The sequence below is a fragment of the Sinohyriopsis cumingii genome, chromosome 2, assembly GCF_028554795.1.
Source record: "Sinohyriopsis cumingii isolate HCF-2022 chromosome 2, ASM2855479v2, whole genome shotgun sequence".
Lineage (NCBI taxonomy): Eukaryota > Metazoa > Mollusca > Bivalvia > Unionida > Unionidae > Sinohyriopsis > Sinohyriopsis cumingii.
The window spans coordinates 68,615,999-68,684,417 of record NC_142962.1 but is presented as its reverse complement, the minus strand read 5'-3'; the positions used below and the strand labels follow the sequence as shown (position 1 = coordinate 68,684,417).

The window sequence follows — 68,419 nt, the reverse complement described above, 5'->3', positions numbered from 1 at the left end:
TGCCATTGTAAAGCCTCTGCTGAAGAAACCAACACCAGACCATAACGATTTAAAGAACTACCACCCAGTTTCTAATCTCCCATTCATATAAAAAATGTTAGAAAAGGTTGTTCTATCCCAGCTTGTATCTCATCTGAATTCAAACAGTCTTTTTAGCAATGTACAATCTGCATATCGACCTTGCCACAGTACTGAAACTACTCTTCTAAAAGTAGTTAATGACATTCTCTCTGTGTTGGCTAGCGAAAAGATTACAGTCCTCACCCTCCTTGATTTGTCTGCAGCATTTGACACAATAGACCATGATATATTACTTCACCGTCTCCAGCATGTATTTGACATTCATGATACAGCCTTACTGTGGTTCAAGTCCTACTTGATCAACATGACACAACTTGTATCTGCAAATGGAATACACTCCAGCCCAGTAGATCTATGTTGTGGTGTTCCAGAGGGGTCTGTGCCTGGACCTGTTCTCTTCATTCTATACACTCAGCCGCTGTCAAGTGTCATAGATCATCATCCAGTGTCTCACCAATTGTACGCTGATGACACCCAAATATACAAATCTAGCCACCCAACTGAAGTTGATGCTACCATCCAAGGTGTAGAGAGGTGCATTTCTGATGTAAAATGATCGATGACATATAACAAGCTTCAGATGAATAATGATAAAACTGAGGCCATTCTGATCACAACACAAAGACTTTCTCATTCATATCATTTACCTCAAACAATAAATATCAGCAACTCCAAAATTAAATTCACACAATCAGTACGAAACCTAGGTGTTACTCTGGACAGTACTCTCACATTGCACCAACATGTCATGAACATATGCAAATCTGCGTATCTTGAGCTGAGACGCATCAGCTTAGTTCGCAAATATCTTTTAGTTGATGCCACGAAAACACTTGTGTTTTTATTAGTATTTTCAAAACTGGACTATTGCAACTCAATTATGTCTGGTTCATCTCAATATCTACTCCAGAAACTTCAAAAAGTTCAAAACACAGCTGCTCAGATCATACTTAGTGTACCATGATCAGAGCACACCTCCCCGCTGCTCTGTACCCTACACTGGCTATCCATTCGATCCAGGATCAATCACAAAATTTGTTCGATGTGCTACGTTTCACTGTCGGACTCTAGTCCAACATACCTATCCGACCTCACCTATGTGTACACACCAGGGATATACTTACGCTCCTCTTCTGACAATCGTATACTCATTATTCCCATTATGAAAACAAAGTCATATGAACAGCGTTCTTTTGCATACCAGGGCCCAGCAACGTTGAATGAATTGCCCACTGAACTTAGACACAAAGACACAGTAATCACATTCAAGAGTGCTCTCAAAACTCACTTATTTCGACAGCAAGAACAAATTTAAAGACCTAATAATGTTTCCAACCTTAAATATTCTCAGCATATTTATTTAATGTTTTCTAATTTCATGGTGTTTGTTTTTGTACTCATATCATTATGTTTTTTTTTATCTTATAGGTGTTTTTTAATGTTGTAAAGCGCGTACAGCTTCTAAAGATTAGGCGCTATACAAAGTGTGCATTATTATTATTATTATTATTATTATTATTGCAATACAGATTAAAGGAATTAAAAATGGAAATCAAGAATTACTCCCCGAATTTTGATATTTTCAGAAATATTAAGTTATTTCCCTATTTCAGAAAAATGAAGTGGATCAAATTTTTTGCATTTTGAAAAAAAAATAGCTGCAGGTTTAAAATGGACAAGTGAGCGCTTGGATTTGCTATTACAGAGTGTACTTCTTGGGAAAACTTGTGACGTATATATTTCACTATCAATAGTAACAAGGATGACTTACGATTTAGTCAATGTATCTTGGAGGCTTATGGGTTGGTACCTGAAGCACATAGACAGATGTTTCAGAATTGAAGAAAAGGAAATGACCAAACCTATGTCGAATATGGACGGGAAAAAGCGCGAGAATTAGATAGTTGGTGCGCTTCGAAAAAAGATTGAGAAAGATCATGGCCAGCTTGGACAACTCATGTTAGTCGAATAGTTCAAGAACTGCGTCCATAGTGACATCAAAAATAACCTTGATGAACATAAGAAAGATACTTTAGAAGAGTTGCTTGTGCCGCTGACGATTATTCCTTGGCCGACTTTTCCTTTGTCAATAAGTCTTCCTGTCAGCAAACGGTTTGTAGAAAACCAAATAAGTCTCAGTCAAGTACTTGCAAATTTCAATCCAGCGTCTGATAAGAATGATCATAAATCCGTATCTATTGATACGTGCAATAATTGCAAGAAAATGGGGCACGTTATTTCTGATTGCTTTAAGTTTAAAAAATTAAACAGCTGAATAAAGACAGAGCAGTTCCAAATGATCTTGTTTCTCCTTGGTCTAGGTCATGATTATATACAAGAAAGAATACTAGAACTATGGCTTTTGATAATGAGGTTGATCAGGGTATTATTTCTTTGAATGACGCGTGCATTGAACACTCTTTTGATGAGGCCACGTTTGCTTTTGTTACTGATGAAACAAAAGGTTTTAATTACTCATTCTCTTATGGATAATCAGGATGACAAACGACAATCACTTGTCATCGAACATAAAAAAGATCCTGAGATTCCCTGGTTGTTTCAGAGAGTTATTAGCGAAGTTGACTCCGTAGTGGTTTCAAAGTCATATGGACACGAAATTCTATGTTTAGCCCATGAAACTCATTTGGCTGGTCATTAAGGAAGTCGTCAAGTCTTATCACAAAGTCTTACAGCATTGTATTTGCCATATATTAAACGTGATGTTTCCATGTATTGTAGATCCTGTTTTATTTGTAAATTGGCTAGTTTTAATTCTTGTGAACTACCTATTGTCCATGGACCATTTGAGTTGTGAAAAGAAAATCTTTTAACAGACGATTCTGACACGAATTTCTTATATTATGTCTTTGATAGTGAAATTTCTACAAACACTCTATTGACAAATCACTCAAAATTGACATTGAAGTAGGTAAAAAACTACAAAGGTAACAATTTTTCAACAAGATAATAAGGTTCTGTCTTTCTTGCCTCTTCATCAAAATTCTCTTAAAGTTAGATATTATGGTCCTTATAAAGTTAAAAAGAGCGTAATTTAAATTATATCAGCACTCCTGGAGGCGGAAACAGAAATAACCACGCCACGAGTTATACACGTATTTTGCAGGAGTATGTTGAGTGAGATAAATTTGTAAATTATTCAATAAATTTAGTTGTTCCTGTCCCCCATAACGTACAGCCGGAATATAATGCCTTTTGATTTACCAGATTTCAAGATTTAGAAATACTAAAATATCTGGACAAAAGGTTCCACATCTACAACCCTAGAAGAAGAATGAGCTAAAGCAGCTAATATATGAATATGAGCACTTCCTCCGTAATGTTCCAACTCGAACAAACAAAATCTACCAAGATGTTGAAATTGTAGATTCAAAACCTGTAAAACAACACCCCTACTGGATGAATCCCCTTAAGAATAAATGTTTGAAGAAGGAAATTTAATATTTTTTGGAGAATTTCTTTATTGACGCAAGCAAAAGCAACTGGAATTCGCCATGTATAATTGTGCCGAAACCAGATTATTATTTCTGTATGTGCACAGACACAGATATGTGAACAGTGTCACAAAAACAGACTCATTTCCAATGCCGAGAATTGATGACTGTATTGACGAGACTGGAAATTCAAATTATGTTACCAAGTTTGAATTGGTAAAAGGATTTAGGCAGCTTCCACTTATGGATAGAGTAAAATAAACTTTGTGCAACTCCAGATGGACTCTGTCAAAACAAAGTGATGTCGTTTGATATGAATAATTATCCATCTACATTCCAGCGCTTAATGAACAGCTGGTATAGATGGCTATGACGAATACATTGACGACGTCATTATTTACAGCGATTCTTGGAAGGATCACCTGGAAACTGTCCGGAAATTCTTCGTTCGCTTGAGTGAGGCAAATTTGACAGTTAATCAAAATAAAAGTGAATTTTACCGAGCTTGTGTCAGATGTTTAGGACATGGACAAATTAAGCCTGTAGAATCAAAGGTGAAAAGTATCTTTGAATTCCCGGTGCGTATCAGTACCAAAAAAGCAAACGAGGCGAGTTTTCGGTATGGCTGGATATTATCGTAACGTTTGCTCAAATTTTCCCATAATAGCTGAGCCCCTGGCAATTTTATTAAGTATGAAGACCAAACTTGATTGGTCTGACAAATGCCAGGAGGTGTTTGATTAATTAAATGCTATACTTAAGAGTGTACCAGTTCCTTCAGCTCCAGATTTCAATCAACCATTCAAAGTATCTGTTGATGCGAGTGATGAAGGGGTTGGTGGTGTATTAATTCATGAAGATAAAAATGGTGTGGTTCATTTAGTGTGGTATTTTTCAAAAACAATTAAGTAAGCACCAGAAAAATTATGTTACCATGAGAAGGAACGTTTGGCTCTAATTCTGGCATTACAACACTTAAAAGTGTATATTATTTCTCCAATTATTGTATTCGGTGATTACAACCCTCTTACTTTCATCAACACAATGAAGAATAAAAACCAGAGGTTGTTGAGATTGAGTTTGATGTAAGAATACAACACTGATTTTCTTTACATCAAGGGAAAAGAAAATATATTCTGATGTACGTCCACGTGTTTAAGAGTATCATATTCCTTTGCTTTATATAGATTTTGGTGCATTCATTATACTTCTTCCTTTGCAAACTTTTGTCATGCGTATATTTCATTTATATAGAAAAAGAAAAAGTTATTGCATAAATCTTTCTTTTCTTTATTTTTATTTTTAAAAATCTCATCTTTTTTCAGATCCTTTGTTGTTTGCTTTGTATTATTTAGCTAAATCTTAATGTTTATCTAAGAGACTCTTAACTGACTATTCAACAATTTACAATTTCTTTCATTGTTGCTCAGTATAATCCGCTATATATTCACACAACTTTCCAATTGTTATATCGTGAAATACGAAGAAAGATATAATCCATTAGCTTTTATTCTAATCTCATACCGTCTTTATTGTACATGTTGTCTCCAACTAAAGTTTATGATGCAGATGTTGAAACTAAACAACGTTGCTCCTAAATTTAACCACAGTAAAAATGTACTTGAACTTATTACATAAATCAGCAACTTTTAAGCATTTTCTAAATATCATAGTCTACCTCCAGTGTTTGATTTTCTCTTCAAATGTTTATCTTTTATTGTTTTGTATCCTTTAACAGCGTCACCAGAAAGATAAATCCCTAAACAACCCAAAACTAAAAAAAGAAACAAAAATCAGCGACTCGTTTATGTTCTGCAGTCTGAAACATGTTTTCCAAGAAGAATTCCACGAAATATTTTAGAACACAAGAACGATTTCTATATTTCAAACAAGAAGGCAATAAATGATACATAAACTAGAACCAAATAAAGGAGTATATAGTCATGATATTTTATTAATCATTGGTACTTTCATTCAGTATCTTAAAATTTCACAATTTTGTACCACAAATGCGCCGAGAAATTGTTAGTAAAGTGGGCGTTCATTGGTATCACATCATATTTAGTTCACCTAGTTAATTAAAACAGGTTCTTTGATGGAGTCGTTACAACACCATCATCTTTGTTTAAAGTACATAATTAGATGACGACTTTTGCAACGGCATCTAATTAAAGCATTGAACGCGTTAGTTGTCCTTTTTAAGAATGGTTCAAGCTTAGGCCTCAGGCCTTGGGTGAATACCAAATGTCTGATTATAACTAAAGAATTTTCAACATAACAAGTCTTATGTTCATGCTAATTATACAAGAATTTATGTTAAATATATTTGTACTATTGACTTTATTCTGAAAGTGACCAATTAAAAAAACCCACAAGCTATAATAATTTACTAATTTCATACCTTTGTCAGTGTCTACGTCAATAAATAGTCGAAAGTACGTATTGCACCTATTTGAACAAGGTTGCTTGTATCAATTACACAATTTCAGTACTCAGCTCCAGTCCTATCATTGCCTTGTGCATGGCTCATATGTCCAAATTAGCTTTCTCTTGGAATAGTTCAGTTACTTTTTCCACAAACATTGAAATCTGTCTTTCTTGAGTATTAAAGTTTTCATGTTATACTTGACAATGAGAGTAACATATGTCATGTTTCAAGCCAAATAAATCTCTTCTAGTCGCTATTCTCTTTTATTACAATAACATTCATACACACTCGTTCATTTCAATCGAGGATATCGGTTTCTCCCCTTCTTACATGTACAAATTCTGATGAACTTCGATGGGCAGGTTAAGTTTAATTCATTAGAAAACATGGCAAAATTTCAAAGTTATCTACCGATCACAAAAAGTTACACGTGTCTCTATATTAAAAAAATTGACAAGTCCGCCATTACTTTTCTTGCTCCTTGCTGATAAGGAACCATTACACGATGGTCTTCCTCTTAATTGTGACATCGACTGAAGAAAGAAAACAACAACAACAAAAACAAAACAAAACAAAACAAAACAAAAAAAAGACAAACAAAAAAAAAAAAAACAAGCAAACAAACAACAAAACAGAACCAGTGCACAGGCCGTCGCAGCAAAGAAAGACAGCTGTCAGCGCGGTATCCTTTGCTAGTTATGGAAAGTATTTATAAATTTATAAACACACCATCGTTGATTGAGGAAGCCGGTGTTTTGCGTCAGGAAAGGAAAGACAACGCTGCAATCAATCAAAAATGGTGATATGACATATTGAATTGATATGTTAAGCACCTCAATGGCATTTTAAGCATAGAAATGGTCCCATCCTGGCCTAAATATTTATACTTACTGAACATGCATCGAATATTTTTATATTTAATACCTGGCATCCCTCGAACTAGATGACTCTGCATCATGTTGACAACCTCACATACACTTTGTCTCTACAGTAGTATTATTATCAGAGCGAATCTCACAAATAAAACCATACAGATGTTGCAATTACACTGGGCACTTTAATACATTGAACTTTAATGAATTTACATGTAATATGTATATATTTGTAGCAAGTCATCTTTGCTGACTTTGCAAATAGCTCCCAAAGCTAGCCTGTTAAGTGATAGAGATCACACTATGTCAGTGTGTTTGTCTAATGGAGCCGTAAAATGGAGAAACGATCTGATTAGGACAGAGACTGGCTGGTGGGTGTTCTTTAGGGAATGATATTGTTATAAGCTTAATAAGTAAGGTTAATGACCTTGTGATCTTGGATAAGATTGTAACAGGTCACTGTCAGGAAAAGTTATATGGAGGATAGAAAATTCTGAGAAAATCTAGAAGTTATATCAGTATAAGGGAGTCAATGGTTAGATCTAGACCGGGTTGCATGCTTCATATTTATTTAGAGGCATTGTTGTATCTCACTGATATCTCGTTTTGGGGTGTACGCAAATGTATAGTCTTTCAGATTGATTAAAAACAAAATTAACGAATTTTCCTGTGAAAATTCATTTTAATAGCTTTGTTAGGATTTTTTTAGTGTTTGGTGATCCAATAATTTTTCCCATATTGATATATCAGGTCTCGACTTTAATTAGTATACATGAGTCTATGAAGAGTTTGAAAACTATTAAAGAGTGTCAAAATCAATAAATTAAATTCGTTTATTCAATCTCTTTTTATAAGTCCCCACCATAATTGTTTTGGATGAACAAACATTCTGGTGTATTTTGATCTTGAGCTAGATGAGTAGATATCTAATTCCCTGACTAGCTTATGAAAAATAAAGTAAATAAATATAATTTTCTGCTTAATTTATATCTTATTTTCCCTGATAAAAGCACTGACATTGGTGATACATGCTATAGCTTGGTGTCTTTGAGTTTTCATGATTTGCTTGGTCACAGTTCACTTCCTCATACATCACTTCCGGGTTGAGAAATCTCCAGCCGATTGCTCCTACCTGCCCATCTCCATCTTCTAGATCAAAGTGGGCATGGTAACCATATTTGTTGAGGTAGCCATTGTGACTGTCCTGGCTACACCAGCTGAGGTTTGGGTATTCATTCGTACATACGTTACTCACCATGAAAACATGGGACTGGCCAGCTGCGACGGCGCCGCCTTGCCCAGGTATGAAACCACCTACAAATAAATGAAATAATTACAGCTAATCTTGCCAGCTCAGATAATGTAGGGGACGATAATGTCTTATTAATACAATGAAACTTTCCTTTACAGAGACCTACAAATTTGGATCGTCACAGATGTTTCTGGTTTAGAGACGTAAAATAAGTGTTCTTATCTTTTAGTCTGGGTCACGATATGTCGCAAACAAACATTGGTGATGCTGGGTGGTGGGAGTATTAGGATGGTGGTGAGAGTAGAACGGATTACTGCCTGAATATGTAAATGAGTGAAAATATTCAACTTTTGCTAATCTCTAGATTCGTCAATCTATGAATTTGCAAGTTTCCTCGTATAAATTAGTTTTTCTTGTCGAACTGAGGTATTCTCCACTGATGTTTAAATTGCATGGAATTAGTGGAAATAATTTTGTTTTATCTATTTGAAAGACTAGTCATTGTAAGCCCGTCAACTGATTTATCTGACCAATCCAGATATCTTAAATTCTATTGATGCGGAATACTTAGATTTAAAGTTCTTAGTACTTTTATGCATTGTCGGATTGCTGGCTGAGTTGGTAAGTAAATAGAAGGATCGTAGGCTAGCATGATATAAAATTTCTGTGAATGTACCAAGGTAATGCACATTCTGGTGGATCGCTGAATAAACCTAATGAAAGTTTTATTAAGTGCATGTTTGGATAAATATAGTTGTGTATGTATAAACATACCAGTTGTTGTCATTTTAATGCATTGTCCACACCTTTGTCCACACCACGCTATTTTCGGATCGTTGTCAAATATATTCGGACTGGCAGCTGCCACAAACCCGGAGCGATTCCATTCAAATTGGTTATCGCCATTCGCCGGACCACACCCGCACGCACCCCTGTGGCCGTCAATATACCAGTTCGTGCTAGCACACATTTTTCCATTATACATTCTTGGATTTCCTGTGCATTTCTGCTCTGCATTGCAGCCTGTTAAAGTTTTAAAAATACATCAGATGAGCATAGGTCCATTTATGTCACCTTAGCACGTGCACCTGGTTTATGTTATAGCCACACTCAAAACATATTGAGCAGCAGGGAAGTTCTACAGACAAGACTCCCAGACCAAAATAAAGCTTCCTACGAGAACTTTCTCCGTAGAAGCCTCAGATTTCAAAAATAAGCCTTCCTGCGAGAATTAATTTGCGTAAATTCGTCACCGATTGCAATTTTTGTGTGCAAAAATCATTGATTTTGGACAGCAATTTTAGGGGGGGGGGGTAGGAGAAATTTATTCCATCGATGAAGTTTGCAAAGATTTGGCTGCGAGTCTCATGAATAAATTTGATCAAGACCGATTCGATATCTACTACGCGGATCGTGAAGATTAATCGTGATAAAACCATGCGGTGTTGCCTGAGCGCGGCTGAAGAAATTTTTAAATTTGTTTATGTCCATATCGCCGTTACACCAAGTCTGATGAATATTTCTCAGCGTGTGAGTATCAACACCATTGAAAACTGATAAGATATTGCAATTGTCCCTAATTACCTTTGGAATTTGCGTATATCGCTGCGTCACGTAAATAACATCGGTGTTCTTGTGTCGGCCACGCGAGAATATCCTAGCCGGATTAGTTTGCTTATCCAGCATAACATCATCGAAAACAACAAGATTATTAACATCGCCATCTAAATTTTCCACGGATGGAGTTTCATTGATGTCTGTGATGAATTCGATTGTGCCTTCGTCGGTATTGTCGCTAAATTCCTTTAGCACTTGATAACATCGCTGATCATCAACGGATGGCGCAACCAAATACAACTTATCCCATTTTAGCCACCGCATTATCAAATTTAGCAACAATTGCGTCTTTCCAGAACCAGACGGGCCAATAATTATCATCCTTATCGAATTCGGTAATACCGCGTTGTGTTTCGCTTGCTCGCGTTTCTTCGTGGCGGAAAAATCAATTACATTCATGTTACTAGAATACATGGATCTATATTGTGTTAAGTGTCGCACGCGCACAGCTACGATAAATCCAACCGAAATCGTCACACGCAATAACAGAAACGCAATTGCAGGAGAATGCGAAGTTTGTAGCACGCGCAAATTCAGATTTGTAAAAAAAAAAATAGAAGAACCGGAGGAGACATTGCCGCCTCCATGAAAAATCTACCTGGGTTGCCCTGGGCGAAATATCCCGGAGAAAAGCATCTGCCAGGATACAATTACTGCGGACCTGGTACGAGGCTCGATATAAGACTCAACGATAATAATCAACCAAATCCCGGCGAGGATCCAGTAAACGCCATCGATAACGCGTGTTACTATCACGATCTTGCGTATCGTAGCGGGGATTTACAACAAAGACATCTCGCTGATATTAGGCTAATTCATGCAATAGACGCGATTCCTGACAAAAGTTTCAAAGAAAAATTGGCAACCTGGCTGATAAAAGGCGCGATGAAAGGTAAATTAGTATTCGGCGCTGGTAAATAATAATGGAGCAGATATATTATTCTCCGCGAGGATTCTGGCGAGGAAAATCAGCAATTGCCAAACTCGCCAAGGCAGCAAAAGTAAAACAATCCGTTGCTGAATCGTGGCTATCGAAACAGGCAGTCTGGCAAATATATCTTCCCCCGCCTAAGAAAATGTCATATGCGAGTTTCTCTGTCAGCGTCCCTAATGAAGTCCATCAGGCTGATTTAATGTTTCTTCCTTACGATACCGTCGACGGAGTCACATACAAGTATGTGTTGACGGTTGTTGATATCGCTAGCAGATACAAGGAAGCGGAACCGTTATCGAATAAAACAGCAACGGAGATCGCTAAGGCGTTTAGCGAAATTTATTCACGATCTCCATTAACATGGCCGAAGCTTCTCCAGGTTGATCCAGGTCGAGAATTTCTTGGCGCGGTTACTTCACTGATGAAAAAGAATAATGTTAAAATCCGTCGCGGTATTGTAGGTGTTCATCACAATCAAGCTATCGTTGAGAGATTCAACAAAACGCTCGCAGAACGATTATTCGGATATCAGTACGCGCGCGAATTTATTCAGGATAATCGATCTCATGATTGGGTATCGAGGTTGCCTCATGTGATTAACGCACTAAATAACGAGACAACGAGAACAATAGCAATGAAACCCGCAATTGCAATTACAAAAACAAATATACCCCTAAAGCGAGATTCCGCAATTCCGCCTGTATTAGGTAGCGTCACTGTCCGGTACTTATATAAAGAAGGCGAGGCCGAAGGAGGAAGAAAAAGAGCAACTGATCCAAATTGGAGCGTTACAACACACAAAATATCAGCCGTAACAAGATCATCGGGAAGACCAGCAATTTATTTTCTAGATTCGCTAGCGCCACAACGCGGATTTACCAAGGAGGAATTACAAATAATACCGAAAGATACTCAACTACCGCCGGCGTCATTAATGTGAAACCGAATTCTACCTAACTGAGATAATTTTCTTACTCTTGACACGGCTAAATAAACTAAATTTGACCAGGAAATTCTATCATCGACGATCCAAACTTGACCATCTACGGTCAATCCCTGCGATGAGTGTATCGTTGTTGCGTAGCCTAATTTCCATGGCGATCTTTCTGCGTTTATCGCGTCATTAACAAGATTAATATCAACAAGAATAATATCGTTCAAGACCAGGATCTTTTCCTCTCCGCAGGGTAAAGTAACACTGATATTTTGTTTTCTGGTATCAGCGGGCCTGTAACACAACGGCACCTGCAATGTTGGAAATTTCTCACAATGAAGCTTGAATAACATTTCCTGAATAACATCGCGAACAATTTTTCTGCTAGCAACGATCAAATGATCGGGACGCCACAAATTTAGAAAAATATCCATCGGAGTCTCGTCGATTATTCTTCTCATCACATCGCATTGAATTTTATTCGGTTGTAATCGAATTATTTTCTTAAATTCGGTCAGTAAAATATCATCGGATCTATAATCGGCGTCGATTTCCTCATAATAGTCAACGAAATTCCTGAGCCATTCGTGAGGAGATTCACCATCAATCGGATCTGGCTGGCCATGATCTCCGCACATTATCACGGCGGTATTTTTCTCCTCCAGCCAGATCAGGAACGATTTTAATACAACTAAATTTACTGTGCAAATTTCATCAAATATTATAATTCTGTTGATATATTTATTTCCCATACGAGCCGAATCCCATAATCCACCGCTGTATTTGAAATAACTGTGATAAGTACCAGAATCAACGCCGCGTTGCCTTATTTCTCGCGCTAATCTGTGAGTTGGAGTCAACACTATCATATCAGATTTCGCAAATAAATTTATCGCTCGCGTTGTTTTACCGCTACCGCCAGGACCATTTAGGTAAACAAATTTGTTACGTGAAATCGGGTCAAATGCGGATGCAGCCGTCGATATTTCCTCGCATTTATCTCGATGAAATTTATCGCAATCTTCGACATCGGCGTCCTCACAGTAATCTAGGGTATCTTCGTTTTTTATCCTCCAAGTGCCCCAAGAACCATCAGCGATTAAATTATCCAGCCTATACTGATATTTCTTATCGAGATAAAACGAATCCGTTGCGACCCTTACCGCGATATCAGAAAATTTATTTATCATCGACAGTAAATTTATACTCACATAAGCGAGCATCGATGATCTCAAATGTGTATACTGCGCTGATTCTCCGTCAAGGTAACTAATTACGGTACCTAACTTTACTCCGTCAATGATAATATTCTCTCTGTTGCAGAATATCCCTCGCGATACCGTATCGGCTATAATAAAGTCCATCTCAGCATCGTTGATAAACAACCTAGCGTGTCGGTGTTTATGATCAACGGATCCTCCTTGAGTAAATTTGCCAATTATTTTTCTTCCGATATCTTTCGCGTTTTCACAATCCGTCGGCAACCACACTTCAGTTTGTTTCCTGTATGATATAATCGCCTCACTCACCGTCAACGATACTAACATTGATGAATCCAGCATATACCTCAACAACACTATAGGGACCCAACGACGCTGCGATAAATGCCGACCAAACCAAATATAACAAATTTTATGTAAATTTTCAGCAAGCTCGAATGAAGTTACATAAGCGAATCCGGTCATGACAAAATCAGGTAACGGCCCGTTAATTGCTACCCTTGTCATCTCGCTGGTGGGATGGCCAAATTTAGCAAAATAATCCGCACAATCACCATATCCAAGGAAACTTCCAGGATAACACGCGCTCATATCAACGGAGATCATATCTTCGAAATAATATTTGGTATTCCACAATCCGCCATGGCCGTATTCGATACAGCTAAGTTGAATATCAGCGAGAAATTCGTTCCTTGTAGGTTTCCACGAATTTCTTTCTCTTGCAGCGTGAGCGGCAACAGACGGAACAGTAAAGCAGTTCGTTAATAACTGATCAGGATTTGACGAATATTTCACCGCGATATTTTTCATAGATTCATGTAATTTTTCATCACGGTAAATATCTCCGCGCGGCAATATAAATTGATCGTATCTTTCTTCGCTCGAGAATAACCAAACTGATATTGGATCAGATGCGGCTAATATTTTGATATATCGAAACATGGCATCGGAATTGTCTTTTGCGCCTTCCACAGGATAAAATTTAACAGCGCGATCTCGCGGGAATATCATTACCGACTGCGACCACGCATGTGAATTATGATCAACAATCTCGATTGGTACTCCTCGAGATTTATACGGCGACGAATATAATATTTCTCCTGATAGCGTTTTCACGGTAATAGGAAATTTAAGTTTCTTGCTCAACACAGCAACATCGTCAATCGATGCGCCATCAACAACTGTCTTTGCCCATGAATTAATTTTATCCAACCTCAACTGAGTCAGACCAGATCCACGACGAGCGTTTTTCATATGCTCGATAACGCGCTCGGCAACGCAGTTTATCATCGGTGATTCTTTCATCGCAGGTAGATTTTTCATGTCGGGATTATTATTTAGCCGATAAATTCCATAAACAACAGCGCTAGATGGATATGCCCTGGCATAATAAGGACCGTCAATTCCCAATAATAATCCTGGCTTCGAATTTTTATCAAGAATAACGTTTTTCTTACCGCCACGCACGGGATCTCGTTTATCGCGAATAATCCAAGTGTCGTCAGACATTTGTGCAATAAATTTTATTCCAAAGATAAATCGTTCTTCCTTGTGTTCGGATTTTATGTGCTCGATTATCTTCTTGGCCCGCTCCAGATTCATCGTAGCATCAACAGCGTTAGTTTTCCATGTCGACCAAGTGTGAATCGCCCCATCATCGAAAAATTCTTTTTTGGCGCGATCAACCTCAGGAATGATATATTCTGCCTCATCAAGATCAAATACATCCATTATTATATTTTAGACAAATATCTAAATTATATAATGCAGTGCAAATGGATACCAATCGGATCAACAAAATCATGCGACAAATCCTGCAGAGGCGATTATTGTGGCGCTCACATATATGCGATTCGACGAGGCAGTAAAGGACCACAGCGGTGCTTAGTTTGCCAAGTTGGCACTCGAGGAAAAACTCGATTGTGTCTGGCTTGTGGAGGGAAAAATTATCGGGAATTGCGGCGATATTATGAAAAAAGATCCTCGTCGATAATAACATGCGAAGAAGATTATATTAATCGATTCAAGGCAAATTACGATTTAAACAAACAGAATATTGTATATGAATCCAAAATCAACGATTCCTGCAATGAAAATCACACACGAGTATAAATCTCATCCTACGATCATGGGATACGAGGCATCATCGGATGGTGTTGTCAGACATATCAGAACGAAGAAAAATGTTGGTAGGGTTAGCAATTCGGGTTATCTATTGCATAACTTTAGTGGAGTAAGTTATTTATGCCACAGATTTGTTTTCGAGTGTTATCACGGACTCATCAAGAATAATTTGGTCATTGACCACATTGACGGAAATAAACTTAATAATAAAATATCCAATCTTCGCGCGGTAACTCCGAGTGAAAATTCAAGATTTGGTAATACCGGTGGCATACGGCGACCAGCTAAAGCGGTTAAATCGATAAATCGAGAAACAGGTGAGGAGATGATATTCGAATCGATGAGCGCAGCTGCAAGATATTATAATATTAGTAAAGCATCGGTGCAACGTGCGGCAGAAAAAATAATCAATGCAACATTTTCATATAATCTCGGCACTTGGATCGAATTTTCCTATATCCCAATAATATTCGACGAAGAATAATTGAATATTAAAAAAATTAATATAACATGGATGAACAAACCATAAACAATATTATCGAAGCTATCGATGATCTAAGGAAAAAAATAAATCTTCCATCGGATCTAGACGCGAATAAAATCCGATCCGAATTCGAGACGATTGTTCAGGGAAAACTCGAATACAAATACACGCTACCATCCGAATACAAATTAATAAAGAAAATCCAAATCGCGATGTACCAATCACTTGCAACAGTCAGTGATGATCAAATTGAGGATTTTGTTAAATTATCGACGCTGGTAGAAAAAGCTAGGTTGATTTTATCAGAAGCATATGAATCAAGAAAAATTACAAGTTCACGCGTCAGGCAGTTGAAAAAACTGGTCGAAGAGAGCAAGGCCAAGGAAATTTCTGATCCTTGAATCTTCCTGAAGAAATTCCACAAAAAAACAAAAATTAAAAAAATATATTAATTTTGAAAATTTCCCTGGATTTTATTTATTTTTTTGGCCCATTTTTCCCTGGCAGACAGATTCGAAGATTCTCACGATCTTACCAGCAGATTGATACTTAATGTTTCTCCGCGTATATCAAGCAAATTTCCGTCTTGATTCGTTAGTTTGAAATTTATTCTTGATAATAATCGATTGTGGCATCGCAGATAAAACGGATTTACTGGCTCTTTTATTATCAAATAACCCGGAGAGACGTTAGGTGAAAACGAATACAAGATAAATCCCTGCTGCACCTGATTTGACTCTGACGAATCAACATTGTAGCTGCCTTCGGCAACATCCGCGTGAAGATAAATCGCGATAACTTCTGTTATATTAACGATACCAGGTGAAATATGCCGTCCTTGCCCCACTCCGTCGTTGTTATGCTGCAAAATCGATTCTGCTTGTAATTTTTTCTTAGTCCACGCATCGTGTAATTTAGGAAATAACTTATCAGTGGTATCAGTGACAAATTTTCTCATTTCATTAACGTTATAACCAGGAAATTTGTTACTTAGCAGTGTCCTCTCGGTTAAGTTATGTCTTTGCATGAATGCCGTGATAATATAACCAATACCAAAAACAGCGCTGTTTTGTATATTCTCCATCGCTAGATTGTTAATGAGTTCCATATCAGCGGCTAATTTATTTATTCGCTCTACTGTTATGGTAATTTCGGTACATGAAGTTTGCACGTTAAATATACACTCCTGGAAAAAATGATCTAATAATTTTTTTTGTTTCTCGTATTCGTTAATAATTTCACCAAACAATAATTTGATACCATCCTCGAACAAATCCAGCATATACACAGAACCTGAAAGAAAATCGAGGCTTTCTTTAATTTTTTCATATTTATCGATGTAGTCCAAGTTGATTCCGTGATAGTTTTTTTCATTGCTGATAAAATCTTCTTTTTTTGGTTCTGGTGTTATTATCTCCCCGGGTGGAATTTCAGGCCAACCCAATACGGTCCTAATCGACGAATGATAAATATCTACCATGTAAGGTGATGATACCTCGATGATCGACGATAGTGTTGGTTCATGTGAGGATATCTTTATTCCTGGAGTAGCATCGCCGGTTATATTTGATATCCTACTGGTAAATTCCTTATCCAGCTGCTCAATTTCGTAACTGCCTGTTGGTATACTAACAGTAAACCAATCAGGGGTTCCATCGGCGCGTTTTTTATTAGCGATAACAAGTGAATTGTTTGACAATAATTTACCAAATGATTTTGATCTGATATTAGGCCAGCTGTTGTAGACACGCAGCTGCGTTAACGCAATTTCTTTGACGCTGATTGGTGTTGGAAAATTAATGCTAAATTCAGGTTTGGTGGAGCTTAACGATATTAGTGTTGTTGTCGGCGGTGTCGTGTTTGTCACGATCTGGGCTAGTTCGGACATTATTAATATTCATTTGTTCAATCTCCGAGTAAATACTGATCATTGCCGAAAATTCTGGATCGGAGATAACGCCATCGTTGAGACTCTCGGAAAGCAGCGATGATAATTTCGAATACGCGTCGTTGACCTTGGATAATTTGTTTTTGTACAATGATAACTTTTCACTCGTGCACGAGGAGATTTTTTTTGCGATGATATTGAGAACACCAGCGATTGTTGTTGTCGACGAGATTATTATCGTTGCAACGATTGGCGCTATTGTTACCGCGGATAAAATTATTCCAGCACCAGCGACTACCGCAGATACCGCGTACACAGCAATATCGATGGCAACTAATCTACGCTGATATTTCCTTATTTTTGTTTGATATTCGTCGAGGAGTTTTTTTAGCGAATCCTGCCATGATCGCGCCTGATTGTAACGGTAGTCAGATGCGGTCATTTATTAATCTACGATAACAATTACAGATTACCAATTGTGTTTATCCCGGAATACCAACTGTTTCCCATCCCGATAAATATTCGAAAATTACAAAATAGGGAATCGGTCCTGTGGTGGTTCTGTCTGGTGGTTCTAGATCGCATTCCATATCGCTATCTTCACTTAGCGAAACAATAAAAAATCCAGGATAAAATTCGTGGATTTTACGGTTTTGTCCTTTTATCTTAAATTTTATCTCAGAGATAACATATACTCGATATACGCCAGTAATTGGCACGGTGAAATAAAACCCGATACTGTGTCTAGGGTCCCAAGTATAATTATATGTCTTAAACACAAATGGCACATTGCAGTTAAGATTTTTTGTTACCACCTGATCCGGCACGTGAAAACGCGCCAATTTTGGAAGATTCAGTGGTGATATTTTTGTGTTGATATCGTTAATTTTTGTAAATGCGTCGAGAAGATCCTCGTTGATTTTTTTTATTTTTTCATCTGTCAATTCACGCATCGCGTTAAACCCCTTAGTAAATTCGGGAACAACAGCATCGCTGAGTTTATTAATTTCCTTGTTGATATCGTCGATTGTTGCTCTCTGACCTAACGAGATATTTATTTTGGTAATTTCCTCGTTAATGGATTTTACTCTCTCGATGAGATCGCTGTGTGATGTTCTATCGACTTTTTGAAAAATTAATGCGCGTGCCGATTCAATATCTTTGTTGATTTGGGCGATATCTTCGTTTATTTTCTTTGTTTTCTCGATGAGATCGCTGTGTGATGTTCTATCGGCTTTTTGAAAAATTAATGCGCGTGCCGATTCAATATCTTTGTTGATTTGGGCGATATCTTCGTTTATTTTCTTTGTTTTCTCGATGAGATCGCTGTGTGTAGTTGAGGAAGTTTCGATGAATTTTTTTATATCCTCGTCGAGTTTTTTATTGAGATTTTTTGATGTATCGTCTAGTTTTTTAAGATCGTTAGTTAGCTTGGTAAATCTTTTTATCATTCTGTCCTGAAGATCGTCGTGTAATGCTTTATCGGCCTTTAGAAGCATCGCCGCTGATAGCTCTTTGTCGGATTTTTCTACATCCGCGATATCAGCCTTTAGTGGCAATACCGCTAATAGATCAGTAATATCAGCTATAGATTTCAACACTAATTCTGATTGACGAGTAAACTGACTAATATGATCATTATATTCGTCTCGCTTGATTATATCAGTTATTTTGACATTGCTGGTTTGTAATCGCCCTTCGGTATTTTGAAAAACAGCAACTTCACCAGGATCCACCTCTGACAGCGATAGAAGATTGTTAATATCGCTCTTGGTTGCGAACTTTGATAGATCGACGTCAGTCACTTCTGCTTTTTCCTTCCTGTAGATAAATCTACCGTAAATGTCAACCATGATATTTATCTACGGTATATTCAAATAAAATTTTGTTATAAGGGACGGATGATTTTGAAATTGCGTCAAGAACATTAATTGACTCTGGGCCGCATATTGGTGGATCTGCTAATGTTTGTGTTGGAAGAGTCGAATACCAAACCGGAAGTTTCAGTTTTGACACGTAGTTGATAAATTCTTTCGGTGGTGCTAATCCGTACGAGTCAAAATAAACTACTTCGCGAGGATTAATCGCGTAGGCAACCCAGTGCGTACCAGGGCCGGTATTTTCATCGAGATTTATTATTCCTGTCTCGGTAGGGTTTGGTTTGTCTGGTAGTTGATCTCGCATAAATACGCCTCTGAAAAATTTTTTTTTTTTTTCTTTACTTCGCTGATTAGATCTAAATTTGATAGGGGCGTGTTAATCTTAGGCCGGATCCGTACAAAGGGGGTCGTCCTAGTCTTAGGCCGGATCCGCGATGATATTTTTTTTTACCGTATCGTCCTCCTGTAACTTTTTCTATTATTTTTTTAGCCCCGAATCCACCTAAGGCCGATACTGCGCCTGTTATTAACGGAGCCAGTAAAGGAAGAAGAAAAGGAAGAAATCCGCCTATTTTGACCATGTCTTTGATTGCGCCTATTGAGAGATTCACATGAACGCCGGAATTCGCTGATTTGGCCTTGGTAAATCGTTCACGTTGACCTCTAGTTAGTGATAGTTTGTTAGGCCCACCGTGAATCTGATTGTTTTTCAAGGTTAATTTCAAACCGCTTCGCTTTGCTGTTGCTGATTGGAGCTTTCTTATCTGACCCGGGGTCAGAGTTACACTGACGTGCTCGTATGGCATATTAATAACCGCTTAATCTAAATTTAGAATTTGTCACATGTTCTCGACAGGAGCATCGATGACTCTCATTCTGCCACTGATGCCTTCCAGGATCATTGTTCTATCGCTGAGGATCACCGCGATGGCTCTATATAAATTATTTCCTGTGCGAATTCTAGCTTTGAAATGGATATCAACAACGGATTGCTTTACCAAATCGAGATGCTCCAGGGAAAAGTAATAGATAGGATAGCGAGTATTAAAATCTAGCTGTGATATTTGCAATCCGGTATCGATATTTTGATCGCGACCCATAAAACTTAGCAATCGATAATACGCGCGAGCTGTCGAATAATTTTCAAAATTAATTGATATTTCCTCTGATGGTTCTTGTTGGCCATTTACTCTCAGTGACACGTTTGTTGCGTTGATACTATCGAATATCATATGGCTGTATAATTGATGATATCTTCGCGTGTGCAAAAAAGCGATAAAGATATGCCTAGGTGCAGAGGTACCTTGCTGCGATGCAATACGCCAAGTAAAATCACCATCAATATCGGTAGTTATGGAATCTGTTGTTGTTGTTAGCCATGACATGATAGATTTACCGCCTTGGTTCATAAATGACAATAATTTTTCTTCTTCGATTATTGATGGAGTTATCGCTGGCATCCACAAGGTAAATTTGAGTAATTTTACCTGGCCGGCATTTCCCGCATCGAGAGCATTTATCACGTTAGTAGCGTAATCGATATTACCTTCTCGCCAGATAGCATCATCGCTATTTCCTTTTCTAATAAGTGTTATGGTATGTTTCGCTCCGTAAATAATTTTTCTGAAATGCCTGCAAAATCCGAATATATGGGATAACGGAATAGCACAAGAGAATCTTCTGTGAAGTCCTTGCAGCATAGATTTTCGCGTGGCAAATCCGAGATTATAATCATTATTAACGCCAACAGGAAGATCTTGGATAACATTTGAAGGGGCTGGATTAGCGGCGCGATCGTTGGGTTGTCTGATGTCAAGCGGCCTACTATCGGGACGATCAGAATTATCTTTGGCAAACATCATACTAGGACCAGCTGATCTAGTAAAATCATCCGAGTATCTAGCTAGGCCTATTATCGTCGTTGCTAAGTCAACATCATTAGTAATTGACTCAATTTCTCTTCCATCAATCATGTAAGTGGCGCTCTTGAATAACGCCATAATACCGTTGTTAACAAATCCGACTCTAAAATCTGCTCCATAGAGGGTATTATCTGTTTTAATAATTTCCCCGATAACTTCGATATATGCCTCAGATGGAAGAAAATATCTTGTTGTATCGTGAACTTGAATTTCCAAGCGATTAGATGTATTTGGTTCAACTGCATCGTACGAGAAATACTGGAAATCTCGCACGGATGTGTCTCTTCCTACGGGCTCGTCCATGTCGAACACTTCATTTGACACTTGTGCGAACATTTATTATTAAGAATATCATCTAAAACGAAGACCACTGCCTGAAATAAAACTTGTATTAGCAACTTCATTTGCGAGATTTGTCTTAGCAACCTCCTGCGCTAAATTTGTCTTAGCAACTTCCTGTGCTAGATCGTTTATTTTTTTATTTGCCGCGTCGTTTATGACTTTGCTGATTTCGGGTGGCATTTCTCTGGTGATGGGTAATTTGACGGGTTGTTTTTTGCGCACTAAATTTAATATTTTACTTTTGACAGCATTGAAGCCTTTACTGGCCAAATTACCGATACCAGAAATGGCAGTCTCGCCGATTTTTCCTATTGCTTTTGACGCGAATTGTTTGATCGTGGGTCCGATTTTAGGTATTACTCGCGTAACGAGACTTCCAATGATATCACCGAATCCATTGCCGTGGATATATTTGTACACGGGCAATCTAGAGTTTACTATGCGGACCTGTTTGGGTCTGCGCTGATGTTTGTGAACAATCATGTTATTTCAATTGTGTTGTTTTAATCGATGAGCTCATCGACGAGTTCCTTGTAAATGTGAGAATTGATGATGCCACCGCGGAATAACCGCTGACAAATATCTGAGGCTTCGTTAATTACTTCGCGAGAGTTATTTCCTGCTCGTTTTCCTCCGATTAATACCTCGAGGCGAGATACATCGTTGACAACACTGTCAGGGCAAATGGTATATCCGCTTCCTGTTTTTGGTTTTGAAAATGACGATGGCGATAACGCTTCCTCGAATACTTCTCCTGACGATGTCCCTGACGACGTTAATGGTGATTCTAAGGGGAGTTGAAAGGAAGGGGGGTGAAAACCCGGGATTAATATATCACTCTTCCTTGTAGATAATAGACTTTCCTTTAGCTTCATTGATTTATAATCACCAACATCCGATATAAATTTTTCAAAATTTTTATCAGAATAGTCTATTGGTTTTCCTAAAGTGCCAAAATAAATTATCGCCAGCCAATCAACTTCTTCGACTTTATCAGAAATAAATCTTCTCAAAATAAATCTTCTATTTTCAATAGAATCATCCGCAGCCATCTGAATTTTTGAATCATAATTTCTAAGTAAATGCAATATGTTCGTGTTCAAATAATTATCAGCGGTTACACTAGTATCAAGTTTTATTGGATGAAGTTCATATTCTTCCTTCATCCTTATATCTTCGGAAAGTTGTGCCTTAGGTTGTGCTGGTTTAACTATCGATGCCTTAGGTTGTGCTGGTTTAACTATCGGTGCCTGTGGTTGAATATCTTCTTTTTTCCTTCTTGATTTTCTCTCTTTTTTCTGAGGTGGAATTTTTTCTTTTGGTCTAGCTCCTAATTCCTGTGGTTGAACTATCGGTTCCTGTGGTTGAACTATCGGTTCCTGTGGTTGAATTATCGGTTCCTGTGGTTGAATATCCTCTTCCTGTGGTATTACTTTTCTCTTCCGTGTTTTAGTTTTTTCTTCCTTCTTCTGTTGTTTTCTTTCCTTCGCGTGCTGTTTTATATCTTCCGCTAGTTGCTTATTATGATTATATCTATCGTCTGCTGCTTCTAAAAATCTTCTAAAAAATGGATCCCTTTCACTCGCCTGTGTTTTTTCCGCATAAACTTTATATAACATACCATACCAATTATTACGGGTTTTATATTTTTCCTTTCCTATTTCAGTCAAATATTCATTTCGAATATTAAACATATCTTCCGCAAATTGACCAATTCGATCTATGGTATACAGTGTCGAGAGCGGTCGTGATATTATTTCCCATCCCTCATCGGTGAAATTTTCTCTTAAATTCTCGATACTAAACTTCCCTTTTTTTACTCCCGGTTTTCCTAATACGGTTTTTCCCTTACTTGCTCCAGAATCAATTGCAGGTTGTTGCCCTTGTGCTGCTGCTGCTATTGCTAATCGATCGGGTAATGTTCGTGATTGTTCCTCAATACCTTTCAACATGGGAAAAATTCCCTTTTTCCTGGTATCTGGATCTTTTTCGTCACCAAATACAACTTGCTCGATTGTTCCGGTAACTGGCTTCAACCATTTCGATGATTCCTCGGCAATTCCATGTTGCACATCTTCGTAACCACGAACATTTCTCTTAAATAATCGTTTTGTCGGGATAAGCTTCTTTAATGCCGCTAATTGCTCTCGCGCTAATCTGGCAGAATGAGGCTCTCCAACTGTACTAGCTTTCGGACTCATATTATTTTCAACTATATTGTTTTAATGCGAGGTAAAATTAGGATCAGCAGCCAAATCTTTGCAAACTTCATCGATGGAATAAATTTCTCCTACCCCCCCCCTCCCTAAAATTGCTGTCCAAAATCAATGATTTTTGCACACAAAAATTGCAATCGGTGACGAATTTACGCAAATTAATTCTCGCAGGAAGGCTTATTTTTGAAATCTGAGGCTTCTACGGAGAAAGTTCTCGTAGGAAGCTTTATTTTGGTCTGGGAGTCTGGTCTGTAGAACTTCCCTGCTGCTCATATTGGCTTTAAATTTTGAGATAGATCTATGTTACTTATGGGGTTTGTTGCTATATTAATTTCTTTAATAAAAGAAGTATGAATTAAAGGGGATACCCATGGAAAATCAGCTCAAAACTTCCTTGAGAAATTGGGAAGTCTAGCTCTTCATACTATAATGACAATGCTTACGTCATCAGACGTAGACTAGTAAAATATCTGTATGCCTTGCTTCGTTATGTTAATTAGCTACAGTGTCTAAAATAGGAATATAACCAGATAAATTTCTCCAATGAAGGTTTTTATTATTTTTAACTGCGTCGACAGTCAACCACAACCCACTTTGTAAAACCGGGATGAAATGGGGAAAAGTAAAAATTTAGATGACGAAACATGCATTGCTTGTGCATTTACCAGACTACTACAGGTAATGTTAAACATATTGAAATGCATAGCTGGTGATCAATGATCGAGACTAAATATATATATAGATATATAATTGTATATAAGTTTAATCCAGCTTTCCATGAACCAGTTTATATGACAAAGATTGGAAGGTGCAGTAAAAGAAGAACAGTTGTAAATTACTTACTGAGTTATTTCCCTTACAATATAGATGTTATTTGAAGAAACATTTATGAAAATAATAAATGAGAAGATTTAGTATGACTTATTTGTCCTAAATAATGATTGAAATTGAAGCGAATCTTATATGATAATTTCTTATGGCAAAATTTGAAAAGTTGAATGAATATAATGCGATTCATAGTAAAAACGATTGATTGAAATGAACGACTAAAACACCAACATGAAAACAACAGCTGCACAACGTCGTAACCGTTCCATAACATTCCATATACACTTAAATAGCGTATAACTAAGTACCTTATGAAATTGTTGCTGACAAGTGAGACTAACTACACTTAACTTATACATTGTAGAGCTATATTAAATATAATCAAAGAAAATTATGTTGATCATATGCATAACCATTGAAATTGCGCAAGCCCAAATGGGTAATCCAGATGTGTAGGAAACATTGCATTCAGAAACTAGCAACAGAACTAGTTGTGTTTGTTGTATCTTGTAAAAGTTGTAGTTTCTGTAAGGAGTAACGAACGTCTAGACTCTTAGCATCATACGAAATTATTTGAATTTATTTATCTTTTTATCTCTCGATTTTTTAATGACTTTTTAAATACAAACGTGATAAAACAACACTGACAGCGTATCGACACGATAATGCATATATAGTTCCGGCAGAGTTATGTGTATTAAATGTTGTTACAGAAAACGCTACCGTCTTTCAGTATTTCAAAGGTTACAAGTTCACATGTTTTTCAAAATAGATTACTTCCATTTAGGTATTGTGTCACACTGCTGACAAAATGCCAGACCTCCAAAACTGAAGAGCATGACGACGGACAAAAACAAGGCACCGCTAAAACTGTTCATTTGACTACATACATGTTCGAATGAGCATGCGTGATCTTACGTGTTGAAAAACCAAGTGTTTGCACACTTTTGTTTTATGAATTTTACTTTGTTCATATTACATTCAAGACGCGTTGCACGGATGATATGAAGTACATTATAAAATAAGACCAAAGTAAATGAGCACACTTGTTTTCTGTCTGAATTTTACGTAATTTGCACTAAATATTTTCTCGTTTAATTTTGATAAGAGTACTTTAGTTTTATTCATCCTTTCTGATAAATATCTTGCCTGGATGTTCGTGTCACACTCAATTTCCTGCCTGGTATATCAATAGCGTAACCAGAAAATTGTAGGCTGGTATCAACACTTCCTATTTTTATCAGTAGGCTATCTAATGCTAGAAAGCTTAATCATTCCAATTTAGTTGCGGTCTTTAGAATTTACACCATATACAAAGATCGCAATACACAGTGAATTCATCTACGTAAAGGTCCTGGCCATAAAATTATTTTGTTGGGAGGTGGGGGCGCTGTGATTTTCTTTTAAGCTGAATATTTACTTTTCTTAAATTTCAAGATAATTTTCCCCCCAAATAATATCATCGATATAAAATGGTGTCATTTTGAAATCAATCAGAGGAAGATGTTTTTCTAGCTATTAAAAAATGTCCGCCCCCTATCCCAGAACATTGTATTATTGGTCCTCAATATCGTTGCAATAAACCGTGGTAAGCTTCGCGGTACGTTCGGAAATGCCCAATTTTCCGTGTTACCTGGTCTAGTGCTGATGCTTAAGAAATACGTCGGGAAAATGGTGGAGAACTGTCACACGCAAATCTAAGATAGGCCGAAAACGAATCATTGACCATTTTGACCGGCCTTAACATCTCCCGGCCATTTCCATTAGACTTTGAAATAGTCTCGGACCTTCTCGTAGGAATACAAATCAATTTCACGTATTTAGTGATTTGCCTCAGGCGGTGTGCACAATATATGCTACGACAGCAACGGCAGATTATTTTCGATTGTGACGTTGTTTCCTTTCGCCGCGATATTGTACCATGTGAAAGAAAGTAGTTGAGAATACAGTTCTCAAGAGAGATCAGAGTGTTCCGATAGCATTTCGACATTACGACAACACTCATTCGGGAGCATCATTAGATAACGAGACTTAGTAGGTCATTCGGCTCGGCAACTCTGCAGTGTGCTGCGCTATTTAATTGAACCGATTCTCTTTTTAGTGAATAATAACAACCATTAACGACGTTGCTTTATGTTACTGAGAATATTCCATTTTCGATTGTATCAAATTGTATAATCCATTCCAATGTAGCTCTTTTCTTATATTCTAGACAGAAACGTGGTATGTTGAGCGCGAGACAATTTGTTCTTCAAACAAACCTAACAAATGTACGATTTCTTTGCTTCGTCAGTTCATTTTAATTATCGTCATCCTTTGTATTTTGTTGATATATATTTACAGTCTCAGCTTGGAATATTTTATAAATTGATTTTCCTTGCTTTTTATAGTGTTTCCTCAAGGATCAAAATAGGATTTGATACTTGTCCACCGAAAATAACACTTTAAACATGCATCTCATTAAAATGAGATTTTTATTTTATCGTTTATTGTTGCTGTAATCATTATTATTGTGAAAATAGGAAATCTGCAAGTCAATGGTCTCCCTGGGATGCGTCAGCGTCAGTTTGCAAGAAAAAGTGACAGATACAGCTAAATTGAGATCATTCTTCAGTGGGCCTCCTATATGACCATTTGAAATATAAGATTTGTTTTGTTGCAGAATCAATATTAAGACATGCTCAGCAAAGTCATTTTCTTGATGGCTATGCAAATTTTCAAATGACCAATTGTTTTTCAGTCTTGCATTCAGGGACCTAATGTGATATTACATATATTCAAAGTATATCTCAAAATGTCATCTCATGTGGTATTTGTACATTTTTTCCAGGTCTTTAACTGTGCAGTTATTTAACCAGTTTCAAACTAACAGATTGTGCTGCGTGTTCAGACTATTATATTCTGATAGAATAAAACGCCCTTAGTTACTGATTCTTATTAACCATTTCCGATAACTTTATATCAACTTGGAATTGAAAATATCAGAAAACAAATATGAAATTGAAAAGGCCACTATCTATCTATCTATCTATCTATCTATCTATCTATCTACATACCCAATGTCCTGAACTCAAATCCAAGTAAACACTTCTACCTTCAAGTAATTATTATCTTAAATATATAATCAATAATCACGGATAAAGAACAGCAATGCAATATTTTGTTTACAAACATTTCATTAGTCATGTAGTCCCAAACTCCTACTTTTAATTATAGACAAAAATCAATCACAATGAAAATTATAGATATATAACACATCCCCTCATAAAGAACGAAATGTTATACAAGAAAGTTTTCTTTCATATATTACTCAGATATACATATGATTCTATAATAATTAAGATAACATAGATGCATTTTGAATAACACAATATGTACACCAAGGAATACTTCTATACATGTGAAAGTGCTTCTGCGATTAGATTATCTATTCCCTTTACGTGCCTAATGTCAATGCTATATTCCTGCAGCATCAAACTAAATCGCAACATTCGCTGATGTGTGTCTTCATTTTGTCAATTAAGGTAATTGAGTAGTGGTCACTGAACACAATAATCTGAGAAGGTGCTGAACATTTTATGTACATTTCGAAATGTTGCAAGGCCAATACCTAAGCCAGCCAAGCATTGCTACTCGATTATGGAATAAATTGTCTGGAGCTTGTTTGATTCATTTTATAAAAATGACACTTGATGATCCAGGCCATTGTTGTCTTGTTAAATCAATACTCCACCAACCGCCGCTACATAACTCGCTTGAACGGATATTTAAAACGGTTGACTGAAATTTGGAGATGAAAGAACCGGTGTACCCTTAAGTATGACCATTAATTTATCAAAAGCCTCCTGACATTTGTGAGACCTAGGAACTCTGGCTTTGTTTCTAATAAAATTGGTCAAGGATTCAGCAATTATAGAAAAATTGGAACAACATTTCCGATGATACCGAGACATAGCCAAAAGTGGCATCAGTTACATTTTACTGACAGACAAAGGCAATTCAAAGATAACCTTTACCTTAACTTTAAAAAGTTTAACTTGACCCTGATCCACAATATGTCCGAAAATGTAACACTAGCATGGCAAAACTCACCTTTACCTAAATTAATTGTCCACTTCGCTTTGACTAGTTTATCAAATTATTTGCAATGGTTTGCAAGTTTTCTTTCCATGTGTCGTTGTAGATTATGCCACCATCTTGAATATTTAGACCAGATGTTATGTTAATTAAGCTAAAGGAGAACCCTTCTTACCTAACGGCATAACTTTTTATTGGTAATGTCCCTCTGGAGTTGCAAACGCCGAACTTTTCTAGCTCTTTCCGTAAAATGAATTTGCCAGAATCCTTTAGAAACGTCAAATTTGGTGACATCTTTCATCTCCATTTTTGTTAATACAGTCATCGGTTCTTGGCAATGGAAATGAATCTGTTTTGATGACACTGTTCACTTTTCTGTAGTTGGTAAACATGTATTCATGGCAAGAATACATGGTGAACTCCAATTATTTTTACTTCAATCTATGAAATCGTTCTCCAACAACTATCGAATTTCGGATTTTAAATATTCCTATTTGAGAGAATTCATCATGTAAGAATTCTGTTTCACATGAATAGAATCTACGCTTTTAGCCTCATGATAGATTTTCTTTGTTCGTGTTTGAAAATCTGGAAACGAGTGCTCATTCTCACATATGTTTTCGTTCACACTTTTCTTGTGCATGCAGATGTAGAAGTTTCTGGTCCAGATTATTAAATATTTGTAAATTCGGAAGAATGGTTGAACCAAAGTCACAACAGACCGATTGCATGCCATTGTTCCAATCATCTCTGCATGCTATTATAACTAAATTGATTGAATAATTAACAAGGGTATCTCTATCAACATATTCCTTTATTATATTTATATGGCAAAGTTGTTTCTGTTTCCTCCACTTATGAGTCTTATTGACATAATGGAAGTCACTTACATTCAACTCAACTGCGTAATGACCATACTATTTAGCCTTAAGAGGATTCTGAGGTATGGTCAAAGGAGCCAGAACTTTATCGCCAGGCTGAAAGCTTCGTTATTTTGTATTTCTGTCATATCCTAATTTCATGTTTGACTACGTAGAGTGAAGATTATTTCTAGCTACTTCACGAGCCTTTAACAACTTGTATTTGAAATCAGAAACAGTCAAAACGACTAATTTTTGAATCTTCAGTTGAAAAAAAAAGTTTATTTTCTAATAGCTTAAATTGTCCACGTTCAGAATGGGTAAATATTATTGTAACGTAGTCGAGCTGACCCTTTGAGACCGGGCAGGGTTTTAAAGAAACAATAAACCGTTCGTGGATGACAAATGACAATATATTAAACACTGGTACTAATGATATGAAAACAACACAGAAAAGCATATAAAATGAAAATGAAACAAATGAAATACACTTTGACTACTATGTCACATTCATGTAGTCAAAAAGTTCTAGCAACTCCATATAAACTTCATGTATACAAATATCTCTAGCAAATTTTCATATAAACAAATGCTTGTTGCAAACCTATATACTCAACTACTGGTTGCAAACATTTATGTAGTCAGACAAAACTGTCACAATTCACATGTAGTTAAACCACTACTTGTTATTATGCTTTTACTTGTAGTCAATACACTACTTGTTATTGTGCTTTACTTGTAGTCAATACACTACTTGTTATTGTGCTTTACTTGTAGTCAATACACTACTTGATTGGAAAATACAGGTTGACAAGGCCTTCTCTCTGGCACGGTCACTTTCCCCTCCGCACTTGTACCCGTACGTTGGCACTGAATTGGTGGGTTATACTAGTAATGGTACAACAGACGTCATTGTATCCACAAGCCCATCCGGCTGCTCATAACCGGCGAGCTGAATATGGAAAATAAACACACCTTTCCAATAGTCTAATTTAATTGAAATGGGTTTTGTTGCAACTACTTTAAGAACATACGATAGGCACGAAGTATGACATAGGAATGCTATGCAATAAAAATAAATATACGTAATGCTATGGCATTAATAAATACATAATATGTTTTCGAAATTAGTCGTGATAGCGACTAGATGAAATTAACTCGCTACCACATTGCCTAGGTTATATCTTAATAAACTGAATTGCAAATACGATAAACGATGTGACCACATAATACAACAATGAACGTGCTTTTACGAAACTGAATAATTATTGTAAATAATAAAAAGAGTTGACTAAAAAACATTCGACTCACCCAACTGTTTGGCTCTAACTAAATTACAATGGCACCTGCCCGACAGCTGAATATGTTTAGAGCTTCCCTCTATATTGGCTGTGCCCTTCAATATCTCTACCCGATATATATATAGTAGTGCGCAATAATATATTATTTCGCACGTGCCGCGCGAGCAATAAAAGCGTCACGCGATACGACAAAAAATTACATTTACAGAAATATTACGGCGCGTGAAACAAGACAACCTGATTATATGAAAAGTATGGAAGACTAAATGAGCCATATCGGGCATTTCGTAACAATTATTACAAAAAGACAAAAAGCTAATAATTCTGAGACTGATTCCCTAACAGCTAACATCAGTAAATGAACACCATCATCCCAATCTTTCCTGTATTAAATCAATCGGACCAAATCATATAAAAAACAGTACGGCAAAGTTTATCAAAGCTTTAATTATGATTTTAGTCTTAATATTCATCAAATGATTATCCTCTGGAAATCTTGTGGATCCAAAAACTATTGTCAACTACTAATAGTTGCCTGACTTGGTCTTAGGTATGCTGTAAAATGGTTCGTCAAATGCAGAAATAGGTTGCAGGTGAGCCTTATGTATATTCTGATTGGATTTTCATACCATATGACAAGTATGACAAGATCTACAGTATTTAGAAACAACACCTTTAGTTTCTGGCCAATGAAAATCATTCAAGATATAGTGATAAGTTTTTTTGACTTCTAAATGAATAGCCAAGGATGTTTCGTAGGATAGACTTAGAATTTCGATACGTCTGAGGAACAACAATTTGGTAACACACTGATCACGAGCGGGTTCCTCAAATCGATTATTTTTTTCTGATAAGGACCCCATTTTTCACAAAATAACAATCTAGTCCTTTTGTGGCTTCAGTTTCGCTAATCGCCCTTTGAAACAAAAAGACTACCATAGGATCTTGTTTCTTTTCGAGAATGAGTGATTGTCGTTTGTTACCCTGATTATAATAATGAGAATGACTAATTAAAAGGGGGTCACTGTGACCAACACCTCTTGATTAATATATACATAGAGCAAAGGTGACTTCAACAAAAGACTGAACATTACACGTTTCACTTTCAGGAATAATTTCCTGATCAACATTATTCTCAAGAATTATTTTTGCCATAGCTGTAATAACGACTGAAGCTAGTTATTAAGTAGGGATTTCATTTTCAAGAGGATATACTTTTTTGATTCAAATAAGGCTTGTCAGTTACAAGTGATTTAACAACAACCTTATATCCAGCTGGATCATTGCTCTGTAATAAATGATTGCCCTCAATTGGTAAAGAAGTCACTCATTGGTCCTACTGTCACGGTTCCTGAGACTACGTCTAATGATAAATTTACATAATGGAGAGGAACATTAACAAATCCACACTCTACTCCCTGAATACCATTATTTCACAAAAAGAAGACCTCTCAGATAAAGGCAAGTCTCATTATAATACAAGATTCTGGCAATCTCCTGTATCCCTTAATATTTTAATTAGGAAAGGTCTTGAATAATCACCAATAAGTGATATAACAATTTTCGAATGAATGGTTCATAATTGTCCTTAATAAAATCAGACTGAGTCTCGTTTGATCCAACACATGTACTGCTTTCAATGAATGACCATGATCTTGACCTCTTAGAAATAAGGGCATTTGGAATAGCTCTGTCATTAATTTTCTGCTTAAGTTTCAGACTATGTAAATTAGAAATAACTTACCATTTCTTCCGACAATAAGTGTACGTAGGACGAAATAAGGATTTTTGATCAGTTTTATCAGAAGTTCGATTCCTAAAAGTTGTGCCAGATTGCGAGTTGGAAGTACTGATATGGGACTGAGATGATGTTTTACCAAAAGGCTACTGAGAGGAAGACTTATTAAACCATTGAAATGTTGCGAATCAAGGAATAATCTTCAGCTGTACGAGTAGCATGTTTCAAAGTTTCAACCTTTTTCTCGTCAAGATAGGTTTTGACATTATTATGGATGGAATTCTTGAAGTCTTCAGCAATATAGATTCTTGAGATTGACCGTATCATTATCAGACTTCTTGGTGGAGGACCGCCAATCAAGTTGTCGTTCTTTTTCTGTTGTACGCATGCGACATAACTTTGTCCAGTTTCTTTTCTACATTTCCTAAACAATTGTCGAGATTTCGCATGTACCAACTCATAACCCTTCAAGATATATTCCTAAACGATATCATAATTGTTGTAATGAGAGTGAAAGGTAGAGCTGTGTTAATAAGTACACTTTGTAATAACAAAATCCAACGTTTTCTTGGCCATTTCAAGTTTTCAGCAATTTTCTGAAAATGAAGAAAATATTTATCAACTTGATTTTTCATGAAAAGGGATAATAACCTAATATTTCTGGGAACCTCAAAAACGGAACTTGTGTGTAAATGGGTATTGGTACTTTTTACGTTTGCCAGTTCTAGTTGTTTTAATTTCAGTTGCATTGTTCTTTTTATCTTTCTCTTTGGATTCGTACTCTGCTTTCAATCTTCCTTTCATCTTTCTACAATGGTATTTCTCTTTCCACTTTCTGATTTTGGATTTCTGTCATACGTTTCAAGCGGAAGCTTTCTGGGCTCTATTTCCATCTCGCTTTTCAATTTTTATTCTTTTAGTTTCATGTAAGAGCCACATAGAAAGTCGCTAATCGAATCCAAAGCATATTTGTCCAAAAAATTATTTTCTACCAAATACTGGAGCAAATGATTGCTTTTATATTTCGTTCTTTATTAATGGAGCAATTGATTGCTTTTATATTTCTTTCTTTATTAAAGAAAGATTATATGGTCCCGCAAGCTGAAGCAATTTGTCGTTTTCGAAGGACTCGAACCCTTCTGAGTAGAATTAAACAAAGTTCACCACCTTACACGACATTGTAAAGTTTGTTGCTTGCACTAAAGATTTATCAAACATGTGAAATTAAAATACCAGGGACTAAAATAATTCCAAAACAAAGTGATCTTAAATTTCAAAAGCTAATTAAAGTTATCTGAATATTTTTTTTTAATTTTCGTATCCAGGACGAGTGCCCCAACTTTTATATTACGACTATATGGTCTTAAACTAAGTAAAAGAAGAGGGAGAAAACCAAAAAATTTAGCAAAGTTCAATAAATAATCTATTTCCTGGAATACAAAATGAACATTTGAAAAGAACTTATGTATTTTGAATTCAATCCTAAAGAATCCTAAATATTTCATTACAAGTATAAAAATGTAGTGTATTCCAATTGAGTTCCTATTTCATTTCGAATGAATTCCAATCTTGAATGTGCTGATGTACCAGCAGCCTGGAATAATGATGATGTGCTAACAGTCTTGACGTCTGACAACGATGTAATCTACTTTGTCTGTAAATGAAATCACAATAATCCCCATCTAGTGATTCAGTCCGAAAAAATTGATAGAGATCTTAGCAATTACAATGAATAATTTAAATAAATAAATATCAAATATCCAAAACAAAGCGATCTTAAATTTCAAAAGCTAATTAAAGTTATCTGAATATTGTTTTTAAATTTTCATATCCAGGACGAGTGCCCCAACTTTTATATTACACTGGTCAACAGTGAAATCATTACTGACTTGAAAAGGCCCTAATCTGTAGTATTTTGGTGTGCCGAACACGAATATAACCGTGAAAAATTTGTATTGGCTCTCGTTTTGAAGATATTCATATACCTCATTTTCTATGTTTCACTGTGTAAATTTCTCCAGTAGGACTGCAGCAACATCCGGAATAATGATGTAACATTGCATAATACCATCATGCTCACATCATCCACAGTTGATTGCATCATTTTCTGATGCAATGCAATACTAATGCCATGCGGCTGCTGAAGTAAGTTGACGTCAGCAGTGTACTATACATGTGTAGGCCTATTATACTAATGCCAGGCGGCTGCTGAAGCTGACGTAAGCAGTGTACTATATAAAGCCCAATCAGATAGGTTCAGCATTTAAAATATTTTAGACGTTGTGCGAGACAGTTCAAGCTACTGTTACATAAAACTTATTATTTTATCCATTTACGTACAATAAAGAACAGTAATGCCTCGAAAGTGTGTTAATACCGCGGACAATTTTTGCTATATTTGTGGGGAAGTGACATTTGCCAACCAGAAGAAAAGTATCAATTCTCAAGTGAAGAAGGCATATCATCTTTACTTCGGATGCAAGGTTGGTGACCAAGACAAGCCTTGGGCTCCGCATATATGCTGTGCTACATGTACAACACAGCTTTCACAGTGGTTGAATTGCAAAAGGTCATCAATGCCGTTTGCAGTCCCAATGGTGTGGAGAGAGCCAAGCAACCACCTAAATGACTGTTACTTCTGCTTGGTTCCTCCTCTTTCCGGCGGAATAACGAAGCGAAAGAAGTCGAGAATAGTCTACCCAAACATTCCGTCTGCATTGAGACCAGTTCCACATGGTGAGGGACTTCCTATTCCAGAACCTCCAGCAGAATATTCTCTTGATTCATCTGACGAAGACAAAGGTGAGTCGACCTGTTCTTCTCCTGGTCCATCAGCATGCAGTGATCCAGATTTTCACTGTGGTGCATCATCAACCCCACACAGAATAACACAGGAAGAACTAAATGACCTGATTCGTGATTTGGACTTATCAAAGAACAAGGCAGAATTGCTAGGATCAAGACTCCAACAATGGAATCTTCTAGAAGAAGATGTCACAATTACTGCATATCGAAAGCACCACCAGCAATTGGAGCCTTTCTTCAGAAAGGAAAGTAATCTGATATTCTGTTCCGATATTGAGGGCCTCATGAATGCTTTAAAAATCACTCATGACCCACAAGAATGGAGACTATTTGTGGACTCTTCGAAACTGAGTCTCAAGGCTGTGCTTTTGCACAATGGAAACATTCTTCCATCTATTCCAGTAGCGTATGCTGTCCAGATGAAAGAGACGTACGATAACTTAAGGCAGCTACTGAATTCCATTGAGTATAACAAGTACAGCTGGCACCTCTGTGGTGATTTGAAGGTAGTTGCCCTTTTAATGGGACTGCAGCAAGGATATACAAAATACATGTGTTTCTTATGCGAGTGGGATAGCCGAGCAAGGGAAATGCACTACATGAGGAAGGAATGGACTCACAGGCAGAATGTAGCCATTGGAGAGAAGAATATCCAACACCCAGCTCTGGTTGAGGCTCAGAAAATCTTGCTACCACCCCTTCACATCAAACTAGGTTTGATGAAGAACTTCGTGAAAGCCATTGACCGGACTTTGCCAGCATTCCGATACCTGCATGAAAAATTCCCTCGACTCAGCGAAGCAAAGATTAAAGAGGGAGTTTTTGTGGGTCCTCAGATTCGAGAGCTTTTCAAAGATGACCGGTTCAACAACTTGCTGGAAGGTGACGCGAAACAAGCATGGAATGCTTTTCGCCTAGTTTCTACAAACTTCCTCGGAAATGTTAGGGCAGAAAACTATAAGGAACTAGTAGAAGACATGTTGATGAAGTATAAGAAACTTGGCTGCAATATGTCTCTAAAGATTCACTTCCTTCATTCCCATTTGGATTTCTTTCCTAGCAACTGTGGTATTGTTAGTGATGAACACGGCGAACGTTTTCATCAAGATATCGCAACAATGGAACAAAGATACCAGGGAAAATGGTCCACTACAATGCTGGCTGACTACTGCTGGACACTCCTCAGAGATGCTCCCGAACAGCTGTACAAGAGACAGGTGAAGAAATCTAAGATGTAGTCAATGACTTGATTTTTTATAGGTAGGCTATTACAGTTGACCTTTTACTATTGGAATGCATTTCGTTATGTAAACATTAATTTCTTGCAGATTACAAAAAAACTAGAGCCAATTTTGCAATTTGACTGTCATATTCGTGTTCAGCACATAAAAATTGATAAGAATTGACTAATTTTATTTCAGTAACATGACTTTTGTAAAAATTTGTTGTCCAGTGTTACCAGTATATGATTTTAAACTAAGTAAAAGTAGAGGGAGAAAACTAACAGGTTTAGTAAAATTCAATAAATAGTTTTTGTCTAGAATAGAAAGTGAACATTTGAAAAGAACTTATGTATTCTGAATTCAGTCCTAAAGAATCCTAAAAATGTAATTACAAGTATAAATGTGTAGAGTATTCCAACTTAATTCCTATTTCATTTCGAATGAATTCCAATCTTGAATTTGCTGATTTACCAACATCCTGGAATAGTACTGATGTGCTAAAAGTCTTGATGACTGACAATGATGTAATCTACTTTGTCTGTAAATGAAATTATAATAATCCCCAACTAATGCTTCAATTGATAGAGATCTTAGTAATTACAATGAATAATTTAATAAATAAATATCAAATTAAAAATGAGCACAACCTAAAGACTGATTCCACTTCGAATGTTAAGACTGGAATAAATGATTCTGATGTAAACAGCGTTAATATAAAAACCTAAGACAACCAGGACGAGGGTCAAAAGTTCCTTGTTAGAACACTCTAAGTCATAAACAAGATCAGGATCTTCACTAAAATTTAGCCAAGAACATGGAAACCGTCATGTAGACCATAAATTTCTAAGGGGAAAACTAATGTCCTGAACTAAAATCCAAGTAAACATGTTTGCCTACAATCAATGAATATCTAATCTACAATAAGAGACAAAAATTAGCTACGTAATACGTTATTTAGTAAAAATGGCATGAGTTATGTAGACCGAAACTCCTACCCCCACCTATGGACAAGGGCCAATCAGACAAAACAATAAGACGAAAATGTTTGCATTATGTTATCTGAATTTGAAATTAAACTACAATTTCTATAGGACGACAATGTTAGACATCTTATATGCAATTATATTTTCGTTTCCTGAATGGTATTGTTCCAAATGATGAAAAATATTTTCAAAACTCTCTCTCTTTTAGTTGTGAGGAGTAACATCAATATATTTCAAGCATCTCCTTTGGGTCTGACCATTACGAAAAGTAGAGACAAATGTATAAAAGAAGTCAGATTAGACTGTGACACTATTTTTTCTCTCTTAGTGTCCCTCTTACTTCAGTCATATTAAATTGCTTCTTTAAAATGTAATGGTTTGTGCGGGTCAAGTACGGCTATTTTTGTTTCTGATATGCGTGCATAATTCAACAAAACACAATTTATCGGGCTGTTTCAGACCTATAAAACTTTCAACTTCATTAAGTCTCTTTTATGCAAGATGTATCGATTCCATCTGACTACGCCACTGGGAAATGTCGTTTCCTTTTGACATAACGAACGAATTAACTACTTGTGAAATTGCTACCCAAAACTTTGCTCTGAATTATTTTTAGTATCAATACTTAGCTAATGCTAATTCCCTAGGGAAAAGTAAATCAAACTCAATACATTTAGTTTAGGCAGACCATGCATTGAGAATAGGATGGCCACCTTTGATGGACAAACGTAGTCATGGTGATCACGACTGGAGAAGAAGACACCAGGCCAATCATACTGATATTACCCTACTGACCATTCTTTTCTTCCCAGCTTTCCCTTTTTCGTTTCTTCTACCTGATTTTACTAGTTTTAGTCTTGCTCATATGTTTTAAGGTTGATGACTAGAAATTTTCATGGGGGGAGGTCTTTTATTTTTTTGGTTAAATTCACCGATTAATATATTTAAGACTACAAACGTATTTGTTAACTTCATTACAAATGAAACGTATCACATCATTCCACTTATTTCGACATTTTGAAAAAACGAAAACTCGCAGTAAGCATAGAAAACAAAAGGAACACAAGATTAACATAGGAAATATCATCGTTGAAGTGTCATCATTATTGTGTTTACCATGAATTAATCTGTAATACACGGAAACCTGTAGATAAAGGACATTTGTCTTCTAGAACCAGTGTCGTTTTTAGAGGCAAATATCATTATAAACGAACAAGAGATTCTTAAAGCTACTTAATCATTGCGATTGCATGCCTCGGGAGACAATCCGCTTCTGTATCCGTTATAATAAAGGAACGTGCAGATTGTCTCCCGTGACTGACTATGGTGGTACTATGTAAAACAAAATTCCACTGAGGCGACAAAATAAATAGTTTCTTTAGAAATCGAGAAATGACTTCATTGAAACTTTCTAGAATGTGGATTCAACTTCCTGGAACAAAAACAAAGATATATTTTGTCGTTTTATTATGGACATTTTTTGGAAGAACAAATGAGACCATCAAATATTGGGATTGGGATAGTATTACACTTGCATTTTTAGAATACAAAGATCAAAAGAGAATTTTTCTATATAAAACATATTCTTTCTGTCTTTGTGTTTGTGCTATCTTTAAAAAATTTATTTTCTAAAGTTAAAATTAAACAGATTTCATAACCTTTTTGGGGAATAATAATAATAATAATAATAATAATGATAATGATAATAATAATAATACAGGATGTCATAGTAAATCACTTTGATGCTTCTTATTTATAAAGTTGCAAATTTACCAGGCCTTTCTAACAAGAATTAAGACTGGTTACAGTCATGTGACTCAGAAAACGTTTAGCTTTTAGTTCATAATACTTAGTAGGTGTCCGCCTAAATAGCCAATGCCAGTGTAGTAACATCCCACTACCACGACACAGTTGTCAACGAATTGATAGCACAAGCTCGGAACTAATTATATATTTGTTCTATTATGTGCTTGGACAATATTTGTACACAATGGTCTAAACGTAGTAGTGATACTTTTTATTGCAGTCAGTTATTATTTCTATAAATATTTGTAAAGTCATGAATAGAACTCCATATTTTACAGGATTCATGAAGCGTGAAAATCGATTACACGTAATATATTCGCGTGCTTAATTCTTTACTGCTGTCCATGTGTGTATAATCAATTTCATGACTTCAAGAATTACGTCAAATATGAAGTACAATTCATAAATGATACTGATGATGTCAATAGCTACGTAAAGACAAGACCAAGATGTAATAATTATATTAAAAGAATACACAAATCTTCAATAATGGTACTACAGTTGCTGGTGCTACTTCTAATTCTCCTACTAAATAATAATACTAATAATAATAATAAATACATAAATTATTAATATTAATAATGAATAAATATCATATTCAAATTCTATCTGCACTAAAATTTACTTTACTAGTGTGTTATTATCAATTTCTCACCAGACAGCAACAGGATAACGAAAATTATGAACAGGAACATTGTGAACTATCTAACCTCCAGTCGGAACGGCTTTGAAGTGGTGACTGTGGGCATTTTGATAAGATAGGAAGGTATATTTATAATACAGATAATTATGATCGTGTCTTAAATGTTATAATCAAATCATTCCATATGCCCACTCACATAATTTGTGACCCCATTATCGTGACAGACTTTTATTTTAATAATTAAATTTTTGGATATTCATCGAAGTGTGCATTTTACTTAATCTCTCACAAAAAGAATGCATAACTTGACTTGTCTAGTAATTCATCGTGCAAGTAAAACTAACCAACAATCTCTGGCACGCGAAGGTGATCTAACCTGGTCAGGATGAAGCAGCACAAGAGTTCAAGAGCTTCACAATAACATTTTGTTGAAAGGAATCTTTCTTGTTATTCAGCTAATATACTTTACACGTTTAGCATGTGTTAACCTCGCATTCTACGTATTTCAATCTCACTCCCCCCAACCCTGCCCCAAACATTTGTGCAGATAATTGTTCCACAATTCAATGTTGCTGCGAAACTGCAGTAATTTATGAACATATATGCCCAAGCTAGTTGTGTGCTTTTATTACAACGTTGAGTGTTTGAGTTTAGAGATTCATGTCTAATTACAGCTTTTGAACTTCTGCCTAATTGGGAATTTTAACTGGGGTTGCAAAATTTTGATCTGAAGTCAAAGGAGGGTGGGGTGGTAAGGAGATAAAGAGTTGCTAAGTTCATTTTAAACTAACTGGAAACCGAAAGCAACCAAAGTGAAAAACCAACCCGGACCGTTCCATTCATACAATTGGGAATATGGATCTGTATTATCCTCATTGTTCATGGATCGTATATTAAAACAAAAATATGAGTCGAGGGAATAGCCAGTGCATTTTAGTGGCCTATGGGAATAGAAATATAACGAAGAAAGAAAAAGGTCAAGACAATTTTTTTTAAAGAATATGTTTGTCGTATTGTCATTGGTCTTAATGTACCTCAGTCTTTCTTCAGACATGAAATACATTTAAATTTGAATATTAATGAACGATTGTGGAATATTTCTCATCTCTAGACCAGATGAAGTGATTTTTAACGACTCGTTCCAAAGAATTACTACAGTGTGGTAGATTAAGCGATCTCTTGACCACTGGCTATGATAGTCTAGACCTCTGTGGTTCAATAATGTGATGTCCAAGGTAGTACCTAATGCTTGGTGGCTGTTACTTTGATTTCTTTTGGGGTGGGGGTGGATAGAAGATTCCTTAATGATATTCATTGTTGATTGAGAAATTGGTAGGAGGTGCTGCAGGTAAACTTCGTGCTCGACATTTTTATGCAAGTTTTTATTGTTGGAAGATAAATTTGAACTAAATCAAATCTCATTAAATCTTCCATTAAACGTTTCAACATAACAAGCTGTGCATGGTTGGTATTCTTAAGTCCATTATTTAAAGAGTTTTAAAGAATTAAGAAAGAAATGAGAAAAAACAAAACTAAATATAATGTACGTCAATCAGCACTTGAAGTCTAAAAAAATATTTCAAATCAACTCGCGTTAAAACAGATACAAATCAAACCAGCTGAAAATAGCCTGATCATCATAGACTTCAAATTTATCTTAAAGCCGACCTCGATTTAGTCAACAAAAGTTACTTATTTATGACCGTCCGTCTGTCAATTAAGAACAGAGAGAAATCTGACATAAGTGGTATCTCAAGCTTTAAAACACCATTAATGACGCAGACTACGAAGTCCAGTCCAGCATATTACACATTCCCACAACGATCTTTGTATATTTTAGAAGCAATGCTGTCAGTGGCTCCTGCTTCGACTCGAACACCAGCGATAAGATTATTCCTGGCTACGTTCTCTCTAGCAATACTCCGGATCAGATTATGGGCCGGCTACACGCATCAATAAGCTGCACTTGACCCTGACCGATCATAACGACAACCTGTTCGACCTTGTACTATATATATATATATATATATATATATATATATATATATATATATATATATATATATATATATATATATATAACACAATACAAAATTGAACTTATTATCGTTCTGCTTGCAGTTCTCGTCCGCTTTCAATAGCAAAAGTGGCGGTCTTGTAGCTACAATACTGACCAAGGACACCGCGTCCAAAACTATGCCTTTCGAAACGTGCGATGCCGTTGTCGTAAACTTGGTCATTGTAGCAGGCTTTCTCCTCTTACCACTTATAAGCTTCTCTTGAGGCAACACATTTTACAATGGTGTTTTATCAAGACGTGCAATACCCAAATAGCGGGGGGGGGGGGGGTCCTGTGTTCCGTGATCGAATCATCTGAAATCTGATATAAGTGCAGGACATCTCTTGCTACTTTCTAGTCTCCAAAGCCTCTATCGAGGATGTTGGTAAACTCACAAAGGCAGATTGGACAGGTTATGCCTCAGACCCACAAAGTGACATTTGTCAACAAAGCTGTGTTAGGGCTGTTTAGACGTGCCCGATAGATCAATAACAAAGAAGATGAGACTAATCTGCATTCAGAGGAATATGAACATCCTAGGATTCATTCTTAGTCCACAGATGCACATAAAAGTGCAGTAAACGGTCACTTTGTCCTGGCAATTACTGCACCCCGGTACATACTCGTTTATTTCAGAGTGTGACATGGCTAAATGACAATGAGCGCAATCCAATGATATTTGATAAGTTCGGTGCCACAGATGTAAACGTTTGCCTTAACGGCCACCATAAACTGACTGAGGAAATATTTTCAGTCACGTCGACAACAGTTTGGACAGAGCTTTTACCGCCCAATTCTGAGCTTTATGGGAAGTGACCTAAACGTAAAATCGATCCTCCAGAATAGCCGGAATGACATACTCAGCCGTTATCCAATCTAATAATTCAACCTGGAAAACCTTTACTTGGTCAATCCAGCTGGGCTGCACTCATATTTTAAAGCCCCCATTGCAAAGGGCACAGTTTCTAAGAACAGAGCAGATGTTGTTATCCTATGAGACAAAAGAAAAAGGCTGCTTGAGGGTGCCTGTGGGCGATTTTAAGGTCATCCACATCTCCGCTGAAACTACCAACTTAACGACACAACCAAAATCCAAGGCAACCGCGCTATTAAAGCAGACACAAATAATCTTGTCTCGACGCCGATTTTCTCAAACTTTCGGAGTGATTTAAATATAAAAGTCAATATTTACATATCTGACTCAGTACCAAATCATATTCTAATTTAGACAGCAAAATCTCCCCATTACGCACTCTCAAGACTTCTCCATCATCAAGACGTTTCACGATATTCTGCTTTCATTTATTTTAACGAGGTCACGGGGGCCTCAAGTGGCCGAGTGGTCTAAAGCGCTCTCCGTTACGGATCACTGCTATCTGTCTACGTGGGTTTGAATCTCAGGATCGACCAATGTGGGTACGTGCAAAAGCTTGCCAGTAGCTTCTCGTGGGTCAGTGGTTCTTTCCAGGGTTTTCCCTGATTCTTCCTCCACCATTTATACTGGCCGCCAAGTATAGCCTACCTTGAGCTGAAAAATGACGTTACACCCTATAACAATAACAACAACGATCTCATGCCCCTTTTGAAATATATCACGTTATCAGTATTGTAGTAGTGTATTAGCTCGTGCCTGAAACGGAAACCGTATGATATTACCATACCAAGAAGTGACGAAAGGATACCAAAAAATGCCGTTTGAGTCATCATGAAGATAACCTCAACCCAGAGTCTGGGGTTATGAAATGTATTTTAAGGCAATCTAAAGAGGAATCTTGATAATATTTCTACGTTGAGTATGTGCACCTGGTCTTGCCCTGGCTAATTCAGCTCAGTTAGACTGATAGAACATTTACATATTTCGGTGACGGCAGTGGTGGGAGCCATGCTTCCCGGTTAATATTTTTGCATGGACTTGGTTCTTTATTTAGAAAAGTGATCATCTCTCCAGTATTATGCTAAGTCAAGCTAACTTACCAAGAGGGCATTTTTGCGACAAATTGTATAAATACAATTGTATTGAACAATATATGCAGGTACTGAAAGCCAATTTTAAAGTACCCATGACAAATAATAAATTATCCCTCCATACAGAAACCAAATAAAGAGAACTAAACAAATCAATGTTCTGGAAAGGATTTTACAGAGTAATTTATGAAATTCCTATAATACATGACGTATATTACATCTGAACAAGGTAATTCGAACAAATTCATAACTGGGATAAAAAACAACAGAAAAGCCGAAAATTCTGTGCAACTAGTTTTGCATTTATGCTTCTTCAGGCACGCACTGTTTTGAAAGAAAGTGGATGACGTCTTTTGTTTTAAAATAACAATTGCGTCATTATGTCGCAGGACACTTCTCCTTCCCTGGCCACACTTTCAGTGATATAACACTTATTACAATTGCTCGCAACCACAACTGGAGTACCCAAGCTAGGAAAGAAAAGGAATCTTAATGGATACGCCGCTTTAAAACATTAAACCAAGCGGTTTAAACCAAGAATACTAGAAAAAGACAACCATGCACACAAAAAAATAATCTTTTGAAGCCAACACATTTTCTTTTAAATAATTCTCTAAATTTGCTTAATAGCCTATGACTGTTATAACAATGAAATATCCGGGATATAATTTGCGCTTACATAGATTTACATAAAATAACAGATGTCGTTTTGGCTGATCAATTTCTAGGTCAATACAAAAATTTCCAGTATCAGCAACAAGCTGAAATACACTAGTTGAAACATAATAAGGTTAAAACGTTGAATTCCTCTAGAAACAGCCATTTAAAGTTTCGCAAACATGACCGTTTTTCTGTTTTAATTGTTTGTCTTGTCTATGTTTTGTATTTGCTTTTGAAAAAGACTTATTAAAGAATCGAGAGCGCTAAGGCTAGCTAGTTACTAGTTTTGCACTGTTCGTTGTCAGTTCATTGCAGATATATATATATATATATATATATATATATATATATATATATATATATATATATATATATATATATATATATATATATTAGGAACATAAACTTTGGTTGCCACAGTGGAGCCAAAGAAAAACAAATCTGCTATATTTCTATATTTAATAAACTTCATGCATCTTTAAATATTGAAACTGGATCCATTGACTGTTGCAATAGTTGATAAACTGTCAGTGCTGTAGCACACTAATATTTTTAATGTATTTATCCCGTACAGGGCTTCAAGAATATTAAAAATCAAAATTAGACATTAGACCAATAATGCTTCAACTAATGGGGAGAATCTGTGTTTGGTCTTTCCCTGTAACTTACATCTATGTGGCTGCTGAGTATGGTAGACGGTGTATTACATAAAGTATTTTTTAAGTGTTAGCTCTTGGACAGATTATGAGCTTGCGAGCCGACGAGATATTTCACTCGTTGATGGCCTTTGTGACACACTGTAATAGGAAATGTATTTTTACCTATCGTCTGCTCCAGTTATCACCATGCCGAACACATTTTCAGTTCGGTTAACATATGGAGCAGCGTCATTTGGTCCTCCATGTAACATTACATACTTGTGGCTACTGAGTCAGGCAATCAGTTAGACAATATTTACAGTTTGAGTTTTAGCTTCTCGTCAGACACTCAGTCGTTCAGTTAGCACTACTGTGATTTTGATTTTAGTGTCTTTGTTTTTGCTTGAGACACAGAATATACTTTTGCATTACCAATTAATAGTTCCCAATACTTGTTCGAAATATGCTTCACGGCGTCAAGAAAAAGAATCGAGCATGGCACAACTTGGTTCCTTGCAAAAACTGATTTGGAATCTTGCTGAACTAAATTCTATAATTTTCATTTTGAGAAGAAACAAGAAAAGGAAAACAAAATTGGTATCATAAATGTGTATTGTGATATTTTATGCCGCTGTCAGTTCGGGTCAAGTTCTTTCTGCTGCTCGATACTAGTGATGGTAAACGTATAGTGTTAGATTTCTATTAGAAAGGGCCATGGTTTACTTCTTACGAGGGGCAGAAATTATTTTCAACATAAAACGAGAACACCCGCTTCATCTCAGTGATTCGTTAGTTTGAGTATGACAGTGTAATTTGATTGAATGGCTTGAGTCGAGTAGGCATGTTATCAAATTGGTGCCAAGGGTCTTGAAAGGAAGTTATTTCAGATTACAGGGAATATGAAATTGTGTTATCCCTTAAACGGTTTTACCGTTCATACAAGTTTAATTACTTCAGGTGCCCCAGGTCTTTAGTTTCTATCCAGAAGTTCCAATGGCCTGAATTCACATATGATTAAGACACGCGCTGGCTGATATGATTTATGAGACCAAAGCAACAACCCTCACATTTCAATTAACAAGAAATACAATAACATTTTTCATGTCTGTAACTATCATAAAGGACATTGTAATCTAAAGTAATTTCGCAGTAGTGCTAACTGAAGCAGTTAATTGTCCGGCGAGGAACCAAATCTTACAGGCCACAAATGTTATAAGGAAAACTAACCACAGCACCTTGGTCTATATTATTAACATCAAAAGCGCATTAAATAATCGTTACACAAATGTTGAGTAACACCTTTATTGTGGCAGGAGGACATTTCAAATTCATCATGCTCAACGTAAGGGAAATTACAGCTGACTTATTTTATTACACAGCATATAATTGGCTAACCTCTCAGTAGATGTGACTTAAAGAAACTACACAACAATCTTTTATCTCTTGTGTTTATTAGGAAGGAAATCGAATGAAACTTTTTCAGTCACTTGTCATTATATGGTAATTTAACGTGAAATGGATTTTTATATTTTGATATAATGTTTCTATGTGAAGTAAACGTGCGTATTTTCGAACAAATGTATTAAAAAACCAAAACAATTTACTTGACCACGTATAACACTAACACGTGTGCCCTTGGCCGAGTCAAGAATAGCTGTAAATAGCAAATATACTTTTAAACATAAATGATTGCCCATCGCTTCTGCAAGGACTTGTTGCCCAAGGAAGCAATGCTTACTTTTAATTTTCTTTTATTATTCCTTTTGTTTCACCTCCGTTCTTTTCTCATCATCTCCATTCTGTCCTCCTAAAGTTCATTATTTTCTCCTCATTGTTTCGACTTTATACACAATAACCAACAAAGTTTAATTAGCAATTTTTTCTTTAACAGACTTTTCTTTTTTTATTCTCATCTTGTTGCAGATTCTTTACTGTTCATCTTTGTGTTTTGTACTATTTAGCTAAATGTTGATGTTTAACTATGAGACTCGTAACTGGTTTTTGAACAACTTACAATTTCTGTCATTAAAACTCCAATTCATCTGCTATATATTCACATTTGTTTACAATTCTGTTATCGTCAATTAAGAACGTTATGCCATTGACTTTTATTCTTATCATATATTGTACATCTTGTAATTTCCAACTAAACATTTATGAAGTAAAATGTTTAAGCTAAACAAAGCTGTTCCAAAACTGAATCACAGCGAGAATGTAGGTACACTTGAAACACAGTTCAATAAATATTACTGATTTTCCTAATATCTTAGTCGTGCGCTAGCATTGTTTTCTTCAATTTTTTATGATATTGGTTTTGTATTGCTTTTAAGACCTCCACCGAAGCAACAACAAACAAACCTCCCCGCCCCAAGCAAAGAAACAATCAAAAAGAAAACAAAGATAAAATATCACTAATAATGTATCAACTTCTATTTGCCTTTTGTATCCTGCAGTCTGTAAAATGTTTCCCAAGCATAATACTGCGACATACATTTACACAAATTACCTGTTCATGTTACTCTAGTGATGACTATGATGAGAAAAAGTCATATTCATACACGGCAGGTGATGAGAGGGTAAAATGAAACAAAATTCCCATTTTCTAAAAGAAATTCATCCTTGTAAAAAATCCATTTTAAATATACCTATTTTTACGAAAACGATTCCTATGTTTCAAAGAAGCATGCACAAATAATAAGCAAATTGAATTAAAATAAAGGATCATACCCTAACGATATTACTTCTTTCCATCGTACGTCTATTCAGTATGTTAAAATTGTCACATAATTTAGTACCACAAACATGCAGCGAAATTGTTGGTACGGGGGCGTTCCTTGATAGCACGTTTGGTAAGTGTGCGTTTCTTTATTATCACAACATATTTAGTTAAGCTGGTTAATTAAGATAGGTTATTTAATAGAGTCGTTAGAAACACCAGCATTTTTATATAATTGCAGTTGCATCAGTTGATATATGCAGGGATGATTTCCATTGGTCAGAACATAACCATGTGATTATGCCCAATTGTGTTTGTTTCTCGATAAACTGTACAGAGAACTACTGTATACTTCTAAAAATAGAATCACCTGAAAAGCAACTAATGTAAACACTGAATCGGAAGGTATGCACACTGCATGCCTTTAAAACGAAATAAAAAGGCTTTTTTATTTTATATTTAGAAAATGTAATAAATTAATTTTACAGAATCAAATAACAAATCATAATAAATAATGTATTTTGCTTCGACATCTAATTAAAGCATTGAACGGATTAATTTTCCTTATCAAGAAAGGTTCAGCATCACGCCTCAAGCCTTTCGAGGAATCCCAATGTCCCATTAAAACAAAAATATATTCAATAAACCAAGCTTCATTTTCATGCTGAATATTAAAAAAAAATATGTTGAATATATTTGTCACTAATGACACTGTTCTGAATGTGCCCAATTAGACAATGCATTAGTTATGATAATTTAGTACCCATGTGCCTTTGTCAGTCATTGAGTCTGTAGACGGATGAATTTCTGTCTTACACCTTTGCGAACAAGGCTGCTCGTATCAATAACATAGCTCAAGTTGATCAGCTCGAGTCCTTTCATTGACTTGTGCATGGCTAATTTGTACAAATTAGCCTTTTACCTGGAATACTTCAGTTACTTTTTACCACAGGCATTGAAATATGTCGTTACGAGTATTTATGCAGGTTTTGAGGTTATACTTTACATTGGACGTAAAAGTATGAAATGTTTAAAGCAAAACAAATGTATTTTCATGCTACTCCCTTGTATATATATATATATATATATATATATATATATATATATATATATATATATATATATATATATATATATATATATTCCGATGACCGTCGATGGTCACCTTGGGTATAACTCATTACAAAGATATCTTCCGGTCACAAAAAAGTGACACGTGGTTCCCTCGAACATCTTCTTGGCATCACAAATATTTTTTTTCCCAGCTGTAGTTGTTGTTATCAGAGTGAATCTCATAATGAAGCCTTACAGATATTACAATTACATTGATCATTTGAATACATTTAAATTGAATGAATTTGCGTATAATGAGTGAACATATATTGAACATGGATCTTCGTATCTTATTGATATCTCTTTTTGAGGTTATGTAAGCATATAATCTTTCCGATTGAATTTTACAAAATGAAACGTTTCTTCTTTACTAAATTCATTTTCGTAGCTTAGTTAGAACCTTCTATTTTAATTTATTTTTAGCATTGGGTGAAACCATAATTTTACCAGCATCAGTGTATCAAGTCTCGACTTCAGTTATTACTATGAAGTGTTTAACTATTATTAAGGAGCATCAAAATCCATAGGTTAAACTCTTTTATATCGTTACTCCCTCCCGTAAATAATTTGGGAGAAGGAAAAATTTTGGTTTTTATTTGATCTGGAATGAACATGAGTAGATGTCAGATATCCAGACTGGTTTAAGAAAAATAAAGTCATTAAATATAATTTTCCACTTAATTTATTTCTTATTTTCCCTGATGACCACATTGACATTGGTGATACATGCTATTGCTTGGGGTCTTTGAGTTCTGCTGATGCGCTTGGTCACAATTCACTTCCTCATATGTCACTTCCGGGTTGTGACCTCCCCAGCCGATTGCTCTAATCTGTCCAGCCCCATCCTCCAGATCAAAATGAGCATGGTAGCCATGTGTATTGAGATAGCCATTGTGACTATCCTGGTTGCACCAGGCGAGGTTTGGGCTCTCATTAGGACATAAGTTGCTCACCATGAAAACATGGGACTGGCCGGCAGGGACGGCGCTGCCTTGTCCAGGCACAAAACCACCTACAATAAATGAAATAATTCCATTTAACCTTAGCACTTGAGAGACAAAAATGTATTGAAATACAGTACAATTTTCCTACACAGAGACCTACAAATTTGGATGTGTTATATAGGATGCTTGTTTAGAGAGGTAAAATGAATTTTCTTGGGTCTCAGTTAGTGAAACGATATGTAGCCAGTCGGTATGGGATGCTGGGTGTTGAGAATGTTATGCTTTTAGTTTAAGTAGAATAAGTTACTGTCCTAATGTGTAAAGGAGTGAGAATATTCGACTTATCTCTAGAGTCGTCAATCTTGGAATCTGCAAGTTTTCCTCGTATATATTATTTTTTCTTGTCAAATAGTGGTGTTTTCTACATAACATCGATAAGCTTCTTTTAAATTCGTTTGAATGAGTGCAAATGATTCTATTTTATCTGCTCGAAAGGCCAGTAATTACAAGCGGAGGGCATTTCTGATTAATTAAATTCTATCGACTTAGAAATTGTAATGTTCGAAGTGCTTGTATGTATGGACGGATTGCTGGGAGGGTATGTGGGTAAATGGAAGGGGGGTAGGTTGGCCTGTTGGAAAAACAAATTTATCAATGTACCAAAGGAATGTACATTCTGGATGGCTGAATACACCGAATGCTAGCTTTATTGAGTGCATGTTTGGATGTATGTATGTGTGTAAATATAAACATACCAGTTGTGGTGAGTTTAACGCATTTTCCACACATATGCCCACACCATTTAATACTCGGATTGCTGTCAAAAACATTTTGACTGGCAGCTGCCACGAATCCGGAGTGATTCCAGTCAAACTGGCTATCACCATTCGCCGGACCACATCCGCACGCCCCTTTGTGGCCGTCAATGTACCAGGTCGTGCTGGCGCACATTTTCCCATTATGCTTTCTTGGATGTCCTGTGCATTTCTGCTCTGCATTGCATTCTGTATAGAAAAAGTTTTAAAAATATGTATTAAGTGAGTAGAGCTTTATTTATGTCACCTTAGTATTTGCATTTGGTTTAAGTTATAGCGACATTCAAAAACGGTTATGGTCTAAATTTCTGGACAAATCTATCTTGTTGATGGAGACTGTGGCTATATCAGGTTCTTTTAAACAAAGTCTGAAATAAATCAGCTAAAACGTTCTGTGAGAAAATTAGGAAGTCTAGCTCTGCACATTGTAAGGACGATGATGAAGTCATCATATGTAGACAGGTCCCATATCTTTATTCCTTGCTTCGTTATATCCTTCAGGGAAAGGATTGAAACTAGAAATAGAACCAGAACCGTACTTTCAATTTGAAAAGTTTGATAGCCATCGGGTTACATAGTATGGTAGTAATATGACTGTCTCACAAGAGAACGGTTTGTCTGGAAGAAGACCAATATGGCAGCCCCCATTATATGACATCATGGTCTATGCCACGCGCTTTATACACAAAGCCCAATGTATATGAAAAATATAACGGTCCTTACATCTTGATTAGTCTTCTATTTCAATGCCGTGATCCATTAGGCATAAAATGCAATATCAGTTTAAATAATTTAGCTCATATAAATCATCATCATCATCATCATCATCCCGTAGTCTAGTAAACCTCTGGGGCACCGCACAAGACCGAAAAAACAGCTTCCTCCATTCCTCTCGACTTTCCGTCTTTCTCAGTGATTCGCTCAATGTCACGCCTGTCCACTCTCGAATGTTATTATCCCACCTCTTACTTTGTCTGCCACTCTTTCTTCTTCCTTGTACAGTGCCTTGCAGGATTCTCCTGGCAAGTCCTGATGATCGTGAGACATGTCCATACCACTGCAGCTTACGTTTATTTCACTGTGATCAGGAAGTCATCGTGTGGCCCAATGGCTTGTCTTATCCTTTGCTGTATTTCTTCATTGGTGACATGGTCTTTATATGTGACGCTGAGGATCATTCGGAAAAATTTCATCTCTGTGGCCTGTATCCTTTTCTCTAAGTCAGCTGTTATGGTCCATGATTTAGAGGCGTAGAGAAATATGGAGATCACCAGTGAGTGCCTCAGTCTGACCTGTGAAATGAGTGTGATGTTTTCGTAGTTTCAGATGGGCTTCAGATTTGTCAGCGCTGTTGTTGTCTGTGCAATCCTGGAGAGTACTTCAGGCTTCGATCATTCAGTTGCCCCCAAATACTTGAAGTTGAGGACTGTTTGTAGCTTCGCACCTTAGACCCTGATTTTAGCGCTGATGACATTGGTGTTGTTGGTCATCAATGTTGTTTTCTCTGCACTGATTTCCATGACGTAGGCTGCAGAGATATTGTCGAGGCTCTCTCCTAAGCTAGTCCATCAATGTGGTCATCAAAACGTAAGTTGGTAATTGTTCTGCCTCCGATGCTGACCGTCCCTTTATGCTTTTCAAGCGCGTCTGCTATGATTCTCTCCAGAAAGATGTTGAAGAGTGTGGGGTAGAGCAGACAGCCGTGTCTGACTCCCACTGTCGTTCTGAACCAGTCCATATGCTGCCTTTGAAGTATACCGCACTTGTGGCTGGTCACAGAGTTGCTCTATTACTGCGATGAGGCTGGCATTGATGTGGTATTGTCTCATGGTAGCCCACAAGGCTGCATACCCTACCCTGTCAAATGCCTTCTTGAAGTCCACGAAGACGTGGTACAGATCTTGCTGGTGCTGGAGGTACTTCTCACACAATATCCTGAGGTTGAAGTTCTGCTCTGTTGTGCTGCGCCCTGCACTGAACCCCGCCTGCTCCTCGGCAATGATTTTTTCAGTCTGTGGATTTCGTCTATTCAGAAGTATCCTTAACATGACTTTGCTTGGGTGGCTTATAAGACTGATTGTACGGTGGTTTTGACACTGTTTCAAGCTATCTTTTTTGGGAAAGATGATGATCAGTGATTGGGTCCACGGCGATGGCCATACTCTGTTTGCCAGATCTTGTTGCAGATGTTTGTGAGGGCGCTGCTAATCATTGCTTCTCCCCACAGCTTGGATCAGTTCTGCTGGGATGTTGTCCACTCCTGCTAACTTTCTCTTTTTCAGCGGTCTCACTGCGACTTCTACTTCTTCACGTAGGATAAGGGAGTTGCCATTGTTAGTTGCTGGAGGGACGTACAGTATTTCTGTATCTATTGTGGCTCAGTGGTTGTAAAGTTCTGCCCAGTACTCTGTCCATCTTTCCAGAATATATATTTCTTCTGTGAGGCAGTTTCCGGCTTTGTCCTGTAAGAAGGTAACCCGTCGTTGTTTTGTGCTTGTTAGAACTTAGACCAGTTGGTATGCTTTCCTGCTGATGTTCCTTTTCAAGTTTCCCTCAATGTCTTTGACATGCTCTTCTATCCAGTTCTCTTTTGCTTTTTTCATGCTTTTCTTGACTTCCCAGTTGACAGCCTTGTACTGCTCTACCCCTTCTGTATCGTTCTTTTCTTCTTCAGTTCATATAAATATATTTTCCACAAAACGGATTGTCCCTGAACATTTATACAAGAGTTTCTTAAGCTACTAATTTTAACCTTTCACTTACTACATATTCTACGTGATATTTCTCTATACCACAACCACCTACACTGATAAACCTACTCAAATATCAATAGCCCTTAATTTTCAAGTTTAGTCAGTCACCTGAATTTTGTCCTTAAATATGTAATGGGTTTGTGTGGATGAAGTACGACTATTCAGTTTTTAATATAGGTGTAGAAATCGACATAACTCTATTTGTCGGGCTTTTTCGGACAAATAAAACTTTCAACTTCAGTAAGTCTGTTTTATGCAGAAAGTATCAGGGGTGTACTGCTGTGGGAACGCATGAGGTGTTCCCTTACTTTTCTTGCGTGTTCCTTTACTTTCGCGCTTGCCATCCCCCTACCCTCTTTCTCATGTGAGTTACATGCGTTCCCTAACTTCTTTATTGCGTTCTCTCATTTCTTTGTTTAGCACTACACCACTTGACATTTATATGAATTGACTACTCAGTCAATACCTTCCCAACATTTTGCCCGCTACATTTTTTATCAATACTTAAATAAAGCTAATTTTCTAGCGAAAGGTGAATCAAACTCAACGGTTTAGGCGACGATTCACTAAACATAGGAGGACCATCTTTCATTTAAATCCATAGTCGTGGTGATCTGGAGGGAAGCAGACAATAACACAGGTTAATCATTATGATCTGGCCCTATTTACCATTTACCTTTTAATTTCTTGTACCGTCTGTTAGGAGTTTTAGCGTTGCTGATACTTCTTATTGGGGTTCATTTTCTTTTGTGCTGAGTCCACTGATCAATATAATTAAGACTCTAAATGTATCTCTTAACTTCATTACAATTGACACGGGTCATACCAGTCAACTTGTGTCAACATTTTGTTAAAAAAGAAAACTCTCAGTTGGTATAGAAATCGAAAGGAACACAATATATTCATGGATAATATTATAGTTGAAGATTCCGCCTTATTTTGTTTGCCATGAATTAGTCGGTAATACATGGAAACCTATATATAAAGGACATATGTCTTCTAGAACAGGTGTCTGTACACAAACGAGATGCTAAAAGCCAAAAGGAACTGCATCGTCGCAAGTCACAAGAGACAATCCACCACGATCCTATATCCGTTTTAATAAAGGAACGCAATTTTAGTACACAATGATCAGAATATCGTTCTGGTACTCTTTATATTTGAAATCGGTTATTATTTTTATCAATATCTGTAAAGACAATAAATAAACTTTATATTTTACAAAATTCATCAAGCGGGAATTAATAATAATAATAATAAGTAAATAACATGCAGATGTATACATTTCAAATTGCATCTGCACTAAAATTAATTTCCTTAGTGTGCTATTGTCAAATTCTCACCAGAAAGCAACAGGATAACGAAAGTTGCGAGCAGGAACATTGTGAAGTATCTAATCTCCAGTCGGAACGGCTTTGAAGTGGTGTCTGGGGCATTTTAATAAGACAGGAGGGCCTATTTATAGTAGAGATAGTTGTATTCGTGCCTTAAACGTTCTAATCAAACCGTTCCATATGCACACTCACACGCTGCTTTGTGACCCCCAAATCGTGACGGACTTTTTACTCCAGAATTAAATAGTTGGGCATTCATTGAACTGTACATTTTACTCAGTCACTCATAAGTGAAATAAACTAAGAAAGACTCTATCTTAATTTTAGGTATATAATCTAACATAAATACCCAACACATGATAATTTAATAATTGTAATTCCAAATTTCTTCATTTCTGTGGTTCAGGCAGTATATTCCATCAGGAAAATATTTGATTTTAGTTTAATTGCATGAGCCTTTTCATATGGCGCCAGAATGCATAACCAGACTCATCTAGCTAAGAGTCGTCAATCCATTTCGGTCATCGTGCAAATCTCTGTCACGTGATCTGTACTAACCACGATCACACAGCACAAGATTTTGAGGTGCACAATAAAGTTTCGAAATTAAGTTTTCTTGTTGTTCAGCTAACATACTTTTCACGTTTAGGTTGCGTTGATCTTGCATTCTACTCATTTCGATCGTTCAAAAATAGCCTACTCCATAACACATTCGGGTCCATCCTAAGTGAGATTCGCTATTTTGCCATGTGACCGTGACCCGAAATTGTTCTTCAGTAATTTATTAAACTACAGTTCCAAGCCAGTGTGTGCTTTTGTTATAGGGTTGAGTGTTGGAGTTTAGAGAGGACTGTGAGATTAAAGATTCTGAACTTTCCTCTGACTTGAGATTTTGTCTGGAGTTGACAATTTTGATCTGACGTCATAGGACGTGAGTGGAGGTGGGGTAGGAAGAACATAAAGAGTTCCTAACTTCGTTATTTGGAACCGAAGTCAGCCCTTAGACTTTACAATGTGTATAATAAATGCCCAGACCAACATCACGTGACCGAACCATTCATATAATTGGAAATATGGACATGCATTATCCTCATGTTCATTTACCGTACAATAAAGGTAAAATGTGAGTTAGGGGAATAGTCAGTGCAATGGGAATACAAATATAATAAAGAGAGAAAGAAGTCAAGAACAAAATATTTAAAGAATACTTTATTATCGTATTATCTTTAACATTTGCTCTCCTCAATCTTTGCTGGTAGATGCCAAGCTTCTAAATTTAGATGGTAATGAATGATTGTTCAATATTTTTACATCAGTTGAAGCAATTTTTAACGAATCGTTCCAAAGAATCAATACAATGTGGTTGATTAAACAATATCTTGACCGTTGATTATGTCATTTTAGACCTCTGTGGTTGGACATTTTCATATACAAAGTAGTCCTTTGACTCTTGCTTGTTGGTTGTTATTTTGTTCTATTTTGGTGGGATTTTGTTGGGCCCTTCCTTGATGCTTTTCTGTTTTGATTCGATATAATCCCTTTTTTCAGGACATGAAACAGACGAAGAATAGATCCAGTAACACCAAATATTATTACAATCACCGATTTACCATTTCGGTCGGAGAAAAGGAAACAATCAGAGAATGTAGCTAAAGTGAACAAAGCATGCAAAAATGTACAGCAACTATATACCAGTGTTTGTTAAACAAATATTCGTGGATCACGTTGCACAGACAGCAGATTTGTCTGCAGCATTTGACACAATAGGCCATGATATATTACTCCACCGTCTCCAGCATGCATTTGGCATTCATGATACAGCCTTACTGTGGTTCAAGTCCTACTTGGTTAACAGGACACAAACTGTATCTGCAAATGGAATACACTCCAGCCCAGCTGATCTATGTTGTGGTGTTCCACAGAGGTCTGTTCTTGGACCAGTTCTCTTCATTCTGTACACTCACTCGCTCTCAAGTCTCATAGATTATCATCCAGTGTCTCTCCAATTGTACGCTGATGACACCCAAATATACAAATCTAGCCACCCAACTGAAGTTGATGCTACCATCCAAGGTGTAGAGAGGTGCATTTCTGATGTAAAATGATGGATGACATATAACAAGCTGCAGATGAATGATGATAAAACTGAGCCCATTCTGATCACAACACAAAGACTTTCTCATTCACATCCTTTACCTCAATAAATATCAGCAACGCCAACATTAAATTCACACAATTAGTACGAAACCTAGGTGTTACTCTGGACAGTACTCTCACATTGCACCAACATGTCATGAACATATGCAAGGCTTGATATCTTGAGCTGAGACGCATCAGCTCTATTCGCAAATATCTTTCAGCTGATGCCACTAGCAGCATTTGAACCTGTCTCTATGGATTTTGTACGTACAATCGTGATGAAGAGTGCACCAAAGTCATGTGAACTTGATCCAATTCCAACATCACTGCTGCTTGAGTGCTTAGATCCAGTATTGCCTTCACTAACTGATGTTGTTAATACCTCTCTCTCATCCGGGGAATTCCAATCATTTTTCAAAACTGCCATTGTAAAGCCTCTGCTGAAGAAACCAACACTAGACCATAATGATTTAAAGAACTACCACCCAGTTTCTAATCTCCCATTCATATAAAAAATCTTAGAAAAGGTTGTTCTATCCCAGCTTGTATCTCATCTGAATTCAAACAGTCTTTTTAGCAATGTTCAATCTGCATATCGCCCTTGCCACAGTACTGAAACTACTCTTCTAAAAGTAGTTAATGACATGCTCTCTGTGTTGGCTAGCGAAAAGATTACAGTCCTCACCCTCCTTGATTTGTCTGCAGCATTTGACACAATAGACCATGATATATTACTTCACCGTCTCCAGCATGTATTTGGCATTCATGATACAGCCTTACTGTGGTTCAAGTCCTACTTGATCAACATGACACAACTTGTATATGCAAATGGAATACACTCCAGCCCAGTTGATCTATGTTGCGGTGTTCCACAGGGGTTTGTGCCTGGACCTGTTCTCTTCATTTTATACACTCAGCCGCTCTCAAGTGTCATAGATCATCATCCAGTGTCTCACCAATTGTACGCTGATGACACCCAAATATACAAATCTAGCCACCCAACTGAAGTTGATGCTACCATCCAAGGTGTAGAGAGGTGCATTTCTGATGTAAAATGATCGATGACATATAACAAGCTTCAGATGAATAATGATAAAACTGAGGCAATTCTGATCACAACACAAAGACTTTCTCATACACGTCATCTACCTCAAACAATAAATATCAGCAACTCCTACATTAAATTCACACAATCAGTACGAAACCTAAGTGTTACTCTGGACAGTACTCTCACATTGCACCAACGTGTCATGAAGTTATGCAAATCTGCGTATCTTGAGCTGAGACGCATCAGCTTAGTTCGCAAATATCTTTTAGTTGATGCCACGAAAACACTTGTGTTTTCATTAGTACTTTCAAAACTGGACTATTGTAACTCAATTATGTCTGGTTCATCTCAATATCTACTCCAGAAACTTCAAAAAGTTCAAAACACAGCTGCTCGGATCATACTTAGTGTACCATGATCAGAGCACACCTCCCCGCTGCTCTGTACCTTACACTGGCTATCCATTCGATCCAGGATCAATCACAAAATTTGTTCGATGTGCTACGTTTCACTGTCGGACTCTAGTCTAACATACCTATCCGACCTCATCTATGTGTACACACCAGAGATATACTTACGCTCCTCTTCTGACAATCGTATACTCATTATTCCCATTATGAAAACAAAGTCATATGAACAGCGTTCTTTTGCATACCAGGGCCCAACAACGTGGAATGAATTGCCCACTGAACTTAGACACAAAGACACAGTGATCAGTTCAAGAGGGCTCTCAAAACTCACTTATTTCGACAGCAAGAACAAACTTAAAGACCTAATAATGTTTCCTACCTGAAATATTCTCAGCATGTTTTTTATTTTATTTTTTAATGTTTTTCTAATTTCATGGTGTTTGTTTTTGTAATAGTATTATTATATGTCTTTTATCTTATAGGTGCTGTCTAATGTTGTAATGCGCTTAGAGCTTCAGAAGATTAGGCGCTATACAAAGTCCTCATTATTATTATTATTATTATTATTATTCTGGGGTAAAAAGGTTACTTAATCAAAGAAGGCGCTAGACCTATCAAAATCTATTCAGTCGTTTTGGTGAGCAGGTAAAACTAAATACAAAACTTCCTTTTATCATGCCCAACGCTTTTTTAATTGCACGGAAAAAGGAAAACAAGGTAACCATAGGTCTCGATTGTATGTAAAATATGATACGGGGTCAATTCTATGCAGATTAAGAAAAGGACGTATTTATTTGTTTTTGTTGGAAAACTGTTTTAGTAAGGGCTATCAAGATATTAACATTTGAGGTATTGGTAGGAGGTGCTAAAGGTAAACTTCGTGCTCGAAATGTAATAAAAAAATAATTAAATCTTGCATTAAACTTTCAACTGAACATGGTTGTTATTCTTAGGCCCATTATTTATGAAAGAGCTTTTTAAAAAACAAAAAACAAAGAAAGAAACGAGGAAAAATATATTAAAATATAATTGTGTTTCAATCAGCATTTTAAACATACTTAATATTTCAAACCACTAGAGTTAAAAGAAATACGAATGAAACCAGGTGAAAACGGTCTGATTATCGAAGACTAAAAACACATTATCATAAAGCCGACCTCCATTTAGTTGACTAAAATTACTTAGCTATGACCGTCTATAACTTTATAGCAGAGAGGAAACTAACGCTTTTGGCATCTCAAGCTTTAAACGTTGATACAACCTTGATGCAAACTTTGAAACAAAATGACTTTGATCGATTCATTGCGTTTTCCACAACTGTTTGTCTAAATGTTGCGTGTCCATTGATTATGTAATACGTCGAATACAAAGTTTTTTTTTAGACGTTTTGATGTAAGCCCAATTTAAAGGTCACGTGCAATGACTTTAGCGCTAACAATTATTGCATGATTTTGAAATTGTAATATAAATATTCTTGTTTTTCTACTACTGAAGCATGATTATAAACACCTTGATAACGCTCATGTTTTACTGAGATCAAGTTTTGACATGGACCGGGAAGGCCAGTAATCATGCATTATATATAAGCTGATACTTGATCCAGCATAGCGAGACGTTGTTATCTACCCCAGAGACATATATGTACTATGTTTTACTGGTTCTATGACAGATTGCCTCCATCCTTTATGTATGGTGCTGCAGATCTCTTTCGTGAACTATATCCTTGTCCACCAGTACCTGAATACAATGCACCATATCACTTTGAAAGTTTAAGAGTGCCCAACCAAGTGCTGAGTATTTTCAAATTACGATCACTTAATGCCGTTTGCTCTTTTCACACACTAAAGAAGGATTTCGCTGTGTCTGAATATCCTCCTGTAGAAGAAACGAGACAGTCCGCCATTCCTTCACACTGCATGCATTGATTATACATGTAGTTTACAATAGCATAGTTCATGTGCGGATATCTTTCACATATCATAGTTCATCAGCGGATAGCGTATATATAGCAAAGGTCATTAACGGATTGATTACAGATAGCACAGTTCATATGCGGATAGCTTACATATAGCAAAGTTCATTAGCGAATTGATTACAGATAGCACAGTTCACATGCGCATAGTGTACGGATAGCGTAGTTCACGTGCGGATGGTTGACAGGTTGTATATTTCATGTGTGAATAGTCTACATATCGTATAGTTCATGGGCGGATCGTGTACAGTTCGCCACATCCTAATGAAAAAGCTTAATTTGTCCATTTAAGAATGTACAGAGAGGTTTGATAAGGCGCATGCAAGGGCAACTGGTTTAGTCAATGGTGACAAATATATATTTGGATGTGATGGTATCAAATTCTGTATTTCACCACTGTGAACGTTTTAAAAATCCTGTAAGAATTTGAAATAAACATAGCTAAATGAGTTTATGACACTTCTTTTAATTCCAAAGTTTATGCGCTCTTGGCAAGAACAAACATATAACATATATAGTTTTCTATTTCCGGAAATGGTCCAAGGCTCTCGAAACGTCTCATATTTCACCCAAGGATCATGCCACTGATATACTTTCTCGAGATTCATTTATTTAGAGAATATATGTACATCCTTTCACTTTTGAAAGGCTTCTCACTTCCAAAGAAACAATCTGAATTTATAAATTTAAATGGCAACTATTTAAGATTATACCATGATTTAGTGTAATTTGTGATTATATTTAAAATAATGATGCATTGTACTGGCAAGTGATCTCTTATGCATGAACCTAATATTTGTTGGCTTGACATCACATGAGACACACCATAAAACCCCGCCTTGTTAATATAAATTGAATTATGCAGTAAGCCAAACTTGAGCAAATGTCTGTCTTTACCCTGTTTAAAGCCGCGGTATCTCAATATGTTAAGCATCGGTTTCGTAATTCAAGGGTAGCAGTTTTGTTTACCGCCCAAGGCTAACCCTGGTCAGCTGTTTCGGTGTTTCCTTAGTATAGGCACCAGGCTCCCATTTCCATGACATGAACTAGGGTATGTTGAAAGTGCATTTATAAACCAGACAACCGACCAAATGTTCTTAGAAGAGTGCATAATACATATAAATACGGTAAGAGGTTTTTATTTTAAATTACACAGAACGTGGTATCTCCAAATCGTTATAAATCTCATTTAACGCCCACTTTCAGACGCTGGACTTAGCAGTGCTATATATCAAATTCATGTTTGTCTGCGTCCTTGCTGCCTATTAGGAAAATAATAGGTCCGCTGTATATGTATTCTTAGGCACAACAGCGTATTTACGTAAAACACGCTATTGGTTATATTATTGCTGCACAATTTTGTTGTGAACAAAACCCAAACATGTCGAAACAAAATACCCTGTGAATGGAGGTTTGTGCAGGTAACAAAAATCCAGTAGTAAATGCTGGAAAAATAAATGTTTTTGAGTAATGTGCAGCATGAAAACTATATACATTTCAAACAATCATAAAATTCTCTAATATTTCTGTATCTATGTGTAACCAAAAAGGATAGCTCTTTCTAACACTCAGCCTAATATAGCTATTTCTGTATCTATGTCTAACCAAAAAGGATGGACTTTTTCTAACACTCAGTCTAATATAGCTATTTCTGTTCTCTGTGTAACCAAAAAGGATGGACTTCTCTAACACTCAGTGCAGGATAAACACAGATTTTTAGAATCTCCCCTTTGTATGTGGTTAATATAGGGAAATCTAACTCGAGGGAATGCTATCTATGATAGGGACTGAGCTGAAGCATTTCTATGGGCAATTATCTTTCTTGCCAAGCCCATGCATCTTTCTTCGAAGAAAACCTTGCAAATTATAATAAGTGGTATTTTTCTCACATTCCCACACGAAAAATGAGGGATGAAGTTAAATTAGCGTATTGTGAATAGTGATGCAACTTTTAATGAATGAAACGCTCACTGGACATTTTCGCATTTTAAGATACACGACTGGTATAGTACGTTCATTTTGGGGTATGTTTGAGTACCTCGTTTTATTGTGCCTACGTATTTGGCTAACTGCAATGTAAATGTCAGCATTCATTCTACTGCAAAATAAAATTTTCGTGTCTTCAAACATTCGCGCACAGTGACAAAGTTAGAAGAGATAGCTCCAATACTGGTCTTCAGAAATTAATAAAAAGAATAAACGTTAAATGTAAGCATGTTTGTTACAATGACTTGCATGATGGAGGTGCAGCACCTGATTTTGTTTCAAGATGATGCTTATTTAAGTCTGTATTCCTGAAAATATTTCCGGTCTGCAATTGTTTGATGAATTATAGCCCCACACAATGCGCTCGAATTATAATACTCCGCACACAAGCATATTATACTATACGATTCAAATGGTCTATCCTTAGCATTTTTTTGAGATCAAGAGCAGTTGGAATGAGTTCTTCTTTTGTGAGATCTGCAGTAAACCCGGATTTTATTAAACAAACTTGACATATTTTAATGCGAAAGTTTCGAATGTTAACCTATTTAAAATAAAAATAGCACCATGCTTTTCGTGTCGATTTTGCGCATAGCAATTCAAGTCCACCAGTGGACTGTAAGAACATGAAGGGAAACATGAAAGGAAATGTATATATATACTTGCAAGGAGCATGACTTTGGGTCGTTCTGCAGGTTTAAAAAGAACATAACATGTTACCTACAGACTAAGAGAGAAGTAACGTCCAAAGAAGAAAAAGTCTGTGAGACAGTTCGGGCACAGAGAATAAACACCAGTGTAAGTGGCAAAAATGAATGTTGCTTTAGACAAACTGGAAAACATGAATTAACAATGCTAACATTATCCTTTGCTACAGACAGCGGCTAGCACGAGGTGGCCATACGGCTTGAAACGCTTATATGATCTTTTCGGGCTGGCAACACGTCCATCCAGATAGTAAACGAGGCTTGCGCCATCTGTCAACGACTGCTAAATGATAATATCTTGGACTATGCTACATATACAAAGATAACTAAAGAGCTTCAAGACTCGATTAATGACGCATTTAAGTGAACGGCAATTTACATAAATGTACGTAAGCGGTACAATCGTAAAATATTAAAACAAATAGATGAGCACGTATCGGCTCTCCTTCAGCCTGTTCAAAAGCAGAGCGCACCCAGGACCCCTCAGATTGCACTGGCGTCTCCCAGAGTCTATTAAAGCTATCCGAACATTTACTCCCGGTCATTCAGCTAACAATACTTTTGTTTTCCTCCGACGATAGCATCACCTAAAAGACCGCTAAATTGCCAACGGGTGCTTAAGAAATAGATGCAAGGAACCAGAAAATGCAGCGGAAGAATACAGTGTACTATGGTAACAGACTGGGTGATTTGAACATCTGCGCCCGCCGCAACACTGACAGAAAAAAAAGTCTCTCCTGGTCACCATGGCGAATGACACGTGTGGTTCATGCTATCAAACCAACTGGCATAAGTCAGGCAAGGAAGTGTTGCCAACCCTGCTGATGCTTGCGACAGAATGGTTATGGAAACGTTTCTTAATCGCCTAAGTAAGTTGATACTTGTCGTTACCAAGACTTGGCCGCCCGAAACATGTGCTGCTGCTGTAAAAATGTTGCCACCCCGATTTAACCCGTTACTGCTAAAACGACCATGGATACCGTGGCCAAAACTATGCCTTTTGAAACTCGAAATGTCTTTCTCGCAAACTTGGCGCAGGCCTTGGCCTTTCACCATATTACATGCTGATTGTAATGCAACATATATTTTGCAATGGCATTTTTCCAAGACATGCAACACTCCACAAGCGATATGGAGTGTCTGTTCTCTGCTACCGCAGCATCTACCACTTGTTAGAAGTGCAAGACATCTCTAGCGACTTTCCACTCTCCAAAGCCTGTATCGAAGTTGTTGACCTACTCACAAAGGCAGACTGGAGAGGTGACTCACCAGATCGACAAAGTGACATTTGTCAACATAAAAGTGTTGGAGCTGTTTGACTGTGCCAGCTATCTCATGAATAACATAGAAGTTGAGAACAACCTGTTTGCAGAGGAGCATGAGCAACCTACCCTTTCAGACTATGACCACACACGCCAAGAAAAAAGTGTAGTCATCGGTCAGTTTTCTTGGCAAATAAGAGTTCACCAGGGTATTACTAAGCCCTGGAACATATTCGTTGCCTTTTAAGACGTGTCATGGCTAAATGACCATGAGAGCAGTCTAATGATATTTGACAATCTAGGTGTCACTATGGCAAACATATGCCTTAATGACTATCATATCCTGGCTAAGGAAATCTTTTAGTTACAACAACAACAATGTGTTCCGCGTTTACCGCCAAATTCTGAGTTTCATGGGACGTGACATAAACGTGGAATAGCGTTCAGAGGTTGGCTGGAAGGACTTTCCAAGTTTTTTATCTAATCTAATATTTCAATCTGGAACACCTTTACTTTGTCAAGCAATGTAGGGTGAACACGTACTTTAAAGCTTGTATTACAAAGGGTGCAGTTGCCGACTACAGAGCACATGTTATCCTCTGAGACAAAATGTTACGGTTCGAGAGTGCTGATGTTGACTTGTAAAGGTCATTTATGGCTCCATCGTAAATACCAATTAAACGAAAAAAGCAACCTCTAGGGCGGCCGTAAAGACTTTCTCCAACGATGAACTGCTACGTATTGCTCATCCATTAAGGTCCTTTCACGGGCGGCTACATGCGCGATGAGTAGACACACCTACTAGGGCTCAGCGGGCATAAAGCTGACATCATGAGAATAGACTTTTCACAGAACAGCCTGACGCACTAGGTAGTGTTCAGGGCCATCCCAGTTTTTCTACTTTGAATCGTACAGCCGTCAATCTCATTCTACACAAACTTTCTATCTTCGTACAGGAAGAGAAGGCGACCCTAGTGACTGCATCTAACCCTCTCAAAGTTCCTATTCATTAAATAGCGTCGGGTTGGTTTGCGGTCCCCTGATCAGCGTTTTAGGCAAACCGAGCCCCAGAGTCATTCTAGGATGCGGCGTTCGCCATCGATTTTGGTTAATTAAAGGTAACTCCTATTTTCTAGTTTAGTGCAAACATGAACAATTCCTGTAGACATATTAGGATGTTATAGTATTTCAAACATGGGAATCTCCCGCATTATTGTCTTTTTTTGCGGCAACTATAATCAAGCTTCACCTCATCAGCTTCTCGACCAAGGTCAACCTTGCGACTATGAGCAAACGCACTGTTAGCGTTGACGAGATGCCACTTAAATCCTTAAAATCATTGGGCCGGACGCCACTTTGTTCCAAGCCAAATAGCTTGTGTAGCAGCCAGCAACAATGCGGTCTTTACTCCGATGACGCGATAGTATTGTGTCTATATATTGATCTCAGGAAAGATATGTTAACGCTGCTCTCCACACACGCTTGTTAGCATTCAATGGTTTGAAAACTATACTCATTAAAACTACTGCTAAAAACCATCAACACGGCGAGGTGAGGGAGAGCCGATTACTAAATTTCTTTGACCGTTTTGAGTTAGTGTTACAGAAATTAGGCCGGCTTGTACGGTGCAAAAATAGACTGAGACAAGCTATAATATACAATATTTTTGATGCTTGATTATGCATCAAGTATTGATAAAATATACCTAAAATTTGATAATGTTATGAATACAATGAATCCACTGAATGTTAAGATATTGGTGCCTCTGATTACGAGGTTCTTGTGCACATGACAATAGGCAGAGCTACGAGTAAATAGGAAATAAATCAATTTCGGAGTGCATATCATATAAAGATGAAGAAAATTTTCCAGGTCATCAGATGAAACAATTTTTAGTTTAAACACAATATATTGCTTCATGCTAAAACACTTTTAAATGACCTTCAAGCTCTCCTACTTAGATAAAGACATCTCTACTCAAAGTAAATAACATGAGAGAGAGAGAGAAAGAGAGAGAGAGAGAGAGAGAGAGAGAGAGAGAAGTTTTTTTTTTAATTTTGGAGACCAAACATTATATTAAAGAATTAAAATTAGAGCGCAAAATAGAGATGCTCACCCGTCGAGTCTGACTTTGGTTTCAATTTTCCTTGTAGTTAACTATTATCTCAAACTTTCATAGTATGTTCTTAACATATGATATTCTGCTTTCATTTTTTTTAACACGCTCGTGCCTATTTTGAAATATATCGTCATGTTAAAGGTATATTATTAGTTACATTGCCTCGTAATTGAAACGGAAACCGTATGATGTAACCATGACGCGAACCTCGAAAAGATTTTAAAAAATACCGCTAGATTCATTCTGAAGATAACCTCATTCCAGAGTTTGGGTTATGACGTGTATTTTAAGGTAATATTTCTACGTTTGGTCTGTATACTTGGCCTAGCATTAGCTAATTCAGCTCAGTTCAGTTGATCAGACATGTACATGTTTTAGTGACGGCAATGGTGGAAGCGGATCCGGATTATGCATAGGGCAAAGTGGGCAACTTGCCAAGGGGCCCTGAGTCTCAAGGGGCCCCGTATATTATCGTCTGACTTCACAGCAGTGTTGGTAATAGTACTGTAACCATATCTATGGACAAGGCAGGATAGCTATAAGCCCCTATGTTGGCGGTGCCCATGGCCCCAAAGGCCACGATACGGCCCTGGGTAAGAGCCATGCTTTCCAGGTTGAACAGCTTGGCATGGCTATGTGTGTTAGTTACAGTTGGATATTCAAATACTTTTGTATTTCGGTGTAGTTGATAGCGAAAACAATGTTATAAGTAACACATATGACACGTATTTTGGACGACTGTTTGATTAGCTCGTGCTCAATGCCAGAAAGTGCGCGATCGCTTCCTGAGAGAATGTGCGGACGTTGGCGTTCCTATGATTTACCTCGAATACGAATTTGATTCGATGGGAATAGAGGTTCGCATTCCCATTGACAAACTAGAACAATATCATACATTTACATTGGGCTCGAAGTAAATCAACCCTCAATGGGTTGCAATCCATCATTATTACTCGTAACTTTGCTTTGACAGTAGTTTTACCAGGATCAGCTTTCCTTCATAGGTTCATTAACCTGGCAGATGGCATCTCAAATCTACATCACCACATTAGAATAATAAGAGGTGACAACCTTGCAAACCTTTTTAAACGGTTTTAACACTAGATTAGTTTTCTTGCAGAACCCTGATTTCGTCTCATAGGATTTATAAATAAATTCCACTGACTCTGTGGGATACGGTGCGGTCCTAGGTACACACTATTATTATGGAATTTTACACATCATTTTTTTCAGCCGAAATCGTAGCATTAAACCTTGCTCTGCAATATATCGAAAACAAACGTATTTTAAACAGCATCATCTTCTCCGACTCACTATCAGTACTTCAGTCACTACACAATAGAAAACTGGAGAACCCATTATTGACTAATGTTCTCGTCAAAAATACTAAGCTGAGTACCTCCCACAGTATGGTATACTGCTGGTTAGCTAGCCATGTTGGTATTAAATGTAATGAAAAATCAGATGGCGCTGCTAAAATATCCCTATCTCATGAACCATCTGATTTTAAAATACCGTATACTGATTTTAAACCTAGCATCAAAGAGACTTTACGTCAGAAGTGGCATTCATCATGGAATGATATAGTGAATAACAAACTTCATGCAATCAAGCCAACCCTAGGATAATCGACTCGTGCATAGGGAGGAGGTAGTCATTGCAAGAATCCGAATTGGCCATACTCACATAACCTACTCCCACATACCTAAAGGTGAAGACCCACCAGAGTGCGTTTCTTTCAATGAACCATTCACTGTTAGGCACTTTATGATAGCGTGTTTCGACCTGCAACCTACAGTATTACAATGTGCATGACATATAGGAACTTTCTGATACAATAAGCATCACTTGTATTAGAGAAGTCCTGAA

At 36.9% G+C, this 68,419-nt stretch overlaps 2 protein-coding genes across 3 annotated transcripts; both read right to left on the bottom strand.

Moving 5' to 3' along the window:
* Positions 1-7,801: 7,801 nt before the first annotated feature.
* On the bottom strand, positions 7,802-40,005 carry LOC149805102 (endoglucanase-like). 2 transcript variants are annotated; one of them, XM_089935909.1, is made up of 4 exons: positions 39,923-40,000; positions 32,990-33,046; positions 8,860-9,108; positions 7,802-8,147 (listed from the first exon to the last, which is right to left on the bottom strand). In XM_089935909.1, the coding sequence occupies exons 2-4, from the start codon at positions 33,024-33,026 to the stop codon at positions 7,825-7,827; spliced, it is 609 nt and encodes a 202-aa protein (XP_089792035.1). In that variant the 5' UTR covers positions 33,027-33,046; positions 39,923-40,000; the 3' UTR covers positions 7,802-7,824. The 2 variants fall into 2 exon arrangements, with proteins under 2 accessions (XP_089792035.1, XP_089792025.1); XM_089935899.1 differs by lacking the exon at positions 32,990-33,046 and having other exon boundaries at positions 39,923-40,005.
* Positions 40,006-49,725: 9,720 nt separating this feature from the next.
* On the bottom strand, positions 49,726-55,004 carry LOC149805101 (endoglucanase-like). Its single transcript, XM_089935886.1, has 3 exons — positions 54,917-55,004; positions 50,761-51,009; positions 49,726-50,073 (listed from the first exon to the last, which is right to left on the bottom strand). The coding sequence occupies exons 1-3, from the start codon at positions 54,954-54,956 to the stop codon at positions 49,751-49,753; spliced, it is 612 nt and encodes a 203-aa protein (XP_089792012.1). The 5' UTR covers positions 54,957-55,004; the 3' UTR covers positions 49,726-49,750.
* Between the last annotated feature and the right edge of the window lie 13,415 nt (positions 55,005-68,419).

Coding starts and splice junctions, on each gene's coding strand:
- LOC149805102 (XM_089935899.1), bottom strand. CDS start 39,962: ATGTTCCTGTTCATAATTTTCGTTATCCTGTTGCTGTCTG. Junction 9,109..39,922: donor CGTTATCCTGTTGCTGTCTG/GTGAGAAATTGA, acceptor AAACTTTAACAG/GCTGCAATGCAGAGCAGAAA. Junction 8,148..8,859: donor CATTAAAATGACAACAACTG/GTATGTTTATAC, acceptor ATTTATTTGTAG/GTGGTTTCATACCTGGGCAA.
- LOC149805101 (XM_089935886.1), bottom strand. CDS start 54,956: ATGTTCCTGCTCGCAACTTTCGTTATCCTGTTGCTTTCTG. Junction 51,010..54,916: donor CGTTATCCTGTTGCTTTCTG/GTGAGAATTTGA, acceptor TTTTCTATACAG/AATGCAATGCAGAGCAGAAA. Junction 50,074..50,760: donor CGTTAAACTCACCACAACTG/GTATGTTTATAT, acceptor CATTTATTGTAG/GTGGTTTTGTGCCTGGACAA.